Source organism: Rattus rattus, chromosome 5 (assembly GCF_011064425.1).
Source record: "Rattus rattus isolate New Zealand chromosome 5, Rrattus_CSIRO_v1, whole genome shotgun sequence".
Lineage (NCBI taxonomy): Eukaryota > Metazoa > Chordata > Mammalia > Rodentia > Muridae > Rattus > Rattus rattus.
This window is the reverse complement of record NC_046158.1, coordinates 123,890,645-123,949,799: the sequence shown is the minus strand read 5'-3', so window position 1 is coordinate 123,949,799 and position 59,155 is coordinate 123,890,645. Positions and strand designations below refer to the sequence as shown.

Genomic DNA, 59,155 nt, shown 5'->3' with positions numbered 1-59,155 from the left:
TCCATTCCTAGATGTCGGAGAGATTAACAATCGAGTCTACCTTTGGACACAACAGGGAAAGGGGAAGGCACAAGCTGAGTGGGTGAGAGGTGGTTTCTGTGGTACTCCCATGACTACTGGGCAGGAGGAAGAGCCTAGACCCTCCCTTGGGAAGCCCCTTAGCCATGAAAGCCTTGACACAAGTTATGTGCTGCTGTCTAAACTGACTGGGAAGTGGCGGGCTTGTCCTTGCCTTTCACTGCCTAGGCCTGTCTTATCTGGAGGACTCCTGGCTGGGCTCCTTGGTCTAGGGGAAATTTTGAGTGGCATGGCCATTGTCTTGTTTCCTCTCTGTATTTCCATCCTTCCCCTTCCAGCCCTCTTTCTTCATTTCCTCTTCTCTCAGTTCTGTCTTCTCCCCTTCTCTCCTTACTCTGACCAGGCCTTACACCATGGGCTGGACACTTGAGATGTGTTACTGTTTCTCTTCTAACCATGGCTTTGCTTCTAGGAGAGAGGACAAAAGATCTGTGTACTAGCGATCTGCCATGGAGGAACCTGGGCACCCCTCACTGTGCGGGTGTCATTTGGAACACCGGTAAAACACCCCAGGGACCAGCAGCCCTGTCTTCTGTGCAGAGACTTTCAAATCTAGTCCAAACCACCTCTTTTCCTCATTCTTCCTTCAAAATGGAGAAAAGGTTTCAGGTTCGACTGGGCCCCTGCAGAGAAAGGCACAAGAGTCAGGATGCCTTTGACCAGCATCACCCCTCAGATCCTGGCCATCTGTAGACACCACAGGTGTCTGTCCCACCTCTCCTGAGGCACCAGGTGAGTGGAATACAACCTCAGAGCTATAGTTAGACACCCATGGTCAAGACGGCAGTGGTGGCAAGGGCTGAACTTGGGACTCACTGGTGCAGCCACCCTTAAGGGCTCTACCCTGACTTCGAAAGACAAACTGCTGACATGCATTATCTCAGAGTCTCTAAGTCTTGCTTTCTGCCCTGTTATTCAGCTGGTGGAGACAAAAGTGAGCTGCCCCGGCTGGGAGCGTGTAGCTGGCTGCGTCTGGTGTCACATAGGTACTGTGACTAAGGTAATGTTCTCCTTAGGTTAGTTTTTTATTAAACAGCTTATACAGTTGCAGGTGACAGAAACCCAGCTTTAAAAGGCCTTAGTGATTTGCATACTCCTTCATGACCAGGAGCTGACAGGAAGCCTCCCTTGGAATCAGGGCTGAAAACTGAAGGTTCTGGACCTCTGAGGTGGCTCGGGAGACAGAAAGTGCCTGTTGCTGAACCAGACACCGAAGTTTACCCTCAACGACCCACATAGTAGACAACTGACTCCAACAAGCTGTCCTTGAGTCTCCATATGTACTGTGCGCTGTGGCACCTACACACCCCCGCCCCCATACACACAACGTTTTTAAAAAGCTTCAGTTTCTAGATGGCCAGATACAATGTACAAGAAACGGCATTGTCTCATCTTTCTCTCCATCTTTATTGTGTTTTTATAAACTGGAATGGGATCTTGCTGTGCACTCGTGAATTTGTAATCCATCTGCCTTAGTGTCCCAAGCAACTGTGTTCATAGCCACGAAGCACCAGGCACTATCCTCTCTTGTTAAGCATCTGAGCTGCTTTTCCTCCTGTTGTGGCTTTGTAAGCAGGTTCGGGTGGAGCTCTCATGGCCATCCACAACCTGAGACCTTCGTGCCGCCAGTGTAGTAGCGGAGATCATGGTAAATTTGGCCCCAGAGCGTGTGCTGCTCTTTGGGACTGAGGCATATGCTCCCACTGCCCCCAAATCAGGTGTAATGATGGATTGGCGTCGTTCCTAAGAAAGTGGATACAGAAGAAAACCAGGGTGACAGGACCCAGGGGAAAAATAGATGTCAGGCAGGTGTAGTGGTTAAGATCACCACACTTGGGGGCTGGAGAGATGGTTCAGTGGTTAAGAGCACTGACTGCTCTTCCAGAGGTCCTGAGTTCAAATCCCAGCAACCACATGGTGGCTCACAACCATCTGTAATGGGATCGGATACCCTCTTCTGGTGTGTCTGAAGGCAACTACAGTGTACTTATATATAATAAATAAATAAATCTTTAAAAAAAGGAAAAGGAAAGATCAGCATGCTTGGAGCTGGAGAGATGGCTTGGCAGTTAAGCGCACTAGCTGCTCTTGCAAAGGCCCAGAGTTCAGCCCCGGGCACCCACAATGCTAGCCAGCATCCACTCTCATGCTACTCTCACAAAGATGCACGCACACATGCATGCGCCTTTTTTAAAAAAATAAAAAAAAATTTTTTTTTTGGTTTTTTGAGAGACATGGTTTCTTTGTGTAGCACTAGCTATCCTGGAACTCACTCTAGACCAGTCTGGCCTCGAACTCACAGAGATCCCTCTGCCTCTGCGTCCCTAGCATTAGGATTAAAGGTAAGTGCTGCTACCACCCCTGGGCTCTTTTTTTCCTTTTTTTTTTTTTTAAATCAAACAACTCTGTAACAAAGATGCCCAGTTAATTATGTGGCTTCTCAGGGACCCAGGTTCCTCTTCTGTCACTCAGCCGTCTTTGGATGTTGCTAATACATTCCAGCTGAGGCCAGTCCAACAGTGGGAAGCCATCCTGGGTTTGGTTTTATCAGAAACCAAATCTGAAGCAAGTGTTCAAATTCTAGGGGATTAGGAGGGAGTTCCAGGACGAATCTACAGGGACTGGGCTAGGATGACAAGAAGAAAAGAGTCGGTAAAGGGACCAGAAGCAGGAAAGTTCCTGCCTGGTTGTCTCTAGAGGGGTAGGGAGCGGAAACGCCATGAACTCCTCATCTGTTATTGGTTGAGGACTTCTGCCATGGAAAGTGTCTGTTTCTGGAGCCTTCCAACTTGTCCATGCTTACACTGACCAGGAAGCCCCTTCTCTGCCACAGGCAGTCGCAGGGGTCAGTCAGAACCAGCCCTCAGGGCATAGGCCCGGAAGCTGATGCACTACAGGCAAGGGATAGCTGTGTCTGTTCATGTCTGGAAAAGGTCTCACTCACTGTGAAGACGTTGCCATATGGGGTATGTGACTCTTATACTCCGTGGGAGGGACCTTAGGGAGCATGAAGCTACATCAGCTAGGGGTGAGGTGTGTAGCTCTCAACAAAGCTTGTGTGTTACAAATGGAAAAAAATTGGGGTTGGGGATTTAGCTCAGTGGTAGAGCGCTTGCCTAGCAAGCGCAAGGCCCTGGGTTCAGTCCCCAGCTCCAAAAAAAAGGAAAAAAAAAATGGAAAAAATTGATCTGAGTTATGATAGACCACTTGCAGTCCCTACAAGATAGGCAAAATTGAGTCTTGACCCTTTTTGGTTTGTTTGAACTAACAAGGAGCATGAGAACTTTCAGTTCTAATGCTTGGAAGACAGAGGCAGGCAGATCTCTGTGAGTCTGAGGGCAGCCTGGTCTACCTAACTAGTTCTAAGACAGTTAAGATTATACGGAGAGACGCTGTCTCAAAAAAATTGAGGGTAGGGGTACTGGAGAGGTGACTCAGTGGTCAAGAGCATTGGCTGCTCTTCCAGAGGGTCTGGGTTCAAGTCCCAGAGCCCACACGGCAGCTCACAAGTGCCTGGAACTCAAGCACAGGGGAATCCAACACTCACACAGAAACATGCAGGCAAAGTACCAGTGCATAAAATAAAGATGAATGAATTGGGACTGGAGAGATGGCTCGGTGGTTAAGAGCACTGCCCTTCCAGAGGTCCCGAGTTCAACTCCCAGCAACCACATAGTGGCTCACAACCATCTATAATGGGATCTGATACCCTCTTCTGGTGTGTCTGAAGAGAGCAACAGTGTACTCACATAAAATAAATAAATCTTAAATAAATAAGTCGTTTTAAAAATGATTTTTAAAATCAGAGTTGAGTGTTTTGGAGGTATGCATATCTAGGTCAGGGTGAACCTCAGACATTGTTCTTTAAGTGTCTTGCTTTTAAAGATAAATTCTCTCATTGGGACTTGCGGCTCTCCAGTTAGGCTAGCAAGCTGTGGTGCTCCATCTGACTTTGTGTCCCCAATGATAGGATTTTTACTACATCACCATGCCCAGCATGCTACATGGAAGCCGGGGATTGAACTCGGGTCCTCACGCTTGTTCAACAAGCTATCTTCCCAGTTCCCTGTCTTAGTTACTTTTCTATAGCATGAATGGCACTTAGAAGTGCTTCCTGGAGCAAGGGGCCAGTTATCACGTGACTGACACGGGAGGAATGACTTCTGGACATTTTCAGTAACAGCAGCTGGGAGCTCTTATAACCAATGCACAAAGCACATAGGGACTGGTTCACTCAAAGGTCTCAAAGGTGGGGTAGGACCAGACTGATGGATCTCAGAGGTTATTAAAAAAAAAGGAGGAAGTTCACAGGCTCTGACCCTCCTCGGAATGCATGCATTTTGAGAAAGGATCTGCCTTTAGAACTAAAGGAGTGTTCCAGTTATTGCAAATTATGTGGTATTCCAGCAAGAGGTTTTACAAATATTTATAATAATATATGTAGAGAAATGTGGTGCCTCTGAACGGCTGTCTCGTCTTCCCAGCTCTTCTCCACAGTTGGTCAGCGTTGTTAGTCTCTTCCTCACAAGATAGAGGGAAGTCCAACAGGATGCAAGTGTTATTGGCTTTTTGTATAACTTTTATGATTTTTTTTTTTGTAAACATTAAGGTGTGTATTCTTTAAAAAAAAGTTTGTGTGTGTGTGTGTGTGCGTGCGTGCGTGTGTGTGTGTGTGTGTGACATGTGTGTGGGCAGGTGCCTGGAGAGGCCAGAGAGAGTCTTGCATCCCCTGGAGCAGAGTAATAGATGAGAGCCATTTTCCATGTGTGAGGGAACCAACCTCGGGTCCTGAACAAGAGCAGAACACATTCTTAGCTGCTGGACCACCTGACTTTATCTTCTAACATTACAGACCTGGGCCAGCAAGATGGCCTGGTCCATGAATCACTTTGTACCAAATCTGACGAGCTGAGCTCAGTTCCTGGAAGCCATGTGGTAGAAGAGAACTGGCTCTTACAACTTGTTCTCTGACCTCCACAGACATGGTGTAGCTCATGAGTGCTCGCACACACGCTCGCACACAGGCGCGCACGCGCACACACACACACACACACACACACACACACACACACTTGAATGAGAGGATGGATATAATAAAAATTTAAAACTGTATCTAGTGTCGTGTTGTGTGGATGCATTGTATTTTAGGTTATCGGCCTTCCAGTAATAGACATTATGTAGCTCCCAATGCTTTGCTACTATAGAGAATGCTAGAGTAAGTAACTTTACCTATGTGTCGTTTCACATAAATGCAATCCTGTCTTCGGAATAAATTCCCAGAAATGCAATTGTCAGTGTTGACAGTTTCACATGTCAAGGGCAAATTTGTAGTTCCCTTTTCTGTGAACTGGCCTAAACGCCCATATTCCCACAGGCTGTTGGTCTGTTTTTCTGCATTACCACCGCCTCCTCCTCTTCCTCTTCATCCTCCTTCCCTCCCCCTCCTCCTCCTTCTCCATTTCCCGTGCTGGGGATAGAACCCAGGGCCTTCACAAGACAGGCAAACACTATCATTGTGCTACACCCTTAGCCTCTCTGCTGAACGTCTAAGAATTGTACAGATCTTGTAAACACACACACACACACACACACACACACACACACACACACACACACACCCCACTGTGAATGCTGGCCCCTAGTCGTGTAAGTTGTTGGATGTTGTAAAGTTGGTGGATAGGGCTCAATTACCCTACAAGGAGATGGTGCCAATTTGTGCTTTGAGTGCACCTATGTCCTTGCCACTGTGCCAACATTGTATTGCTGTGGTTTTGGCTGTCGGCCCATCTGATAGGAGAGAAATAGTTTTTTCAGTGTCGTTTGATTTGACATTTGTCTCACTGGGTGTGTGAGGAAGGCTGGATGTACCTGTATGTATGACATTCAGGTACCGCCTAATTTCTTGGTCTTTTCTCTGTCTGATTTCTGAGAGTGTTTCCCTACTCACATGCTTGCTGTACCCGGAAGTTCAACCCTTTGTGATTTAAGTTGCTGTTTTTCTTCCTGGACTGTCATTCAGCTTTGACTTTCATTCATGCTGAATGTGTCCCCCACCACCACCATGCAGAAGCTTTATGTAGCGTGAGAGGACCCATCTTTTTCTTCTCTGGCTGCTGCCGAAGGTCAAGCCGCAGGTAGAAAGGCCTTCGGACTCCAAAGTTACATCGGGATTGTGCCGTGCATTTTTCTAGGGCTCTAACGGCTTCATTTTATCGCATCTAAATCTTTGATCTGTTTGGACTATTTCCTGGGCTGTAGTGGGAGGTATGGATCCAACTTTATCATTTTCCAGATGGCTGACAAGAGATATTTTTTAGCAGGGAGCTAGTCCAAAACACACCAGAGAACACTTTCTTCAGGAAAAGGTCACATGCCTTAGCAGAAGGTGTGCGAATTATAGTAAGGAGCGGTTTTCTTTAATTAGCAAGGATTCATTTGTTCAACAAATATTTTTCAAGTGCCCATGGTATGCTAGGGACTTTTCTAGATACTAAGGCTAGGAAAAAATAGATCAGTGTCCTTTCTTTTATTTTGTTCTGTATGCTTGGTTGGAGGTATAGTCTCGGTTCCTCTCCACCCCCACCCCCGCCCCCATGCTAGCCTGGAAGTCACTACATAGCTAAGGTGGCCTGAACTTGTGCCAATCCTGCTGTCTCAGCCTCCCAGTCATTGGAATGGAAGACACGAGCCACCATGCTGGGCTAATCCCTGCTTCTGTAGGGTGGAGACAGACAACAGATAAACAAGTGGATCCATATAGCTCACACCGGAAGCTATAGAGGAAGCTGAACAAGATGGCCAGTTCCTATAACTGGGTAGCTAGCTGAGCCAGACATAGACTCTGTGGGTCTGTGTTTGGACAGGACATAGTACATGTGCACAGGGGATGGTTTTCTCTATCCTTCAGAAGTCTGGGGTCTCAGCTAGAAGACTCTAAGGCTGAACCCTGGAGCTGTCTGAAGACTCTATCAGTCACCCATCTGGTGGTCGGTCAATGCCAGATGGGGATGGGGATGGCATCTCCCATTTTTTAAAAATTTCATTTATTTAATTATTTATTATGTGTTCTGTCTGCATAAATGAGTGCACATCAGAAGGTAGTGCCAGATCTCATTATAGGTGAGCCACCAGGCTGGAGAGATGGCTCAGTGGTTAAGAGCTCCGACTGCTCTTCCAGAGGTCCTGAGTTCAATTCCCAGCAACCACGTGGTGGCTCACAACCATCTGTAATGAGATCTGATGCCCTCTTCTAGTGTACTTATATGTAATAAATGAATAAATCTTTAAAAAAAATATCCTTTATAGGTGAACCACCATGTGGTTGCTGGGACTTGAACTCAGGACCTCTGGAAGAACAGCCAGTGCTCTCAGCCTCTGAGTCATCTCTCCAGCGCCCCTCCCCCAACACACACACACACACACACACACACACACACACACACACACACACACACACACACACACACTAGCGCTCCCTGGTGGTTTGTGTGATTTGTGAGGGCATCAGTGAAATGGTAAACCTTTCTGTCTCTTACTAGTCAGCCCAGGTTGGCCTTGAGTTCATATTCCTGCCTTAGCCTAGTGCTGGGATCACAAATGTGTGCTACCACACCCAGCTTACAGATTACTGTAGTGCTCCAGTCCAGGTGCCACTGCCGATGTCTTTTTTGAGTCAGGGTCTTGCTCTGTTGCTCTCTCTGGATGGCCTGGAACTCACAGAGATCTGCCTGCCACTGGCTTTGAGTGCTAAGCGCTGGGAGTAAAGGTACATTCTGAGACCTTCTGTAAGAGCTACGATACCATGTCCAGCCCATACTCTAGGAAAGGAAGCTCGCCCCTTCTGAATGGGGGAATGGTTCTTGGTGAGCTTATGAGACTATGTGTGTTGTAGTAGCCATTTTTATAAAACATAATTTGTTCTCCTTAAGCAGAAGAGGGTCTGACATAAAGTGGAAATAGTGATGGGGACTGGAGACATTCGACCTGAAGGAAATGAAGAAGCCCTGGGGCTACCCTAGGAACTCCTGTTTCTGTCAGAGGGGACAGCAAAGACACAGGCCAGGAAGGCTGAGCTATAGTGTGTGGGATGAGAAGCCATGTAGATAGAAGCAGATTACTGCCATGGACAGACTTCAGTCTTCCTTCTGAATGAATCAAACTATTAACAACCTTCACATTACCATAAGGAAATTCCCAAGACACTTAATTTACGAAGTAGACAGGCTTTGCCAAGCCTGGTGGTTCATTGCTGCAACCTTAGCTCTTGGGAGGCTGAGGCAGTCATACAAGGCTTGCCTGGGCCATATAGTCAATTTCAGGGTTGGGAGCAGGTGATGGCGCAGGTAGGCAGGGTATAGCGATTTAGGTCGTGCTCCAAGATAAGGTGGGCCCATTTAGCCGGGCCTTGGGTGGAGTATTGTTTGGGAAGTATGATCAACACAGCAGAGCAAATAGTTCACCTCACAGCCAGAAGCTAGGAGAGAAAGAAGACCAACAGGGTCCTACAAGTCCCCTCAGGGCACAGCTTCAAGGACCTAAGGATCTCCCACAATGTTCTACCTCATAAAGTTCGTACCATGTTGGGGACCAAGTCTTTTTCCTATGTGAGGGAACACTGATTCAAACCAGAGCCCAAACCATGGAATGCTCTGAGCAGAGGGCTAACATGTTCTTGTTTATGTTTTAGGGAACTTGCTCTGGATGCTGAGAGAACAGATTTGGGGGTGGGAGGCAAGGGTGGAAGTGGGGAGACCAATTAAAGAGCCTTTGCAAAAAATAAAGCAGGAACAATGGGTGCTTGGACTGGACGGATGCTGGAGGAGGTGAGAAATGGCCGGATGCTGGCTGTGTTCTAAAAATAGGACCAACTGGGTTTGCTGATGGGTTGAATATGGGTTAATGGATAGACCATACATTGTCTGGGGGTAGTTCTGGTTTATGTAACTGTGCGGTTACCCTGGTTATGAGAACAAGAACTCCAGAGCTTTGGCCTTCCACTGGAAGCTATCCTAGGAACGAAGGCAACATGAATTGAGAGAGAATGATCATGAGAGGAGGCAGGTTAGCTGAGGTCAGGAGGATTTCTGAGTTCCAGGCCAGCCTGGTCTGTCGAATGAGTTCCAGGACAGAGAGGCCTACACGGAGAGACCCTGTCTCAAAACAAAAACAAAAACAAGGGCGAAAAATCCCTTAACTTACATAAAGTCATTTTCTTAGCTCTCCTGTTTCTAGGTAACTCCAGTTTGTGTCAAGTTGACCAAAAAAACCCAACCAGGACAAGAACATGCTTTGTCCAACGATGTCTGCTGCAACAGAGCGCGCACCTGTGCACAGAGCTACTATCTCTTCCTTTTGAATAATTTTTTCTTAAACGTGTGAGAACCCGGAACATAGTTTGCTCTTTTAAATGTGTAACGGAGGCTATAGAATGGCTCAGCTGTTGAAAGACTCGCTGCTCTTGAAGAAGACCAGGGCTCAGTTCCCAGCTTTCCCACTGGGTGGCTTGCAAAGCCACCTGGAACTCCAATTTCACAGGATCTGACACCCTCTTCCGGCCTCCAGAAGCACCAGGCACACAGATGGTGCTCCTGCCTAGGTGCAGGCGCTCCACATACACGTGAAAATTTTCAGATGCACTATTTTATGTGTGATTGTGAGTAAGGTAAGGAACCCAGGTGGTAGCACGCACTTCAAGCTTGACAGAGGCTGAGGCAGGAAGATTTGAGGCCAGACTGGGTTACCTGATAAGATCCAGTCTAAAAAACAAACAAACAACAAACAAACAAACCGTGTGATGATGGACACAGATGCAAAGTTTGCAGGTCCGACCCCTGAGGTCCCCTGCTGGCTCGCCTCACCTTGTGGCTCTAGATCAGTTGGCTTGGATGCAGAGTCTCCTGCTCCCATTTTTGGTTTCTGTTTTTCACTTGCAGGCTGTGCTCCTCGCCCTGGCCCCTCCTTCTCCAGCCAGGGCTTTCCAGGTTATGCTGGATGTTAGCTATTCCTTGCCAGCTTATCAAGTGTACCCGAATCATGTGAATGAGGGTTTGTCCTGTGACCTTTAGACACTGTTTGGATGGCTTCCAAGGCCTTCTCTCTCTTTCTTTTGCCCTGCATAATTGCTTACTGGTCAGTGCCTTCTGTACAAGCCGAGCAGAACTATAAAAGTCACCCTTTTGCCGCTGAGCTAATTCAGACTGATTCAGTATTGGCTGAGGCCCTTGTGCACACCAAACATTGTGACAGGCTCAGCTAGGCTGACGGAGGTGGACTGGTCAGCTCAGCAGTTCGTCATTTGTTGTGGGCCCACAGCCGAAGCAGACAAAGGTCCTTGCCCACTTAGCATTTACACTCTAGAGGGGATAGGCAGACAATCAACAAGATAGACCCTTAGACTATGTAGCATGTACCCTGTGCAGTAGAGAACGCTTCAAGCAGAGGTATAAGGAAAATCGCAAGAGTAGGCTGCAGGGTGGTCTCGGGAGGTCTACATGACAGCATCGAGGGTGAGGACAGTGGGTTAAGCTCCCTACTGCTTCCTGCCACACTAACAGTAGCATCTCCTTCCATGGCTTATAGGATCGAATAGTGGATTAAGGCTCACCCACTTCCTGCCACACTGACAGTAACTCCAGCATCCTTTTCCATGGCTTGCAGGACCAAAGTGGCCCAGCTCCTGGCTGCCTGCTGACCTCATCGCCAGCTTCTCTGTAGCCTTTGCTCACTCAGCTGGATGAGCATCCTAAGTACATCCTAATCTCAGGCCCTCTTCATACCGTCTTACCGGCTTTTCTCTTTATTCTGACCTCTGGATACACAGCAAAGCTTGCTGGATGGTGATCCAGAGTAAGTCATGGCTTCTAGTGCTCCCTGCCCTGTATGGCTGTCCCCATACAAACTGTAAGGTAGCCCTGTAACTCAATTCAGCCAACGGAATACTGCAGAAGGCAATTCCAGGCGCAGTCTCCAGATGTCTCAGGAGCTCTGACTTGGGAACTCTGAGCTGCTAGGTAAGAAGTCTAGCCACTGCCAGATGTGGCTACGCGTGCCTACAATCCCAGCACTTGGGAGGAGAGGCAGGAAGATTGTGAGTGTGAGGCCAGCCTGGTCTAGTGAGATTCCGCCTGTACACACACACACACACCTGCACACACACGCACACACGCACACACATGCACTCACATGGAAGTCTGCCTACCGTCATAGAAAGTCCCCATTGACTGGCCCTGCAAACACGGAAGGCAGCAGGCAGCACAGGGGTCCCCAGTCCCAGCTGAGCTACTTACCAAACATCTCTGCCAATACCTCAGAGGTGAGTGAACCACCAATTAAGATCCAGGTGACACCAGCCCTCAAGGAGCCAAGGAGCCACCTGAGCCCAGTTATTCTGTGGCATCCCGAGATGAGGAGACAGCAGGTTCCCAGACGGTTTATCAGAGAGCACACCAGGGAGTCGGCCCTCTCTGACCACTTCTCCAGATCTAGGCTTCCTCTCCACTTCCTTCCTTATCCTCTTCTTCCATCCTTCCCCCTCTACCTTCCCCTTCTTCCTTTTCTTCTAAAGCAAGACACCATCTCACATCTTGGTCTCAAACTTGCTGGGTAGGTGAAGATACTTGATTTTAGGTCATGCTGGGGGTTGAACCCAGGGCTGTACGCAGACTAGTCAAGCGCTCTCCCAACTGAGTCACGTGCCCAGCCTGTTTGGCTTTTCTTCACAGCATGTTCAATACCCTTACATCTATAGCTGTACTTGTTAACTCCCGTCTCCTTGCTGGACTGGATGCTCCCTGGGGACGGGGAGCTTAGCCCTGCTTAACCTTGCTGGAGCCCTGGACAATATGTAGTTCAAACTCCAGTAAATATTTGGTGGATGAAAAAAAATGTGTAACTATCTAGTCTAAGATCCAAACAGCTGTGTGTTTAGAATGACCTTTCCCTGGGAGAGAAAACACCAGATTTCTAGTCCTCAGAGTGGGCATACATTGACCTAGGGGGCACCTCCTACAACTGGCCTCAAGTTGAGAATTCACACATTTTTACTCAACTAATACAAGAAAGGCTGGCAGAACACCGACAGGGGAACAAATAGCAACTGGTTATTTAATTTTGGGGCAATAAGGTCTTGATATGTAATACAATCTAGTTTTGAATTCACCATCCTCCTGCCTCTGCCTCCCTGTCAATATCAATCTACAAAACAAAGCAAAGCAAGCGCTGCTCTTGCAGAGGGGCAGGAAGCAGTACCTGAGGTAAACAGTTAGTCCTGGGGAAGGACTAAGTTCCCAGGTGCCCCCGAGGAGATGGTGGGAAGGCCCTGAGCCAGCAGCTAGATTCCCAAAGCTCCCTCCAAGTCTCTCCACACAGGCCCAGGAGAGGCCTCCTGTGCTCCCTCCACGCTCTCCAGAAGGGTAGATTTGTGTTACCACCACTGTCCACACAATTGCTATTTTGGTTTTCTTCTCTCTTCTGCCGGCCTGACATTTCCTCAGCCAGTTCCAAGCCCAGCGTACCGTTTTAGCTGACGTGGGTGAGTGTTCCTCAGGGACAGCAGATGGATGGAATGACAAATAGCAGGATGGTGGGGACAGCTGAGAAATGCTTTTTCCTGTGCTAGGACTGTTGGCTGTGCACGTGCTCCTACGTAGTCTAGACACGCTGTGGGAGCAGCCGTGTGTGGTAGGGGACAGCCGGTGGGTTGGCTTGTTCTTTACTGTGAGGCATACTCATCGACATGTTGAGGCAATAGGCAACCCATTGTATTAGTTTGAGGTTTCCCCAAAGCTGACAGAGTACAGTCATTTGTTCGGTCCCAGGCACTGTTAAGGGAAGATTAAGCCACAACAGGTGGCCAATGAGTGGGTCATTGCTGTTGGCACCCTTGGGTGACTACGGAAAGAACATGGCCCAAAGCTGGTCTGGTCTGGGTCACTGGCTTTCAGTTTTTATTGGTTGAACTTTTGTCTATGTGGGCAGGAGAGGTAGCTCAGCGGTTAAGAACACTGACTGAGCCGGGTGTGGTGGTACACGCCTTTAATCTCAGCACTCGGGAAGCAGATGGATCTCTGTGAGTCTGAGGCCAACCTGGTCTGCAAAGTGAGTTGCAGGACAGACCAAAAAAACCATTGATTGATCTTCCAGGGGACCTGGGTTTGATTCCCAGTTCCCTATAGTGGTTCATAACTGTTTGTAACTACAGTTCCAGAGGATCCAATTCCTTCTGGTCTCCTTGGACATTACATGCATACATACGTACGGGCAAAACACTCATACTCGTACAATAATGAAATAAAAATAAAAAGATGGGGGAAATGGGGCTGGAGAGATGGCTCAGTGGTTCAGAGAACTTACTGCTCTTCCAGAGGACCCAGGTTCAACTCCCAGCACCCACATGACAGTTCACAGCTGTCTAGTGCCAGAGGATCCAGTATCCTCTTCTAGCCTTCGAGGCCACTAGGCACATATGTGGTATATAGACATGTAAGCAGGCAGAACTCCTGTATCAGTGAAATAGAAAAGATTAAAAAGAAAATAAAGACCTGGGTGTTGTTGCACACCTGGCACTTCAGAGGCTGAGGCAGGCAGATCTCTGTGACTTCAAGACCAGCCCTGTTTACCTAACAGGCTTTAGGACAGCCAGGATGGTGTAGAGAACATAACAGACAACATAACCATATGTCTGGGGGTTCTGATTCCGTGGAACCGTGGTCTTATCTGTACCCAACAGAAGCCCTTCAGTGGAAATTCTTGGGTGCATGGTAAGAGGCTGACATTTGGATTGGTGATTGTTGGTAAAGCATTGTTTTACGTAGGGATGTGTGTGGGGTGCAGCATTTGAATCAGTGGACTAAGGATAATCCACCTTTACTGTGTGTGTGTGTGTGTGTGTGTATAGAGAGAGAGACAGAGACAGAGAGAGACAGAGAGACAGAGAGACAGAGAGACAGAGAGAGGGAGTATAGAATGTGGGGTGGGGTGGGGCTGGTGGATGTAGGGAAGCACTGTCCAGTTGTCTGGATGGCCAGCACAGAGTCAAAGGCTGAGGAAAGCAAGCTCTCTGTCTATCCTGGAGCTGGGAGCTCTGTCCTGCACCATCGCTCTAGGCTCTCTGGCCTTGGGACTGTAGGCTGAGTTTCCATGGCCCTGAGTTTCCTCAGCCTCAGACTGAGTTTCCCTGGCTCTGAGGACTTTGAACTTAAGACTGAGCCACAGTTCTGCCTTGGTTCTCTGGCTCACGGATGGCATAGTGTGAGCTTTCTTAACCTCCCACATCATGTGAGCCAGTTCCCCTAACCGATCCTCTCATGTGTCTACGTGTCCTGTTGCTCTGTCACTCGAGCCAATCATGACTAATTTCCTATGTAACTCACAAGACTGTGACGTCCAGCATCGTGTCCCTCTGATAGCTCTAGTCCGGCACGTACCTTCTAAATCATTGTGTTCACAAGTGATTCATCCGCAGCCTCTCCTACGCACTGACCAGCACCAATCACATGACCCCTGGTTTGTTTGTTTCCTTCCTTCCTTGCTCCCTCCCTCGCTCCCCTTCCTTTCCCCTTCCTTCCTCCTTCCCTCCTTCCTTCCTTCCTTCCCATCTGCACCACACACATTCCCGGTGCCCTCACAGGCCAGAAGGGGGCATCTGATCATCTGCGCCTGGAGTTACAGATGGCTGTGAGCTGCCACAGGGATGAAGGGAATGGAAGCTGAGTCCTCTGGAAGAGAAGCCAGTGCTCGAAACTCCTGAGCCTCCTCCAGCCACTTTCATTTTTCTCTTAAGATCCTGTTCTATGTCGCTTTTGGTCATGCCAATCCTTCGCTTGACTCTGAACTCAGAAGGCACCCAGGTCTTTCATTCATTTATTTATGTATTTATTTATTTATTTTTAAATTGTCTTTTAAAAAAAAGATTTATTTATTCTATATAAGTACACTGTAGCTGTCTTCAGACACACCAGAAGAGGGCACCAGATCTCATTACAGATGGTTGTGAGCCACCATGTAGTTGCTGGGATTTGAACTCAAGACCTCTGGAAGAGCAGTCAGTGCTCTTAACCACTGAGCCGTCTCTCCAGCCCCCAAGTCTTTCATTTATGAGCACCTGTTTCCTGTGACACATTCTGTAGTTATTCAACTATATTTTATTTTTAGTTTCATTTTATTGTTTACACTTGTTTACTTATTTATTTAGGGTAGCGAGTGCACCCTGCCGCAGTTCATGCGTGGAGATCAGAGGGTGATTTTGTGGAGTCGGTATTCTCTTATCTTGTGAATGGTTCTGGAGGTTGAACCCTTCACACACTGAGCCCTCTCAGTTGCCCATTATTCAAGTTTTAGATCATGAGCACACGGACACAGGTACATGTACACACAGACAGACAGACAGACACACACAGAGACAGACAGACACAGACAGACACACACACACATACACACGCTGATTATACGATAGAAAACGACACACGTGCACACACACACACAGACTGATTATAGAATAGAAAACGATACACAGGCACACACACACAGGCACACACGCATACACACACATGCTGATTATACAATAGAAAACGAAGCGTGCACGTTGGGTAGTGCATGCAGCAAACAGTGCATGTGCTGATGAAGCAGTGCATTTACCCAGCCCTGTAGACATTTCCCATGCTCTGGGAGGCCTCGTACACACCTGCAACGGTGAAGGGGCAGAGGGTAGAACACAGAAACAGTGTAAAAGCACTGGCACCAGTAGAGTTCAGTGAAGGTCCAGCCAGTTCCAAGAAGAAAGGAACGCATCTTTTCCCAGTGCCATTCATCCTCCCGTGTTAAATAGATCTCAGCAGCGCTGAGGTCAGAGTCTTCCTAACTCAGCAGTGGGAAAACAGGTACTGAGAGATGAAGTAACCCGGCATCACGGGGCTGGGGTTTGAGCCCCTGCTTCTGCAGCTCCTGCTTTCTGTCCTCCACCATTTTGTTTCCAGATTTGGGGCAGACATAGCAGGTAAGGCTCACTCACATCTTACATGGTCAAGAGGTGAATGAGGGGTTGGGGATTTAGCTCAGTGGTAGAGCGCTTGCCTAGGAAGCACAAGGCCCTGGGTTCGGTCCCCAGCTCCAAAAAAAAAAAAAGAACCAGAAAAAAAAAAAAAAAAAAAAAAAAGAAGGTGAATGAACAAAAGGAGGCGGGAAGGGAAGGTATTCTAGGCAAAGGCACCAGCACGTGGGGTGGAAGGCCAGCTCGGTGGTTAAGAGCGCTCGCTGCTCTTGCACGGGACCTGTGCCTGGTTCCCAGAACCCACATGGCAGTTAACAACCTCGATACCAATGGCCCCAAACTACTGCTTATTTTTCTTTCCTTTACTCAGCCTTTTAGTGTCCCATTTAGTCGCAGGACTTAAAGCTTTGTTACGTGAATTTTGGCCACATCACTTTTGACGTCTTACTTTCCATCAATATTTTTGTACAAATCTTTAAACATGTATTTATGGGCCAGCAGGACATCTCAGTGGGGAAAAGTGACTGACTCCTCCATGTATACTATGTCACGCAGGTTCATACAGACACTGAACACATAAATGTCAAGTGCGTCTGTGCCTCTGATTGGCACCTACCATTTAAGCACTCTTGGATACGTTCAGACTACGATACGGAAGGCTTTGCAGCGATAGGCTTGGGCCAATTTGGAAGGGTGTGAGCCGAGCTTCCCTGAGAACACAGCTCCTGCCTCTCCACAGCACTCTTGGCTGTGCCCTACTGGTAGTCTCCCATTTGCAGGTTAGTCGTGCTCAGTGACAGTCCACCCTGGTGGGAGCGGCAGACTCCTGCTGGTTAGGTAAACAGCCTCATACCTAATTTGTTCCTGGTCTGAGCTGTGACCCAGATGCATTCACTGAAAGAGGTCTCACCGGATATGCAGACAAAACTTCCCTCATCTGAGACTTAGAGGAAAGGCTTCACGTCACCATGGTAGAAAAATGAGAAGTACAGCTTTTTTAAAAACAGAAAAGAGATGACAGAAAACTCATTTAGTTCCTCTTATGCCAATCAGAGAACTAACTGGTCCTTGTGGTGGATTCAGATGTTTGACACAGAAAGATTAGTAGTTTGAGACTAACCTGAAATATTCTATGAAACAAAACAAAAAGGTAAATAAAACCAAACCAGACCTACATTATCCACCCAGTTACCCAGAAATATCCAAGATCTGCCCATGTCTGGCTCCTGCATCATAATTGCAGTGCAATTTGGCACCACTAGATGGCACCACTATCTAAAGCGGATTTCATCCAAGCAATTCTGTATTCTTCCAAGCAGTTTGTATTTCACATGGATTGTTCTCAACCCATAAGGTTAGCAACTTTTCTGTTAATGAGGATGTGGAAAGTCAGAAAGCACTAGACTCTGCTTGTGGGTGTTTAGGTTGATAATGCTATTTGAAGAGAACTATTTTAATTATTTCTTTTATTTTTGAGATTATAATGTATTTATAACATTTCTCCCCTTTCCCCTCCAAATAGTTTCTTTTTTTCTTTCTTTCTCTCTCTCTCTCTTTCTTTCTTTCTTTCTTTTTTTTTTTTTTTTGGAGCTGAGGACCGAACTCAGGGCCTTGCGCTTTCCAGGCAAGCGCTCTACCACTGAGCTAAATCCCCAACCCCCCAAATATTTTCATATGTCCCTCCTTGCTCCCTTTCAAATTCATGGCCTCTTTTTTCTTTTCTTTTTTTTTTTTTTTTTCGGAGCTGGGGACCGAACCCAGGGCCTTGCGCTTGCTAGGCAAGTGCTCTACCACTGAGCTAAATCCCAACCCCCTCTTTTTTCATTAATTATTGTTACACACACACACACACACACACACACACACACACACACACACACACACACACATGATATCGATTTGTAAATAACCTCAGTATATCTAATGTTACGGGAATGTTTTCAGGACTGTTTTGGATATCTGGCTGGTTATTTCCCTGGGGAAGACTGTTTCTCCTACTCTCAGCATTCCTTAGTTGCCTGTAGTTCTTTGTGGAGGGTTGAGGCCTTGTGATCTTTTCTCCCTTGGGAAGAAATTTGACAGTAATGTTCAGTTCGCTTGAGCAAAAACAGGTTTGGCCACTGGAGGCTGATGACATTTGTTCCCACTGTGTGGCACTCTGCCCTAAGGGCTTACCTCACCTCATCCTCACAATGGTTCAGTAGTAGTAGTTTCCTTCAGCTCACAAATGAGAACCCTGACTGGTCTAGGCTGGGAAACTCGTCCACGGTTACAGAGCTAGGATTGGACAGAGCCATGACTACACTCCACCTTCCACCGTTCTGCATGTGCTTTGCATGTACTGGAAAGCAAGTACAGTGTGCTCGCCGAAGCACTGTCGACACGGTCAGAGATAACCAATACTTCATTAGTATGGCAGTAAATCATGAGGGATCACAGAGTGGCACTAAAGATGTGACATGCACCTTTAATCCCAGCACTCGGGAGACAGAGGCAGACAAATCTCTGTGAGTTCGAGGCCAGCCTGGTTTATGCAGTGACTTCCAGGATAGTCAGGGCTGTGTACAGAGACTGTGTTTCAAAAACAAACAAACAAAACAAAACAAAAAATATGCATTATATCCAGATGTAGTAATCCTGGATAGATCTCAAATTGCTAAGGGGTAGGTACTTATGCAGAACACACAAGGCCCCCAGTTTAATTCCCAACACTGAGAAAAGATTTTTAAAAAATCTAAAATTGGGGTTGGGGATTTAGCTCAGCGGTAGAGTGCTTGCCTAGCGAGCGCAAGGCCCTGGGTTCGGTCCCCAGCTCCGAAAAAAAGAAAAAAGAAGAAAAAAAAAATCTAAAATTGAAATAAAAGCACAGCAAAACTTCCTTATTCACAGGGACCAGGACATGCCATAAATCTATAAAAGTATATGCTAGAAAGATCCAAGCATGCTGGCTGGCGTTTGTGTCCTTGAGAAGGGAGCGGGGTCAGGGGAGCACACTGGACTCACTGCTACTGTTCTTACTTGACACTTCTCACTTATTATATAAAGACAGCTCTTAAGCAAACGGGAGAACCAACTCAGAATGTCGTTTATCGGATGCGTCGGGAGCAGGGCAGAAAGAAGTCAGTTCTGCCCTATACTTAGGGTCGACTGCTTTAGAATGGTTTCCTGTAGGTACCAGCTCATAGCACCTTAAGGGGTTTTTTTTTGGTTTTTTTTTTTAAGTAGACATTTGGGTGTTCCTTGCTTCACCTTTCTGTGTCTTGGGGAGGGCAGGGTAAGCTGTAATCAAATGTTAATTGCTCAGGAGGAAAACAGCGGCGTTTAGAACAAATTACCCCCCTCTAGTGCCTCTTACAGCGGGTAGGCAAATTGGTTACCTAGAAACAGTCTCACTAACCAACCCTCTTCCTGTATCTGCCAAGGTCAACACATAAAACCACAGGGTCATGTGCTGACAAGTTTCCCTACAATTTAAAATAGGTTCATAGAGGTTAATGTTCTCAGATCATCACGGGCTAATGGCTGCCACGGAGGGGTCAGGTCTGCAGTGGGGGAGAAGTGATTTTGTGTTTAATTAAGCTTGTTTTTTTAATTCAGTGCCTCTCCTAACGCAATGACTAAGAATGAGTAGAGTTACATCAGGTTGTTTTTGTCGTGCTGGGGACCAAGTCTTTACAGGCTGGGTAAATGCTCTACTATTGAGCTGTGTCACCAACCCTGAATTACATTGGAAAAGGGAATGTAGTGAACTTTGTCTCGAAAGCTGAGGACTCCAAAAGCAGCATTCTTGTATTCCTGTAAGGAAGCCGAGATGGCTCAATGAGCAAAGACACTTGCTTTCAAGCCAGACAACCTGAGTTAAATAAGAGTCCCAGAAGTGGGGCTGGAGAGATGGCTCAGTGGTTAAGGGCACTTTCTGCTCTTGTAGAGGACCCAGGTTCAGAACCCACACTGGGTTTACAACCACCTACAACTTCAGATTCAAGACATCCTTTTCTAGTCTCAGTACACTCCTGTGGGTGCAAGTGTGTGACTTGAGTGCGTGTGTGTGTGTGTGTGTGTGTGTGTGTGTGTGCGCACGATTAAATGCAAAATCTTTATATTTTTATTATATTTTTCTATGTGTTTGGCCTGCACATTTGTATGTACACCACATGTGTGCTTGATGCCCGTGGAGCTCAGAAGAGGGCATCAGATCCCCCAGAACTGGTGTTACAGGTGATTGTGAAACACCATGTGGGATGATATCTGCCACCTCCTTCTACCTGCTCCTGAGACCATGAGGCTACAGGCGACGAGGACACAATTGTAACTGGCTATGAGGTGCAGAAGGGAGGATCTGGAATCTCAGATAGGAGTCAAGTGACTCTCCCCATTCCTTCCTTGACTGAAGTTGATGGCTGATCCACCCACCACAACACCCATGCAGGGCTATTCTCACCGCAGAGCCTGCAGCTAGGGGAGGAGCCTGTAGTCTCTGAGGCCTGCCTGACTTGTTGTTGAGCTCCTTTGCCAGGCAGGTAGCTGCTTCCACAGCACTCACGGGAGCTGCTTGAAAAACGCCTTGATCTATGGCGTGAAGCCGGTGGATGGTGTATCCAGCACATCTGTCCGCAGCTGGGCTGGGTGCTTCCCTTCCTGCTGCAGCATTTTGGCTGCCCCCAGCAGGATCCGAGCAGCAAAGTAGTCTTGTCTAGGTAAGACTCAGGAACCGCTACGCATTGCCCACAGGTTTCCAGCAAGTTCTATAGGAGCCTAGCGTCATCATTCCCAACATGGTGGCCCCGTGTTATCACCATAGCCCCCTCCTGAACTACGCAGGGTAGATTGAGAGAGACTCGCAATACTTGTGTTTGGGGGTGGGGGAAATAGATCCTCCATAGAGCTCAGAGAGATCCCAGCATCCACAGGTACGATGATGTGCTCAGTGGTGACTACAGGGGCCACTTCTGCCAGAACGGCTGGCAGGACTTGGGGTTTGGTGGCAAAGATGACAAGTGGGCAGTTTTGCAGCACCTCGTGGTTGGAGTGACAACCCAGAGCCCTTAAGTGGCAGAGGTTCTTGTGCACTGGCCAGCACTTGATTAGCTTCTACTTTGCCTGCGCGGCTGAGGTCTTGGGCAATGGCCTCCATCACGCAACCTACACCCACAAAGCCCACACGCCGAGGTTCAGACATCGTAGCCGCCATCGCTTGGAGCTGGCCTTCTCTCCAGTTTTATGTTATTTTGAGACAGGGTCTGGTCTCCCTGTATAGCCAGACCAGCCTTACTTTGAATATTCTATATAGCCATAACTAGTTGAGTCATGGCAATCCTCCTGTTTCAGCTTCCTGAGGACTACCATTGCAGGTGTGTACTACCATTCCACACTTGTGAAAGTTTTAAAGAAAAACGTGCTATCTTTTAAAACACTGTGTGTGGGATGATGTCACAGGGGAGGCAGGTACAAGATAGAAGGAGGCCTGCCATTGGACGAGAAGGAAGGATGGGCGGGAGAAAAGTTTGAGGGAAGGGGAGGAGACTGGAACAGAAAGGAGGATTAGAGGAGGAGAGAGAGTAGCCTTGGGACAACATGGAGGCTGATGCTAAGATTCCACGCTGTACCTTTACAGGTTGTTATGAATGTTCTTAAGGGATGGATGTGTACCGAGCTTTGTATGTATAGGTGGGCAATTGTATCTTATCAACTGGATTAGAAGTTATTGTGTTGTATGGTCTTTCATGTAGCAATTTAAGTGAAAGAAAGTGTGGGGCAGCTAGAAACACTGGGCCACCACGCAATTGGGATGTGTGTATCTGGCATGGAAACCTGCCTTGGGAACTAGATAGGCAGAGAGATTGCTGCCAGGCTCAAAGAGAGGTCTTTGGCAGTGTGATATGGGATGGAGCAAAGTAGGTGAGAGGCTTTGCTGACTGAGACTTAAGATATCCAGCAGATATCTTGGGGCACTGTGGTGCCGGACCTAGTGGGAGATAAAAGACAGCCTTTTATTTTTTATATTTTTACAACAACGACTGTGTTGTATATGTGTGGATGCACAGACGAAATGGCACACACAGAAGGACAACTTTGTAGCGCTGACTCTCCATGTGGGTCCTGGGACTTGTTTTCCTTTTGAAAATTGTCGTAAGCTGACAGTATCTAAATGACAGCTTACAACTGTCTGCAACTCCAGTTCCAGGGGATCTCACACCCCCACACATACATACAAGCAGGCAGAACACCAATGTACATAAAATAAAAATAAATGAATCATTAAAAATTAAAACCTATTTTACTGGATTTTAATATATGCTATTCTTAGAGTAGTAGTTCTCAACTGGTGGGTTGTGACCCCTTTGGGGCCACCTATTTGATATCCTGCATCTCAGACATTTACAATTCATAACAGTAGCAAAATTAGTCATGAAGAAGCAACAAAATAATTTTATGTTTGGGGCTCACCACATATGAGGAGCTGTGTTAAGAGATGCAGCACTAGGAGGCTTGAGAACCACTGATTTAGAGGGAAAGGAGGCATCAAAAAACTTGTAATATTAGTTATTCAAGTTTGGCTTTATTGTTCTACGCCTTTAATAGTGATCGTTCTTTTTGAGCATCTCACTGTTTCCCAGGCTGGCCCCCACCTTTTGGGTTCAAGAGCCTCAGCCTTCAGAGCAGCAGGGACTGCATCAGGCGGTACTATGTGCCACGGTGTCTGTTTTTCAAGATGGGATTTCTCTATATGCTAGAGCCATGGCTGTCCTGGAACTCCCTCTGTAGACCAGGCTGGCCTTGAAGACACGGAGATCTGCCTGCTTTCTCTGAGCGCTGGGCTTAAAGACTTGCACCACCATCACCACCCAGCAGATTAAAAAATTTTAAAAAAGTTATGCTTTTGTGCGTGGGTATATACATGTGCGTGCAGGTGCCCTGAGAGGCCAGAAAAGTGCCTCAGACTCTCTAAAACTGGAGTTAGATTAAGGTTAGGTGCCAAGCGTGTGCTGGGAAGCAACCCTGGGTCCTCCTGAGGGGCAGCCACTGCTCTTAACCAACGAGCACTCTCCAGCCCCTCTCCTTGTCTCCTAAACATGTGTATTTTGGGGCTGGAGAGATGATTCAGTGGTTAAATGCTTCCTGCTTTCAGAGGGCCAGAGTTTGACTTCCAGCACACATGTCTGGTAACTCCTGCTGCCTGTAATTGCAGGTCCAGGGGACCTGATGTCCTCTTCTGGCCTCTGCAAACCTACGGCATACACTCTCAGAGACATACGTCCATCAGATAAATAAAAATTAAAGAAAAGGTCTTTAAAAGGTCTATTTCCCTCCTGTGAGATTGAGATGGTGACTGGTGTGGTACAAGTCATCAGTACTGTGGATAAGCTGCGGCCTGTACAGAAGGAAGCCTGCCTGGAGTTGTGCTCTCACAGTACTAATTACCAGCACTAGCATTTTCCTAGCTGGCCTTCAAACCGGGACTCAACACCAGAACTTTCCAGGGAGCACTGAGACTGTCGGCTCTGACAGGAACCGTGGAGGTGTCAGCTTTTGAGTGAGCAGCTACTGTGCCCTCTGGCCCTCCGGCATGGATCTCTGTTGGGCTACCGAGCCCTGGATTTAAGTCAATCCAGGAAATCTTCTAATACATTTTCTTGTCTCGCTTCCTCTAGAGAACCCTGTAGATAGATCTCTCTATCTACATCCTGCTGACTTTGTCAGGTTAACTATGGTTGAATTCACTTAGGACGCCTTCTTCGATGCATAAAACTCAGCAAACTACTGGGTCTGCAATAAGATTTTGGATTTAAAATCAAAGTGCAATGATCAAGGGGTTGGGGATTTAGCTCAGTGGTAGAGCGCTTGCCTAGCAAGCACAAGGCCCTGGGTTCAGTCCCCAGTTCCAAAAAAAAAAAAAAAGAAAAGAAAAAAAGAAAGTGCAATGATCAGACACAAAGCATGTGCCAAGGGTTTGATCCCCAGCACCACAGGAAATATATAAGCAAGTGAAAATCAAGTCCAGCTCTCTCCTCCAGCCGAGCAAGATGCCCCAAAGAAAGAAGGCCAAAGGAAGAAGGTGGCCCTGCCCCTGCTGTCTTCAAGAAACAGGTCCAAGTTGCCTGGTCCACAGGAAGACAGGCCTCACTGTTGCCTTCACACAGGTTAACTGGGAAGACAAGGGTGCTCTGGCTAAGCTGGTGGAAGCTATTAGGACCAATTATGACAAATAAGATGAGATCCCCTGCCACTGGGGAGGCAACATTCTGGGTCCTAGGTCTGTGGCTCAAATTACCAAGCTGGAGAAGGGAAAGTCTACAGAACTCTCCACTAAACTGGGTTAAATGTACACTAAGTTTTCTGTACATAAATATAATTACAAAATTAAAAAAATAAAGTCCAAACAATTTTCAGGTCCATGAGATTATCCTGTAAGCATTTAAATAAAAACAAATACAACACTTTATTACTTTTTCTTTTAAATAAGCTCATTATTGCTCGAAGCATACTGTAGAAGAGGGGGAGAGACTATGGTAGGAGCCAGAGGGGTATGAACACCACAAAACAGCCCAGAGAATCAACTAACCAGGACTCATAGAGGTTCACAGAGACAGAATGGACAATCAGGGAGCCTGTACCCCTACTAGGTCTCCTGCATATGTTTATGGTTGTGTAACTCAGTCTTCTTGTAAGACCCCCTAACAGTGGTAGCAGGGGTCCCTGACTCTCTTGCCTGCTTGTGGGACCCTTTCCTCCTATTGGGTCGCCTCCTCCAGCCTTATTATGAGGGGAGGTGCCTAGTCTTATTGGAACTTGATATGACATGCTTGGTTGATGTCTCTGGGAGGCCAGCCCTTTTCTGAAGGGAAACTGAGGAGTGGACCTGAGGGAGAAAGGAGGTGGGAGGGGGGACTGGGAGGAAAAGAGGGATGGGAAACTGTGGTTGGAGTGTAATATGTGAGAAAATAATTGAAGATGAGAGAAGTCAGGGGAAAAGCTTGTTATTCATGAGTCTGTCTGCTGTCCATGTGAGTACAGGTGTCTTCAGAGTCCAGAAGAGGGTGCTGGATCCCCTGGACCTGGCATTATAGACAGTTATGAGCTGTCAGACACACGCACCGGGACAAAACTCTAGTCCGCTGAAAGACGAGGAAGCATGAACTGCTGAGTCAGTTAAGCAGCTTTGATATTTTTAATAACTAATGAAAACTGAATGTGATTGTAGACTTACAATCTTAAGTCAGTAGCTGTAACTTAAATGCTACTAGATTTACTTTATACAATAGAAAACCCTCTCCCAAACCCAAGAACAGCCAATGGTTTTTATTACCTATCAAACACAGAAAAAAACAATGGGTTATATCAATGTTCCTCAGTGAAAAAGTTCCACAACAGTATTTTTTGTAGTGCATGACCTGCTGACACCAGAAACAGATACCCAAACCTTAATGGTGGTGACTTCCACACTCAGGCTTCCTACTGCTGGGGCTTCTCTGGTAAGGAAAGGGACCCAGCCAGTGATGTGGTGAGTGCCCCAGCTCTCTTGGCAGCCAGCTTTCCTCAGGCCAAATAACAATACCAATGAATTTAAGGCATTTCCCCTTAGACACAGAGTCCCAGTGTATAAAACACGTAGGAAACTGCAGTGGTGATCCCTGATGTGCTTGCTTTCCCTCTGTACACCCTGGGGGTGCAGGACCCTCCCATCCCTGAGAACCCAGGAACACTAGTGGCACATGATGCTTCATTGGCCTTCTGATCTCAATTCAAAGACTGGGCATCCTGCCAGGGACACGAAAGTTCTGCAAGGGAGTCCAGGAGTCCCTGGGCAGCTGCCAATCTGAGTGCCCTCCTCTCAGGTAAGAAACAGCCAGAGGTCGTGCAGCTGGTGAGTCAAGGGCTGACCTCCAGACTCTCTGGCTTCTCAGTAGGTACGTCCCAACCCACTACACCTTCAGCTTGTGTTAGTGTAAACCTCAGATTCTTGGTGCTCCTCTCTAAAAACTCGGTGGGCAGCAGTGCATCTCCCAAACAGAGGGGCATGCTCATCATTTCCAAGTCATCCTGGCTCTACTCTGGCTTTGGAATGCTCTGGTTCTTCTGCTTTTCTGTGTATTCTTCTAGTCGAAGAAGCCACTTGGCCCAATACTTGGAACAGAGCTCTTCATCCATGAAATGAGGGTGGGCAGGGGACCCGTCCTTATAGGCCACCACAATTAATCCACACTGAACCTAGAAAGAAACACAGTACAGTTCCAGTATTTCCTCTCGTTCCAGGGCAAATTAGCCAGTGTTAAGCATGCTACAGTAGTATCTGCAAATCCATTTCTAAGATGAGCTGGTTAAAGACTGCACCAGGACACAGGAGAGAGAGCACAAAGATGGCAGATAAACACTGAAGAATGGGCTGTGTCATTAAGCAACAAAACAAGGCAGAAACAAAAACCTAACAGCAGCACAGCTCAGGGAGGAGAGTGCTCTGTAGTGAGAGAAGGCTAAAGAGCAGGAAGCCGTGCTTTAAATCAGAGGAAAACCCAAAGCACCAAAACAAGCTCAGCATGCAGGAGCTCAGTGTTCTGACCTGAAAACTGTAGTTGGCATCATGGTTCACAGCACCCATGTACGCCACAACTTGTAGTGGGTTGTCATATGTATTTCGAATGAAAGGTTTTGGTTTTTCTGATGTCTTCCAATCGATCACACACAGCTTGCCCCTAAGGAGAATCCAGAGGACTTCTTTGTAAGAGTTCAAATTGAAAAACTCGGGTCAGCAAGATGGCTCCACGGGTAAAGGCACCCTGCTGCCAAGCCTGACAACCCAAGCACAGTGCCTGGGACTCACATGCAAACTCCCAAGGTTGTTCTCCAATCTCTACTTGCAAACCATGGTGTGAGAATCTACACATATATACACACGTACACACCCAGTAAATAAATAGATAGATGTATGCATGTATGTAATTTAAAAATCCTCTGAAACAGAAAAACTCCTAAGTTAACTCTTGTCTTATGTACTGTAGTTCTGGTTCCTCCCACTTTCCAAAACAGGCTTTACCTCTCATGGTTAGGAAGCACGGCAGGCGCAGTCTTCATGCCTATAATTTAGCCGCTAGGATGTGGAGGCAGGACAGTAACCATGAGTTCAAAGCCAGCCCAGGCTAGAGTGGGCTCTTGCCTTAGGAGAAAAGGCAGGACAGATGGGACTGGGTGTGGCTGAGCAACAGAGAATCCACTACACACAAGGTACTCAGGAGGGGCAGGAAGCACATTGTTGGTTCAAACAATTCTCTTTATTCCTTGTGACTCCTTTGAAGCTAACAGTAACTGACAGAGATTACACTGCTCATGGTTTTGGGTAATTTTTTGGAAGCAGAATATCTCAGTAGTCAAGAACTCCTTATGGATTGATGCATGTTATGGCTTCAACACAGAAGCTGAGTTCCATCAGCAGGAACCTATGATATGCAGACATGTAAGTAAGGAAATCTGGACCCTTGACTAAAGGTTTATATGTACTCAGACTCTACCATTCTCATGACGCTATACCCACTAACTTTATTATTATTTTTTTCTTTTCTTTTTTTCGGAGCTGGGGACCGAACCCAGGGCCTTGCGCTTGCTAGGCAAGCGCTCTACCACTGAGCTAAATCCCCAACTCCACCCACTAACTTTATATATTTAGAAGATCAGAGTGTATAGCCAGGCTTGGTGGTGTAAGCCTTTAATCCAGGCACTCGGGAGGCAGAAGCTCGCATAGCTCCGTGATTTTGAGGTCAGCCTGATATGCACAGTGAGTTCTAGGCCAGCCAAGGATATGCAGTGTGACCCTGTCTTTAAAAAAACTAAAAAGTGTTGGCAGGAGGAAGAGGGAGGGGGAGACTGAGTGGGGGGGGGAGAGGAGATAAGGGGGGCAGGATCAGGTACTGGAGGGGACAAGAGAGAGGTACAGAGAGTCAGGAAATCAAATAAAAACATGTATCAGGGGGATGAGGAAATGGGGATAGCCACTGGAAGGTCCCAGACATCAGGGAAACAAGAGGCTCCCAGGACCCAACTGGGACGCTTTTAGCAGAGAAGGGGAGAGAGAACCTGTAGATAGGCACGGTCCCCGTTCAAGGGATGGGGCCATACACCAATCTCTAAGTTTTTAACCAAAGGAAGAACAGGGACAAAATGAAGTGGGGACTGAGAAAGGGCCATCCAGGGACCATCCCACCTGGGGGGTCCATTCTGTCTGCAGACACCAAACCCCAACACTGTTGCTGCTGCCAAGAGGTGCTGGCTGACAGGAACCCCTGGTGTGGCTGCTCCTTGGGAGGTTCAGCCAACCACTGACCTCAGAAATGACCTCAGTACATGGGCATCCACAAAAGTTAAGTTCAGAACTGGGCATGTGGCACTTGCTTTTAACCCCAGCACTTGGGTGGCAGTGGCAGGTGGATCTCTAGGAATTTGAGGTCAGCCTGGTCTATGTAGTAGTTCCAGGACAGTCAGAGTTACATAGTGAGACTGTTGTCTCAAAAATCTTACTACCAACCAGAGGTTCAAATGTCACAGATTCCGTAGTCTTCCCCACATCCTGTTATTGCTCACATGCTTTGGAATGGAGTATCTGCAGACGATAGCAGCTCTCGGGATCTGGGGTGACTAGGACGAACAATAGCAGCTGCATCTTAGAAGCCACAGGAGGCTTTGGTTCAGGGTCCTTATCATATCAGCCACTGCCTGGAAGCCAGGAAGAGAGCTGATGCTCAGGGCCAACAGATTACTGTACAATCTTTGGGAAAACAGGAAAAAGGCAGGGAGGTGGGGAGAAGAAAGCCAAAAACACAACAGTGAACAAAGAGGAACCAGAGAACAGCATTCAGGAATCACATCAGGTCTTAGACAAGAAAAGGACAGGCTGGAAGATAAGCTGCACCTCTGGTCCCTTTGATTTCCGTATTGGCACAGAGTAGGTGGCTTTCCTCCATATGTCTCTCCTACCTCCTGCTCTGTTCTCACATTTTTGCCTTAAAAAGGTGGAGGCCACAATTCCTTAGGCATGCCTTGAAGCAGGAGTTAGGAGAAACCACCCCACAGATATCCCTGCACCCCCCACGGTGGAGGAAGTGCCTGTACTTACTGGTACTCAGCCACACAGTCCAGTAGCCCCACGTACTGCAAGGCCTCATGTTGGACAGCACTTTCCAGAGCTTGCACACTACCGATTTCTTTCAGAATATGCTGGACGCTTTTGATGTAGCCACACTGGGGGTGCTCCTCTCTTCCTTTTAAGTTCTCCTGGGGTGAAAGTATGCTTTCCAAGGCTTCATGGAACTGTTTGCCTTGTAAAAACACATCTAAGAAGAAAATAGAGGAAAAAAAAAATGAACCAACCAAAACCAAACCAAAATTTAAAACTGAGTACTAAATGTTATATAGAATATAACTTAAATTATACAAAATTATCTTTAATTGGAAACCCCTTAGACATAAAATTTCATCTTTTTTTTTTTTTTTTTATTTTGTAGGTAGGGTTTTGTTTGTATTATAGGTTAGCCTTGAACATGAGATCCTCTTACTTAAATTAAGCCTTATGTGCTGGTATGGACAACTATGCCCAGCAACATTCAGTTTCCTGTGAAACCCAAGAATTTAAAAAATTTTTTTTTTTTTTTTTTTTTTTTTTTTTTTTTTTTTTTTTTTCGAGCTGGGGACCAACCCAGGGCCTTATGCCTTCCTAGGCAAGTGCTCTACCACTGAGCTAAATCCCAACCCAAAAAAAATTTTTTAAAGGCCTCTCATTATGTAGTTCTGGCTCTCCTAGAACTCACTATGTAGACTGGGTTGGTTTTGAACTCACAGAGAACTCTGCTTCCTGAGTGCCGGGATCAAAGGTCTGCACCACTATGCCCTGGCTAATCTTTTAAAAAAATTTTTTTTGAAAGAGTTTAGAAGAAAAAGCATAGGACAGGAAGGCTGTATTTTTTTTTTAAATGTGTAAGAGTATTTTGTCTAAATTTATATCCATGTACCACATGTGTGTACTGTTGCCCAAGTAGACCAGAAGAGGACATCAGAACCCCTGGGACGGGTTACTGATGGTTGTGAGCCACATGGGTGCTGGGAATCCAACCTGGGTCCTCTGGAAGAGCAACACACGCTCTAAAACACTGAACATCTATCTCTCCTGTACCCAAGTTCTAAATCTTGGCCGCTGGCCAGAGGAGAAGATGGAGAGGAAGAGGGAGGGACAGACATTTCTGAGACAGCCATGGAGGTTTGGCAAGCAGACACGTGGAAAGAGTGAAAAAGCCAAAAGTACCAGAAAAAAACTTACATAGGCTATAGTCAGAGTCCAAAACAGACCAAAAAACAAGTTTAAAAAAAAAGGGAAATTTATGCCTTTAGTCAGGACTCTGAAGGGTGTCAGACCTAACAAAGCCTTATGCTGCTTCAATCCTAATTCTGAGGAGCCCTTGGGCTTCTGGGAAGGAAAAGCAGATCATTTCATTAAAAGGATACTTATTTCTCTCATCTCTTAAGTAGCTAGGTGACTATACCTTCCCGAGGAGCAGTCTCAGGCAGCTCAACTGGACCAACTCTTAGCGTTTTGGCATAGGCTGTAATATTAGGTCTCCACCCAAGCTGGAGGGTAGAGGTCATTCTCTTGAGCAGAAGGAAGTAAGTTCCACTTAGTAGGCCTTAATGGAGCCCTGACCAAGACTGCAACGACAATGTTGGTGAGGTACTCACTTAACCAACTAAGCCATCTCCTTAGGCCTCCTTACATTCTTTAAGGAAACCTAAACACACTCAATAAACACAAGAAATGCTGTATAGCAGAGAGGAAGAGGGCAGTGTTAGGCTAGGTAGTGGCCTTGGTACTTTCAAGCATTACTTAGTTGTCAAACAGTTCAGCAAGGTGATGAATGTGGCTCCTCCAGCAGCCTTGGCTGTCCTGTTAGTTTACCCAAAGCACAGGCACTCTGGCTCAGGTCGCATAGCAGCTCAAGGAGTATTATCTAGACACACACAGAAACAGGCTTGCAGACAAACCCACAGGAAAGAGGAAACCAATCTCATCTGAATGGGGTGATATAAAACCATATTATGTTTGTCAAATTTACAAACACTTGAAAACTCAGTTCTACATTAGCAAAAATTAAAACTGCTTCTGGAAAGTTACTTGGGAATTAAATGGGATTCAAGTTAGGAGGAAAATTGTTCTACTTCCTATATTCTTGGCCCTGTTGAAATTATCTGCATGTGAAAGGCTTAACAGAAATTTAACCGTGCTGGAATGAAAATTTAGAGATGCATGTTAGCCTACAGACTACTTAATGAATCAGAAGACAAAAACTTGTTAAAAATAGGAAGGGGTAGTTAAGTAGCAGAGTACGTATGTGCCTAGCATACACAAGGCTGAGCGCTATCAAATAATAAAAAATTACTTCACCTGCTGCCATGCAATTTAATTCCCAGCTATAGAGCCATCCTGGCTAGATTCTTCACATGTATGTAACTATGAACATCTAGATTTGAGGACCCCATGTAATTAGGAACAGAGGCAGGCAGATCTCTCAGTTAGAGTCCATCCTCGTTTATAGAGTGCCAGGACAGCCAGGGCAACAAAGAGAAACCCTATCTCAAAAAACTAAAAAGGAAAGCAGAGACTAACTTAATACACCTCATGTTAGAGTGACCCCAATGAAATTATTTTCATTGCTACTTTATAATTCTAACTTTGCCACTGTTATGATTCGTAATGCAAATTCTCCACTGGTCTTAGGGGACTCTGTGAAAGGGTTGTTGGACTGCCAATATGATCAAAACACACTGTACCAGTAAGAACTGGTAAAAATTTTAAAAATAAGGGCGTTGAAGGTTGAAGGTTATTTAACCAGTTTCTAGTCAAGAACATTTGATCAGTTTAATTTACCAAAATATAAGCAGGGAGTGTTATGGATTGTGGCTAGTCAATTGATATTGATTAGTAGAACAATGGGTAATTATTAAATTCTGAGCAAAAAAACTTTAAAAACTAGACTTTTGTCAAGAGATGGAAAAGAATTGATAGGTTGTTTATAAATTATGTGAGTTTGTCAAATAAATTGATCTCTGTATTTCCATTTCTTTAAATGTACACTACAGTTAACGGTATCCATGAGGAGGACTGAGCAAGTTGGCAGACATGAAATGCTGTTTAATGCTATTTGAAAGTACTTCCTCAGTGAGTTTTTTTTTTTTTTTTTTAAAGCCCCATTCTTTTGGCAGGCACACTCATCTCCTAAAAACCCATGACCACATATAACCAGAAGTAAGAGAATTACTTGAAGTATATTCTGCAAATCCATCTTCTCCCAGCTCCAGAACCATGCGCTGTTTCCACCTCTCCAAAAAGAAACTCTGTTCAGATGGCATGGTCTGCTGAAGGATGCGGGTCACACTGGGTATCATGTTTCTTTGCAAAGGGATCTTCAAAGGACTTGAAGAACCATTTGTGTGTGGTTTCACGTTTTTCTCTTCATTGAAGATAGGAAACCAATGTTGTGGAACTCTTGCCTGCTGCTCTTGCTCTGGAACCTTACACTTACTCACAGGACCATAGAGTACATCATCTTCCTTGAACAATGACTCTGGAGTCTGGACTGGGCCTCTGGACAGGACAGAACGTACTAAACGACAGTACTTTGCTTGGTCTACTGCTTCGTAAGAGCTTTTTTTCTTTTGGCTACACAAATAAGAGGAAGTGGAGAAACTCACAGGAGGGCTTGGTTTTACAGGAAATCTGTTTAAAAGTCTAAGCAGCCTGCAGATGGGCAGAAGCGATTTCATTTTTAGACTTCGCCCCTCTTACTTTTCTCTAGTCTGTACTGTTTAAAAGTGTGTTGTTCTTATCTAAAAAAAAAAAAAAAAAGGTGGTGTTAGGTTTAAGACGTTAGATATATCAGAACCATCAAATTGCAAACCACACAAGAACAAACATTTAAAGTGCAGACACTAAACTTTTGACGTTTCAAAATAAAAAAAATTCATTCCCAAGAAAGATTCATCAAAATCAGAAGCAGCAGCATTTGTTAAACGTTAATGTGTTGGCTGTTTTGGACGTGATACCCTAAATCTTTAATTTAAAATACGTGACAAGACCTGGAGGCATAGACCAGGAAATTTAGTACTTGGGAGGCTGAGGCAGTATGAATTTGAGTCTTAAGGTTAGCTTGGCTTTGTCTGTAGAAACAAACCAACTACAAAACCCCCCAAACAAAACTCACAAGTCTCAATTGACAGTTTACCAACATCTATATACCAAACTCTTTACTAAATATTCTGAATGGGCATCTCTCATCTATTCCTCACACTCTTTAAAATGGGTGCTTCTGTGACCCCGTGTCGCAGGTGTCTGTAAGGCCCATCACCATGGATTCCGGAAAGTTGATCTCTCTGCAGGTTTCTCCCATGGCTGGGACAGAACAACCGTGGCTCTTCGTGCGGGAATTTGGACAGAAAAGAGACTATTTAAATACAAGCTCGGCCTGCTGCAGGGTTCTATCTGTACCTGAGATGCCACCACGCTTTTACCCACACCGCAAACAACCTCTCGGGATCCGTACTTTTATCGGTCCCGCGCTTTCCCAAAGCGAGGCGGCCCCAGCATGCACCGCGGCGTTCACGTCTCACCCGAGAGGCGCTCTTCCTCTGAAGCAGAAGCGTGAGCACCGTCAAGCCGCGCGTTTTCGCTCTCACGAGATCTTGTGTACGTCACCGCTGGTCGCCATCTTGGACTCTGGCTGAGCAATAAATTCCCCCTGCCGCTGTGCGCGCTCTTTCTCGAGGCGTGCCTCGCTGGGAGAGGGTTCGGACCCTGCGTCCCCGTCCCGGCCCTACAGTGCTGGTGTCCGCGTGGCACGGAGCGAGGGTAGGCCCCGCGTTGCTTCTTTGCCCGGCTCCAAGATGGACGGAGCGGGGACGGGGGAGGCCGCTCTGGGGGAGCACGTGGCGTGCTACTGGCCTGCGCCCGGGGCTGCTGGGATGGTGGCGGAGTCCAGCGGCCCCCAGCCTCCGTCCGGCAGGGAGGCCGGCGGAGGCGGGGCCGCGGCCGCCCCTGAAAGGCGCCCCGGCGGCGGCCCAGCCTCTTCTTTCCTCGCACAGCCAGACGGCCCCTGCTCGAGGCCCGCGTCGCCATGGCCGCGGTTCCCGAGTTACTGGAGCAGCAGGAGGAGGATCGCAGCAAGGTGAGATCCTCCCTTCCTGGCTAACTGGGCTGGAGGTCCTGCTGGCCTCCCAGGGCTGGTTGTCCCTTTTCTGGGGTTCGGGCTGTTGGCGGTCCACAGCAAGGGAAGGGTTTGCAAGACCTGGAGGTTTTCCCCCACCCCTTTATAAATGCTTTCCAGTAGTGTCTCAGTGCACCCTCATTCTCTGACCAAGGAGAACTAGACGAGTGGGACCCCACTTCTTGAGCGCTTGACAGACGCTCTGCCAGTCATTCTACTGAGGCTAATGCTCTGAAATCCTTAGTGTGTTTTTTAAAGGCTCCTAAAACTTAAATCGACTTGGTAATTGCAAAATGGATCGGAGTTTTGTTTGCGGTTCCTGTCTCCTTTTAAGAAAATGGTTTTTCCGTTTAAAATAGTGGGGAAATTTCAATCGACAATCTGTAGCTTGTTTTTTTGCAACTTAGAAAACCTAAATGTGTCTTCGTGGAAGTTGTAATTTTTAGTAAATCCTGTCTGTTGATGTAACCCTCAGGCTGCAGATATCTCGAGGACTAATGCAATAAACGGAGATTGCTATATAGGTAATAAAGGATTCTACTTTTATTGGCCCTTAAAATTTGAATTTTCCCATCCGTACAGGTAGGTTATGGGTCAGTTTGTGGGCAAAATTGTCAGTAATGCGGGAGTTCTTAGGTTTTTCATAAGGACTGAATTTAGATTTTTAAAAAGTATCTTTGAATGAGCAAACTTTTTATCTAGTAAGCAAATTCGGGTCTGGAGCACCGGTTGGATTGTTCCAACAAGGGTATTGTATTGAAATAGAGCTTTGTGCGAGGTGTTTTATTTCTTTACACTAGAATTTTCTTTCCCCTGGCGTGTATAATAGGTACTGGGGAGAGGCCCTGATGGCTGTTTTTTTTCCTCCTTTTCTGGTACCCCTGTTTGTGTAGCTTGGAGCAGAATCAGTCAGCTATGTAAAATCACTTATCTCTACATTAACTGCCAGTAGATTTTTTTTTTTTAAAGTTCATCACCGATCAGCAAAAATGGACATTATTACAGGGGAGAAAAATACAACTTTCGCTTTTTCCTTTTGAGTTAAATATTGAGATAAATTACTGGTTTTAGCACATGGTTTCAAATTTGTTATCTGGTCTCTACTAGACTGGCAGATCATGTCTAGATGGCAGAAGTTATTTGAAGGAAATTTGGTATGTGTCAAAAGGGAACTGGAGTCCAACTTGGACAAATTTGTCAACTAATATATTTTGCAATTTTATTTAAATGCTCAGATAGATTATTTAGCTTGGCAGTTTTATGAAGATTGGATTCTTGAAGTTGCTCTAGTGACCAGAATCTAGTCCCTGGAGTTAGTGATTCTAAAGACTTTGGGGTGGGAGTGGTGGTGAGAATAAAACTCCCTTTATCTCTGAGCTAGCACTGAGGATTTTGAATGCTAGTAATGTGCTTTGGCAAAGTAGGAAGGCCTAGGAGTAGAGAGTTGAGTCTGATCTAGACATTTGAATTACTGTAAAATCTTTTACCCCAAGGTGTCCTCTCTTTATAAGCAGACTTTAGAGGCCCTATCGTGCTGGCGTATGTGTCTTACATAGAAAGCCTGTGCACTGTCAGCTCTTTAATTTGGTTCTTAGTTTTCCTTTAGTGTGGTATACAGAAGTAGAGATTTACCAAGTCTAGCTGGGATGAGGTATGTGTGTAGGTAGGGTCTCCATAGATAGACTAGGTTGAGCATTCTCTGACAGTGTGTGTCTTAGGGTTTTTTGAGATCAATTAGTCTAATGACTCTAATTTAGGGTAAAGCAAGTGTAACAGCATTGTTTTGTGTTGGTATTCTGATTGTTCTGGATTTTCTTTCTTTTAAGTTTGAAAAGCTTGAAACTTTTTTTGACTAGATGGAATCCAGCATTTGGAGGGTGGATTTCTGGAGACCATCGTGGTTGTATGATCCCAGGACAGCCAGTGAGAGACCCTATTAAAAAAAATCCTCTGAAAATAAATTTTCTGAAAGTTGAGCCTATTTTATAGCCCTTGTTTAGGTCTACATAACTCTACTCTCTAGTTTCTTTTTAAACTAGGGATTCTTGTTAGAGGGTTGGGAGGGTGTAGGAGTGGTAGCTGGTTTGTCCAACAGGAGCCAGACCTTGAACTCAGTCCTCAGTAACTGGTCATTTGACTTTTAACTTTCACTAGGTGGTTACATGGACTTAGTGAAGGATATTTGCTCAGATTTAGCGACAGACATTTATAAATGTAACTGCTGCTGTTTTGCCGTAGATGCTGCCTTTAAGAGTTTAGACAACAGCCTTGGACTTTGATCAGTACTGTAGAAAGTCTAAGTTTATCTTTTTTGTGTGTGCAGTGAAGTTTTTCACTGTAGTCATATGACTCAGGAAGTGTGGCTTCTCAAAGCTGCCCACGCCTTAGTTCTGGATCAGCAACTTGCACATGGTGTCTTAGTGTCTGTCCCATTTGTGAATACTCTAGCAGGTTATGATGTGTTCAGTTTTTGGCTGCTGAAACTAGCCTACCCACTTAGAGGATTTTCTGGGTTTGATTTACTGTGATCTAAGTTTACTTGTTGAGATTTTGTAAGTGACAAACTCAGGCTTTCTGGCAAACCCAAGCACTGGTGTTTTGGAAGCCTGTCCTTTCCATACTAGACCTCTAACAGTTTTACTGGAGGTGGCAGTAGCCACCTCTCCTATCTGTAAACATTGTCAAATGTTGTTTGCACTAAACAGATTTGCCCTTAACGGGCTTTCTAAAATGGGGTGACATTTGCTTGCAAGGGTTTAAATCTGATAGTTTGTGAAAGGGGAGGTAGTGTGCTACATGAAGTTTCAACTGTTGAGCATCTTTGTCCTTATCCAGATATTATGAGGAACTTTATCAAAGGAGGGTTTCTTCAAGTTCTGTCCACTTAGTGTAGCTGTTAAAACGGTACAGCTGTGTTTACTTACTGTCTTTGGGTGATGTAGCTTTGGACTTTGGGAACCTGAGGTTCTTTTTGTTATAACATTCACAAAGCATTGTGAGAATTGCTATTCACCTAAAAATAGAGTAATGATTGGGTTTAAAGTCTGGTGAGTTAAAGTTGGTGAGTGTGGTAAAGTTGGTGAGTGTGGCTGCCTGAAACGCCTAGTATACTACTCAGGATATATATATCATATATATCATAGAATAGTAGCACAGCACCACCCCACCCCACTCCCTTTTAAAATTAAGCTGTCTGAACATTGTGCTGTGTTATCAAACCTGTTGCTTGAGTGATTAAGTTAGAACAGTTTTGTGGGTATCTTGAAATAGTAAGTGTTCAAAGATGTAGTGTGGTTACAATCCTGTGATTATTTCAAGTGTTTGAGAAGACAGTTTTCATTCTTTGGGATCGAAGGGAACTATAGGACAGTTGTAAGCTTAAGTGTTATCTAGTGGAAACATTTTCTGTTTGATCTGACTTTCCAAAAGTGACTTTGTTGTCAACACATTACCCCCCTTGGTTTCTGTTTGTTTTCATTTTTAAGTTTGTGTTGACACTTAAGGGAGTTTGTCTTCCATGTGAGTCGTGGGGATCTAAGCAGGCTTGGCCACAAGTGCCTTCTTGCTGGCCCAAACACCTATTTTCTTTTTTAAAAGATTATGAATGAGTGCTCTAACTGCATGTACACCTGCATGCCAGAAGAGGGCATTAAAACTCATTATTGATGATTGAACTTAGAACTTTTAGTCCCTTCTCTTAACTCTTCCATTGGAGACCCCATTCTGGAATTGGGATATTTTATGATTATTTGAAAATAGTCCAGATAGCTAAGATCTCTTGATTACTTAAGTCAGCAATTCAGCATAGTGCCCGGGCTTGCAGCCTTGTGAAATGATGATTCTGTTTATCCATTCGCTGAGTACGCTGCACTGACCTTCTTCCCAGTCCCAGTTCCTGTTCTGGGAGCTTGGGGCTGAGTAGCCTCCAACCCTGCAGTCTGCGGTGTTCTATTGTGGATTGCTTGTGTGTTGGCAGACTACTACTGGTAAGAATGGCTAGTGTCAGCAGGGATGGCTCCCTCTCTGGGTTCCATCTCACCAAGATGAGTGGTGCAAATCTGATCACTTCCTGCAGCCCTTCTAGTTCCTTGTTCAGCAGTTATTTTTCACACTTATCTATTGTGTGAGTTTGCACTTCCCACTTGTTGAGGTGCAAGCATAATGGCCTGACTTGCTGACCCATTTAAAGGGAGAGTTAAAGGACAGGGAATGTTAGGTAGTAGAATTTTTCATAAGACTATTCCTAAGTATTATGTATTTCATAACTGTCATGTAGGTCTTTCATATCTGAATATCTGTGACAAGGTGCTTTTATTTAGATTTTACTTCTTTACTAATGAGTACTTCCTTTGGAGAAAAATTCGACTCATGAGATATCTGCTCCTTTCTAAGAAGAAAGACCATTCATAGACGACTTAGCTTCTTCACTCTCCTTGGCAAAGATTTTTCTTGGGCAGTAAAGGACTCCTTGGAGTGAACAGAATAACTGAAGGGAGGGTTCATTGTTAATATGTGCTGGGTAAGCACATTTTTCTACATTAGTAATAAGAAATGGGGAAAAATCATTGAAATAGAAACAACTACTTTTTCTTTTAAGGTAAATTTCTTTGTAGTGACCAAATAGAAATAATAAGGATTGATATTTTATACATGTCCCCCACCCCCACCAAGGTTTCTCTGTGCCACTTGTCCTAGAACTTGCTCTGTAGACCAGGCTGGCTTCTGAACTCGAAATCTGACTGCCTTCTGTCTTCCTTGGTGCTGGGATTAAAGGAATGCCCCCACTGCCCGGCTCTGTATGGCTTCTTAACACTGTAAAATGGGACTGGATAACCAGTGCACTTCTGTTTACGGCACTAGTCTAAAGCAGAACGTGAAAGCACTGTGGTGATGGAAGCAGTTTCCGGGTCTTTTTTTTTTCCTTCTGTTTTGAGGTTTTGAAGTAATGGCTTTAAAACATTTTATCTACTTAATGTTGGCTGACCTCATCCCTGGTCTTTTGCGACATCCTTCTAAGTGTTGAGATTATAGACATGCACTGTGTGTGTGCACATGCACACAAAAACTTACTTTTGCAAGAAGCAATAATTAAAAGCCAGCCTGATCTGTGTAGGAAGTATGAGACCTTCCTCAAACCATAATTAGCAATGGTAAAACCCCTCACTGTGAAGTAATAGCCAGTAACTTAAGTGTGCTTCAAGATTGCAGAAGAGGGGCTGGCTCAGCCTGGAACAGTGCTTGCTGTTCTTTCAGAACGTAGCAGTTAAGTTTCCAGCACCCACGTCCATAGCTCATGCCCTTGACACCAGCTCCAGGGAATCCGATCTGGCCTTGGCAACAAAAGGACATACATAATAAAATTACTTTTTCTTCACAGGATTTATGGCTATCTGAGCTGACAATACTCCAGAGTCACTAACAATCTAAAAACAAAAAACCTCAACACCAGAAGCCTGGTTCTAAAGTATGCTTAACCCCTTTGAGGGGTTAATTGGGGGTGGTATGAGACTCCTAAAAACATATAGACTGTTGTTAGTGCCCTTGGTTGTTCTAGAGGTGGAAGGTAAGTCTGTACTACTTCTGAAAACACCATGCAGTTGAGACACAGGTCCCAGAGGTCCTCTTAGCTGGAAATGACTGGAATGGAAGGAACCTCTTTGAGGACTAGCTTTCCTGGTACCATACAGATTTCCAAAAGGAGGAAAGCAGTCAGCATTCCTACAGTCATGATGCCTGTGAACAGCTTTGACCAGCATGGCACGATAACCCTAAGAGTGCAGTATATTGGCTTGCATAACTTAATGGTTCTTTAGTTAAACTTAGGATTCCCTGGAGAAGGAAACAAACAGTGCTTGAGATTGGAAATCTAGCAACATACCCAGGCCTAGTGAAATCATAAATCTTGGAAAGAAAACCCCATAAATGATACTTAATTACATTCGGAATATTTTTTTCCTGCTAACCACAGGTATGTGTAGCTCTCACCCCTATGCAGTAGAAAGACTTACAGAAAAATCATAACTAATGAAAATGCAGAGTTATGGAGGCCATTCACAACTGCTACATCTGCAATATAACTAAGGCTCTTGGATTATTGCAGAAAGGGGGGCAACAAGATTATAAGAGCCAGTGGGATAGGGGGTATGTATGCTGTGTGTGAAAAACTACACCTGTGAAGTCTCACTAGTATATCTGCTTAAATATGATCTGAACAATAGGCATGCTAACAATAGGGAATTTCAGGAGCCCTCAACCCTACACAAAGAAGTTCAGACAACTAAGGAATGCCGAGAGTGGAATAAATAAATATTCTGCCCTGTGGAGGAAAACACCAAATGGCCAGCCCTGAAAACATAAAAGTAACATGCGTGGATAGACTGAGCAAGTTGTGCTTGTATTTAGGAGTGTATGTAATGTAACAATAATGAAAAGGGTGGCCATTAATATGAACAATAAGGCGTATTATAGGAGTGTTTGGAGGAAGGGGCGAGGGGTATAATTATAACTTTAAAGATGTGTGAGAGAAAGGTGACAGGAAGCCGACCACCCTTTTATCCTTTGGCCTGGTTTATTTAGCAAAAAGGCTTTGGACTGCTGGGTGTTGGCTTTGCTGACTAAGCATAAACTGGAATGCTGAAGTTTTCATCCTACTTGGTGATTCCAGAATGAGGATACAAGTGCTGACATAGAAGATCTAACATTGCACAACTTTACTGCTGGTTGCAGCTATAAGTGGTAGGAGCTATATAATATACCCTTTTGTGGTTGTCTGTGAGAAGATTAAAACTAGATGGTAGTTATTCAGTGGCGGCCACTTCATTGTCTGTCACTTTGCCTGTAGTACTTAAGAGAAACCTGCTCCCTATCCCCTTTGACCTACTATAATTGCAAAAGTAGCCCGTGAGTTTCTATAGACAACTGAATTTGCTTGGCTAATATGAGCAAAAGTGAATGAATTATCAGCATATAGCACTGTGATTCTCAGCCTTTGTGGTCTCATCAGAGAGTTATATTACAATTCATAATAGCAATGTTAGTTATGAAGTAATGATGGAATAATTTTATGGTTGGGGGGGTCACCACAGCAGGAGGAACTGTATTAAAGGGTTGCAATAATAGGATGGTTGAAAATCACCCATATAGCATATTAACTAAAAAGGCTAGAAACTAGGTTTTGTAACTTATTTAAGGATGAGGAAATAAAAAGTTAGGCTGGGAGGTACATACCTTTAATCCCATGCCTTTAATCCTGTCAGAGGCAGGTGGATCTGAGTTGAAGGACAGCTAGGACTGCTACACAGATAAGTCCTGCCTCTAAAAACAAAAAAAAAAAAAATAAGAAAATGGATATTCAGAAGTATGGACATTATTGCTGAATTCGAGAAAATACACTGTAGCCTGACTGCCCTGTCTATCTACCAGTGCTAACATTTCTAAAGCCTGACATTTGGCTTTATTCCTCTCCATCTGACTATATAACAATTTGGAAAGATGGAGTGGCCAGTTTGCCTTTGCAATTTGTATATTACTTTTTAGAGGCTGTGTCTACTTAACACTTACAAAAGGAAGGTTGCTTACCATAAATGCCAGAACTAAGCAAAATTGTGATCCCTTGGCCTTCTGACTTTCAAATATGGCCAGCCTCTTAACATTATTATCTAGTTATCAGGAAATTCATGTTTTATAGGTAAGCTTATGGTTCTGTGTTGGTTCATGTGTGTGTTTGTGTGTGTGTGTGTGTGTGTGTGTGTGTAGAACTATTTTGATGTGCATGTTACTTAGCCACAGGTTGTCTACAGGAATTTTATGTGTTTGGTGTTTGGGAGACAGGTTTCCCTAGCTCTGGCTAACCTTGAACTCAGAGATCTTTTGAGTGCCGGGTTATAAAGGCTTGTACCACCGTTTTGATCTTTGGAGGATTTGACCTGTGGTTAGCCTGCCATGGGTCACATCATTGAAGAACACTTGCTGGTTCGCCTTCTCCAGTGGGAAATGATTTCTGAACATGTAACTAATATGAAAATGTATTTCAGTTGAGGTCTGTGTCTGTGGACCTGAATGTTGACCCATCGCTTCAGATTGACATACCTGATGCACTCAGTGAGAGAGATAAGGTCAAGTTTACAGTTCACACCAAGGTGAGTGATGAAAATAATTACTGGCGCTGGGCCCATTTTTAACAGGGTGGGAGAAATTTTTTCCTCCTTTTTTTTTTTTTAAGATTTATTTATTATATATAAATACACTAGCTGTTCGGACACACCAGAAGAGGGCATCAGATCTCATTACAGGTGCTTGTGAGCCACCATGTGGTTGCTGGGATTTGAACTCCAGACCCCTGGAAGAGCAGTCAGTGCTCTTAACCACTGAGCCATCTCTCCAGCCAGGAGATTTCTTGAGCTGAAGTGGCCACTTCCTAGGGGCAGTGTGGCATACTGCTGAGAACTTGAACTTCTATCTTGCTTGGGACCTCCATATGTGCTGTGCTTCAGTCAGTTCCCTTCTGGAACCTCAACAGGCAAATGTGCAGCCAGTTTTCATTTGCACATGAGGCAAATCACTGGCGTGAAAAGGAAACCAAGGACAATTTCCAGAACCATAGTAAACTGTAGTGAAGACACTGGGAAATATGGTACTTGCTGTTCTGTTTTTTATAACCTGGGGGAGGTTCAGGTTCAAAGTTGTCTCTTACTAGTATAATCTTCATATACAGCAAGCTTCAAAACGCCTTGTGGAAAGAATTTCCTAGAGATGAGAATATCTAAGCTACCTAGGTTATTGACTTTTTAGATCATATATTGTTGTACTCCTTGGGTTTTGCTGTGTCTAAAGCCATTTTATATCTCTTTACAGACCACACTGCCCACATTTCAGAGCCCAGAGTTTTCTGTTACAAGGCAACATGAAGACTTTGTGTGGCTGCATGACACTCTTACTGAAACAACAGATTATGCCGGGCTTATCGTGAGTTCATTTTAGAAAAGAAATAAGCTATTTTCTTGTGCCTTTTTGAGTAAAGAGGCCACATATTTTACCATGGTTTGAATTAAGTATATGTGTCTGTCCAGGTGAGTGGGTGCCTACTAGTCAGATCTCCTGGAGACAGTGATTTCTAGCAAATTTCAGAATTGGAACATGCAGTAAAATGCCTCAATAGTACTTAGGGTGAAGGAGACAGTTGGCAGAACTTTTGGCTAGTTTTTAAATGAATTCAAATAAACAAATGTCCAGCTGGGCAGAATTAAGAATCTGCCCAGTAGTGATTTCTGATTCTTTGGCATGAGATCTCGGCCCAAGATGACCTGATTTTGAGTTTCCTCAGAATGGTGTTAATTCTAAAATAAATTTGTTTTTGTGATATGGAGGATCAAACTTAGGGTCTTAAACATTAGATAGGAAGTGCCTCTAATTTGGATCTCTAGCACCAATACTCAAATCTTTGGAAGTAGGGGGAAATTCCATTGGATGTGAAGGCTTGTTCTGATTGAGTTATTCATTGTTAGCATTAATTGAACCTGTTTTAAGCTGACAGCAAAGAAATGTATGTGCACTATGAAGTTTTGCCAGTTGTCTAAAACTGAAGAGATAGCAATTTGTGCTCAAACATGGGAGATTGTTTTTTGGTTTTTTTAAGACAGGGTTTCTCTGTGTTTATGGCTGTCTTGGAATTTACTCTTGTAACCAGACTGGGCTGGCTTTGAACTCAAAGAAATGCCTACCTCTGCTGGGATTAAAGGAATATGCCACCATGCCCAGCATGGGATAGTTCCTTTTTAGAAAGTCAGGAAGAATAAGGTTTACATGAAAAGAGCTGACTTAGCTCCAGTGGGGTGGCCATATGAACTGGCAGGTGAGGTGCAGCCACCATCGGCACTGGCTGGGATTGGGCACTCAGATTCCTTGCCTCTGCTACAGATCCCTCCTGCTCCTACAAAGCCAGACTTTGATGGCCCTCGAGAGAAGATGCAGAAACTGGGAGAAGGTGAAGGGTCTATGACAAAAGAAGAGTTTGCCAAGATGAAGCAAGAACTGGAAGCGTGAGTAAATTTTCTTGAGCTTTGCCTTGTGAAAAATACATATTCAGAAGAAACAGTTGAAAAACCTGATATTAAAAATGTAACCATTGGTTGCCTCATGCTGGTTCCTAAAACTACATTTTATAGTTTGACCTGTTACATGATGTGCTTTTGGAACTTTGCTGATGGATTGTAGCAGATGCTGTTTACAAAGTGTTCTCAATGACCACATAAGAGAGGGGCCATGTTGACAAATTACAACAGATCTTAAACTTTGCACAAAAAAGCATTCAGGTAGTTATGAAACAAAACATAGTATAATGCTATTTAACTGTCTGAAAGGTTAGGAGAAAAATACTGTACACATTTTCTCCTTAAACTTATATATATATTTATATATATATATATATATTTTTAAGATTTATTCATTTATTATATATAAGTACACTGTAGCTGTCTTCAGACACACCAGAAGAGGGCATTAGATCTCTTTACAGATGGTTGTGAGCCACCATGGTTGCTAGGAATTGAACTCAGGACCTCTGGAAGAGCAGTCAGTGCTCTTAACCACTGAGCCATCTCTCCAGCCAGGAGATTTCTTGAGCTGAAGTGGCCACTTCCTAGGGGCAGTGTGGCATACTGCTGAGAACTTGAACTTCTATTTTTTTTTTTGAGCTTCTTTTTTTTTTTTGTAAGTGTGTATATGTCAGTGCCCCTTGGATTTCTTTAACCTGGCTCAGAAGTACTCTTTCTACTATTAGCCTGCTATAATCAGTTGCCTTTTCGTCAGGCCTGTGCTAACAGTATGCTCATGTCCTTGAGAATGAAAGGTTTCTTTTTTATTTAACTTTTTAAAAAGTTTTATTTATATGGTAGTACACTGTGGCTGTTTTCAGACACACCAGAAGAGGGCATCGGATACCATTAACAATGGTTGAGCCCACCGTGTGGTTGCTGGGAATTGAACTCAGGACCTCTGGAGGAGCAGTCAGTACTCTTATTGCTGAGCCATCTTGCCCTTGTGGATCATAGCAGTAATTGCATGTAGGTTTAGTTTCTCAGACTTAAAGCAAATTCGATTACAGTGGCTTTTTTTTTTTTTTCCCCTTCTTTGGTTCATTCCACAATTACCAGGTTGTTTAAGTCCAGTCTAGTTGCATTGTTTTTCCTAGTGACCATGAGCAGAAGAGTAGAATTAAATAAGGAAGTGAACTGTATTGGACAGGAATTGAGCAATGTAAGCTGAGTTCTTTCTTTGCACATGTCTTTTCAGTGAGTATCTCGCTGTCTTTAAGAAGACTGTGTCCTCCCATGAAGTCTTTCTTCAGCGGCTTTCTTCTCACCCTATTCTCAGTAAAGACCGAAACTTCCATGTTTTTTTGGAATATGATCAGGATGTAAGGCAATTTTTCTGTTTTCATGCTTGAAAATAATGAGCTTCTTGTGTTTGCATTTATTGTTACAGAAAAAGTGGGAAAAACACCTTTCTTCCTTTTTAGATCCATTAAAGTTCACTTTCTAAAAACTACTGAAAGAACATTGACCCACCACCCACTACCCCGCAAACTGATTTTCTTCCTTCTGTTTAATTTGTTGTATGTATCTTTACTTCAGGTTATTGGCTTTTTTAAAAAAGATTTATTTGTTATATAATAAATACACTGTATTTATAAATAAGTGTATAAATAAATAATATATAATAAGTACCCTGTAGGTGTCTTTAGACACACCAGAAGAGGGCATCAGATCTCATTAGAGATGGTTGTGGGCACCAAGTGGTTGCTGAGATTTGAACTCAAGACCTTTGAAAGAGCAGTCAGTGCTCTTAACTGCTGAGCCATCTCTCCAGCCCTTGGCTTTTTCCTAACATGCCTTTTCACATATGAAGTAAGCCCCAACTTCCACATGACTTTAACCCCAGCAGATCTGTGAGTTGGAGGCCAGTTTACATAGTGAGTTCTAAGGCAACTAGGGCTACAAGGTGAGACACTTTCTAGAAAAGAATATCTTTAAATTCTTGAGCCCAGTAGTAGTGGAATCAAGCAGTAGCTCTTCAGAGACCTCTGGGTCTTGGTGCCACCATGATTCAGAATGTTGGGCTAGCTGCTTGAAATATGATCTGTATTTATTCTTAGCTACTTAATATTTTAGATGTTACTTGTGATTACTTGATTAAAAGATGCTAACAAACAGATGCCATGTCATAAAATGTTTTGGAATTTCCTTCCTTAGCTAAGTGTTAGGCGGAAAAATACCAAGGAGATGTTTGGAGGCTTTTTTAAAAGTGTGGTGAAGAGCGCTGATGAGGTCCTTTTTTCTGGAGTTAAGGTAAGGCATGGACAGTTTCGGGAATTCTTGCTTTCATAGAAATAGGTAGCTTTTATTTGGAGGGGAGTGTTATATAACAGGTGTTAACTCTTAGGAAATGGTTGCTTTTATCTACTTTTGCTTTTTCCAGTCAGAATTTCCCTGTAGCTCAAGGAACTCTTTTCTTTTAAAGATCAGAGTGGCCTTGAACTCAGCTCCACCTGCCTCTGCCTAGGGGGTGCTGGGATCAGAGGCGTTCACCTCCATGCATAGCAACTTTGATTTCTTTCCTCAGAATACTTTCTCCAACATGGAATTTGGGGGTGAGGGGGTCCTTGAGTCTTGTTTTTTTAGGATGTAGGGTGCTCATTTATGAAAAAGAATAAGCATGGACTCAGGTCTGTGAACCTTAGTATTAGGTGAAGGTGGCCTGTGTCTAATGAAAACAGTAAGGGTTGGGGGTAGCTCTGCCTCATGCCTGCAAGCCAGAGTGGGCTGCCAGCCATGGATGATGTGGAAATGTATGGCTTAGCTGACAAGTATCAGAACTGATCTTTCTGAGATGAGGACTCAACTAGGCAGCCTTGGCTGGCCTGGATCTACCTGCTTTTTCCTCACAAGTACCAAGATTAAAGGTGTGTGCCACCAGACCTTGTGGGATAAGTCTTATTTACATGCTATGAACATGCTATGAACTTGGAAGAAGTGTTTACTAATGGTATATTGAAGTAGTGGTTTTTAGATTGTGTTAAGATTGAAGTTAAAGGGGTTGGGGATTTAGCTCAGTGGTAGAGCGCTTGCCTAGCAAGAGCAAGGCCCTGGGTTCGGTCCCCAGCTCCCCCCAAAAAAAAGATTGAAGTTAATATTGTGTGCTTGGCCTTTTGTTGAGGAATGTAAAATGTTTTTGACAATTATCCGGTATCTGGACTTGATTAGTGGAGCCCAGAACACAGGTGCTAAGTCAAAAGGGAAGGTTGGAAATGGTGTTTCTTAGGCAATATTTTATGGGTTTTGTGTGTGTGCATTGTTGGTTTGTTACTATTGGCAAAGGCTTACCAGGAATGCCTAATTGTTAGTCTCAAATCAGCCAAATTAAAAAGAAAAGCAAGCCCATTGGACACACAATTGGATACATTGGTATCAAAGCTAGGTCAAGTAGGCAATGTCCCACCTGACATGCACTAGAAGAATTATTGGCTTGTGGAGGATGTCAGTATTTACTTGCCATTCATAAACTTAAATGATTTCTGCGCCAATTTAATCTGTTAGCCCCTGATTGTTTTTGTCAGTCTTGAGACTGACAAATATTAAGTGTTAGGATAATCTAGTCTGTACAGGTTAAACTTAGGTGACCATTTTGTTTGGTTTGGGGGTAGGTTCTCATTGTTCCATCCAAGGCAGACTAGATTCTTTAGTCATCTCCTCAGCCATGAATGTGCCAGATACCTGTATTTTCTCTAATATACATAACCTTTTTTTTTTTTTTTTTTTTTTCCGGGGCTGGGGATCGAACCCAGGGCCTTGTGCTTGCTAGGCAAGCGCTCTACCACTGAGCTAAATCCCCAACCCCTTCATATCCCTATTTTTGACATTTTGGTTTAAGCCCTTTTTCCTTCTTTTAGGAGGTGGATGACTTCTTTGAGCAAGAGAAGAACTTCCTTATTAACTATTACAACAGGATCAAGGACTCCTGTGCTAAAGCGGACAAGATGACCAGATCTCACAAAAGTAAGTAATGCCTTTACTCACTTGGTTACTTACACAGCTCTGATGTGTGCCTGCTATGCTCAGATACAGTATCTGCTCATTTCTCCAGATGTTGCTGATGATTACATCCACACTGCAGCCTGCTTGCATAGCCTGGCCTTAGAAGAGCCCACAGTCATCAAAAAGTGAGTCTTGTGTGCTGAGGTGTAGGTGTAAGTAGAGCGCTTCCCTAGCTCATGCAAGGCCCTCAGTTCAAACCAATGAACTCACTAAAGGTGCACGTTCCTGCACTTCTAACCCAGGAGGCAGGAGAATCAAATACTCAAGGTGATCCTTGGTTATGGCAAGTCTGAACTATATGAGACCCTATCCCTTTTTCCTTTTCATTTGTTTTTTGAGGCAGTGTTTCTCTTAGACCAGGCTGACCTCAGACTTAGATCTGCCAGCTTCTACCTCTCAGTAGCTTGTTTGAATATTTATCCTGGAACACGAGATTAGCAAATGTGGTTTCCAAATCTAGTTTCTAGCATCCAAGGCTCAAGCGACCTTCCCTTGTTCATGAAGGTGTTCTGTGGTTATCTTTGGCTCTTTGCTTGGTGCTTTTTAAATTTGTGTTTGTCCTGGGCTTTTTGGGTGTGAGATATTTTTTTCTTACACTTTTGGAAGTTTCAGACAATTGAATGGCAGGTGAAATAAGTGCAATCTATTGTTTTGTGGCACCTGTCATTGCTAAATCTTTGCACTGATTTTGGTTAAAGTGACATTTTGGATTTGGATCATCTCTAGACAAGATGACTGAGGCTGATAAGTAAACTATTGTAATATACTCACTCTTTGCTGTTTGAAGTAGCTACTCTGGTAAATTCACCTGTTCAGTTTTTTTTTTTTTTTTTTGAGACAGTTTCTGTGTAGCCCTGACTGTCCTGGAACTCATTCTGTAGACCAGGCTGCTTCTATCTCCTGGATGCTGGCATTAAAGGCATGTACTACCAGTGCAAGCCCTATAATTCTCGACTGTAGTGGTATTCCGTGTTTTAAGAGTTTTGATAAGTTTATTTATCATAGAGAGCTAAGACCTTGAACTGTGACCTTCTGTATACTTTCAGGTACCTGTTGAAAGTTGCAGAGCTATTTGAAAAACTTAGGGTAAGAAGTTTTGTGTTGGCCTTGGTAGCATTTAGTTAAGGTACATAGATTTCTGCCTGGGTGGTGACTGGTGACCTTTGTTTGTTTAAAATAGAAAGTGGAAGGTCGAGTCTCATCAGATGAAGATTTAAAACTGACAGAGCTCCTCCGATACTACATGCTCAACATAGAGGCTGCAAAGGTAAGGTAGAATTATCCAGCCCTTAGCACTAGTTCATCTTGCCATAACCAGAAATTTAATCCCTTTGGGTTAGAAAGGGAATGTTGCTTTATTTTGAGGTACACTTTTTGCAGTGTTTCATGTGTGCATGTGAAGACCTGAGAACAAACAACCTTGTGGATTTTCCCTCATTGCCACACAATTTTTACTCCTTAGTAAAACGGGTCATTTCCTACATCTCAGAAATTTTAGGTTTTGTGTTATGTTAGAAATAAATATTTCCTTATTTCCAGCTAGGTTCCCTGGTACTGATTTCCAAAAATGGGATTTGTGGGGCAGGCTCTTGTGTTCCTCTATCTAGGTCATGGCTCAGTGGCATTCTCCTGAACACCATCAGCAGTAAATAAACATGTTTGAAATGCTGAGTTTCATTTTCTGAAATATCTTCAGTTACTGATTCAACTAGAAGGAAGTTTTTGTATAGATAAAGATTATGAATGATCTTTAAAATGTCAAGAATTCAGTAACCTCATTTTGGAGGTCGAGTTTGTTTTACTATTTCCCTCTCTGCCCCTGCTGCTGGGGACCAGACCCAGAGAATGCTAAGAAAGTACTGTATTAATAAGTGATACCAGTCTCTTGTGACAATTTAAGATTATCCTGGATAAAGGGCTAGAGAGATGGCTTAGCAGTTAAGAGTTTGATATCTTATACCCACATCAGGTGCCTTAGAAACAACTGCCTGTGCCTCCAGCTCTAGGGATCTGGTGCCTCCAGACTCGTGTGTACAGTTATTTCCACATAGTTATAAAAATAAAATCTTTATGCAAGATAGAGAAATGGGCTAAAGTCTTGCCATTTGCTATTTCAAAACTGTCGACACTGTGGATGCTTTCTAGACTTTAAGTGCATGTGTCTATTGTGTACATATGTCTAGACATTTTCAGCGTATGATATTCTCTTTGTTCTTTGGAGATTTTTACATCATGACTTCAATCATTTTTCTTTCCAGGATCTCCTATACAGACGCACAAAGGCCCTAATTGACTATGAGAATTCAAACAAAGCTTTGGACAAGGCCCGGTTAAAAAGCAAAGATGTCAAGTTGGCAGAGACTCATCAGCAGGAATGCTGCCAGAAGTTTGAACAGCTTTCTGAATCTGCAAAAGAAGGTTGAGCATTTCTTTTTTTTTTTTTCAGAGCTGGGGACCGAACCCAGGGCCTTGCGCTTCCTAGGCAAGCGCTCTACCACTGAGCTAAATCCCCAACCCCAGGTTGAGCATTTCTTGTGTAGTTAGTTCTCATTTGGGCACGAGTAGTACGAATGTAAAACCCCATAGGCTGGGGTAAGAGCTCTAATAAGCAGCCTCCCTAGCATTTGTGAGACTAGGCTTGTTCCCAGCAACACAGGAAGGATGGATTATAACACTAGAGAAAACTCAACTGTTTCTGTTGGGGAGGGGCTGGAGAGTACCAGGCTTCAGTTGACGCCCCTTCATGATCTGAGCATGGGCAGGAATGTGAGTGCATAAATGCATGCACACAATAATGGAGTAATTATAAAAGGACACTAGGATATTAGAGTTATGAACTGAGGAAAAGCAATGTGGGAGGTGGGAGAGAATTCATGTTTCAACATCAGAGACAATAGTGGGTTATCTGAAAGGAATCAGTGAGGCAGAAATGGGATCTTCGATAAACATGCTTCCCAGATGAGATCCTGGTCTGAAGATGTGACACCAGCAATGTCGAAGAAAGGCTAGAATGTGAGGGTATGGTCTTTTCCTGGGAGGATCTCCATGTATCTTGCTTGGGTGGACATGAAACAAAATTAGAATATTAGGTTTTCCTCATATATAAATGTAATTATGATAGGACAGTGAACTTGACTCGTGTCCTCAAGTTTTATAAGAAAGCATGGTCATTTGTCTAACCCTGGCAGCTGTACTGAGTACTGCAGCTCTGGGCAGTCTTGAGCTACAGTGGTTCTAGTGTGTCCTGACTGGCATGAGGTCGTTTGTGAAGGGGGTATTTGGGTGCTGTAACGGGTGGGAAACTTTAACTTGTAGTTTGGTAAACTTTAACTCTTTGTTCCCATAGAGCTGATAAACTTCAAACGGAAGAGAGTGGCAGCATTTCGAAAGAACCTAATTGAAATGTCTGAACTGGAAATAAAGCATGCCAGAGTAAGTTGGCTGTCACCACACCCACAGGCCTGACAGCCCCTGCTCTGGTTATTGTTAGTGATCTCTAGTGAACCGTGTGTACTAGTGCAAACCTTAGCGTGCTGAACTCACAGGCCCACTTCTGCCTGTTAAGTGTTAGGACTGGGAGTAAAAACTAAAAATGCTGTTCATTTTCCTGTGGGGCATACTCAGTGGTGGCTCAGCAAAGAAATAGCACATGCTTGATCCTGGTTCTTAGTTGAACTGTGGGTTGAAAATTGTGATATCTGCAAAGGGCTCTCAGTGCAGGTTTGGTTTCCAGTATCAGCCATCCATGGACGGGTTTTTGACAGTTACTGGCCTTTTTAGAGTATTGTGCAAGCCTTCCTCAAGGCTTCCGCAGTTTTAAACATTACAGCACCAAGTGCTTAGGCAAATTTGTAATTGGGGTCTTGTAGAAATGGCCACTGGGTTTTGGCCTGGAAACCTCTGACTGGCAGGGTGTGGGCAGTGCTAGGTAGTTGTACCTTGGGATTTCATGGAGAATTTGTCGGTCTGGTTTGGTTACTTTTCAGATTCAGAGTTCATGAGGAAAGCTGTATCTGGATTTATTTCATTCACTCATTTCTTTCCCCCCCTCCCCCTTTTTCCTAGAACAATGTCTCCCTGTTGCAGAGCTGCATTGATTTATTCAAGAACAACTGACCTGTCTTTACTCTGGAGGAGGCCAATGTGAAAGCCAGCATCACTTGCACTTAAATCATTACTGCTAAAGAAATAGCTTTGACTAGTTTAAAATCATGTGAATAAATATTTTGATTTCTAAAAATCTTAACACTTAACCATGTTGGTTTAAAAATATTTTCATTGCATGTTACTTGGACATAATTAATCCTTTTCTTATGCATTTAATACCTCAGAGTAGGTAGAATCTAATGATTCTCCTATAGATGTCAGGAATGACTGATAACTGGTATAGAGATGTGTGCCTTCTGGGATTGAGAAGCAATAGCCTGGCCCTTGTCTGTCTCAATATTTCCTGTGCCCCTACAGACATGTCAGGTTCGAATTATAACACGTGGGAGCTGTTTGTGGGCTGGTGGCAGACACTCTGTTCTTTAATTAGGTAGATTTTGCTCCCTCTTGTCAAGATCACTTCAGATGCTTGTACAGTAACAAGCAAGAAGACCTCATGTTCTTTATACATCCTTACAGCTCCATTTTTGTAACTGGGAATAAATACTTGAGAGAAAAGGAGAATCTAGGGTTCTTAACACTCCCTGATGGTGGGGCATGTGTGTTTGTGCTTTGGATGTTTTTATAAAGTATATAATAAAAATAATCCATGTTATCATTTGGAGTGTTTTTGTAGAAAACTAACTAGACCATCTCAAAGATGCTGTTTAGGCATTTCCACAGGTAAAAAGGGTTCATTATCTGCCCCATCTTGTAACTTATTAATCCTTGGATTGAGCCAGGGCTTTGTGTAAAACCTTACCATTGAACAGTGTTCAGCCCTCAGTATATATTTCCTTACCTGTCACTCCTAGACTGCTCACAATTGCACACACGACTCCATTCGGGTGGTTCGGGTGCCTGCACCACAGCCACACAAGTATGTGAGTACCTGTGTGAGTATTGGCCTTGTTCCTCCAACAGGGTTGGTTGTTGCATGTAGGTTAGAGTCCTAGCTCCACCTCCTGCCTGGTATGCAACCAGCTGAAGCTTAGTTGGTTGAAGCCTTACACAGCTGTAGGTTGACTATTTATGCAGTGTCTCCTGGTTGGTCCAGTAGGCACAGAGGGAGCCTTATATATACCTGAGACATGAATACTACTCAGGCTGCCATTGGGTGAGATCTCAGTGCCAGGATGTCACACAGTTCTGTGTCCTTGTTTCGCTGCATTGGAGACAGAAGACCTGGGTCTTCTGTAAAGTAGTGTATCCATTGAAAGGTATATTTCAGAGGGAAAATCGTGTGTTGTGTGTTTAATTTTCTGCCTATAGACAGCAGGCAAAGCCCAGTCTAGAACTGGGTGGTCTTGGCCTGAGAACTTGAGCTCATTTAGCTAAAGGTCAATCATAACAGGAGGGAAAATGCCTAATCTCTAGTACCAGAGTAGTGAGACTGAGTTCCTCGTCCAGAGCCTTCCTGGTTGAGGCCCTTGTGTTCTGTAATTGCAGCTGTGAGGAAATATTCAAGGATAGGCCTTGCGACCTGTCTGGAGCATAGCTGAAAGTGAGGTCCAGGGACACTCTCCCCTCCACCCAGTTTACCTCAGTACTTGCATGGCTCTTGTCTGCCCGGGGTTGCCTAGTGTTTCCTGCAGATTTGGTTAACTGAGAAATAGCTATTTGTATTACATATTTGATTGGAGCAAATTTGAACTAAAAGTAGAAGACCTGTTTCACTGCAGGAAAAGGTAACAGTCAAATATTCCTTTTGGAGCATTTCTGGATGTTTACAATTTCTCTTGGGGAATAGAGTGCTTTCGGAGAAGGTTGGAGATCACACCCTAGGCCAGTGCCTACCACTGAGCTCTGCTTCTACCCTCCCCATGGAGTGGTCCCCAGAATGTTTCCAGAGATTTAGGAGATTATATTTGAATGTTACTGAGTGGACCTGGCCCTGTGTGTCACACACAATCAGAAAACGTAGGATGTTGGGTGTCCTTCCAGCTGTGGGCTTTGGTGTGCTGAACAGAGGTCACTGGGCTTTTCCTGAAAGCACTTTTTACCAGCTGATTCTGCCTACTCAAACTTTTAAACTTTGTTGAGTACTTCTTAAATTGTTAGTTTTTGTGAAAAGCTCTTTAGTTTCGATGGTTATCAGTTCTTGCCCATGTGCAGTAATTGGTCTGATGAATGGAAAGGGCATCTTTTTGAGAGGTTTCTAATATCAAGGGTCACGGGTTGTATAGAGTTTGAGCTTCTACATGACATGTTTTGGTGATAATGTGCATGAATGGCCACTTGTTAGGACTGTTGACTGCAACTGGTCTATCATTTGGATGGGATTAGAAATGGCCTGGGGCTTCATGGTTTGCTTATCCCGGCTCCTTCATGTTGCAAAATCATAGGAGGGAACAATTTGATAGCCCCAAAATAAGGCAAAGTCTACTGCAGCAAATGCAAACTGCTATCTGGTCAGCTTGGGTGTCAGTAACCCAGGCCCAAAGCTGTTCTAAGCCTGCCTCGCCCTGCTTATTCAGGGAGGTTCTTGCAAAGCAGTTTAGAGCTTTACTGGAGAGTAGTTACTTCAAGCTAGAGCCAGCTTCTTTGAGTCCAGCTGGATCCAGTTGCAGTCACAGTTGATTGAATAAGGATCCTGACTTGGGATGTGAGAGACCATGGAGAAAGTCTGGCAAGAATAGATGTCTGAAAGGCATTCTGAAGAGACAAGAAAGGAACCAATGAGAGTGTATATAGGCTACGTGCAGAGAGTCAGGTGAAGTGGATTTTGGCCTGGTGTTGAGTACTGGGGAAGGACTGCTGCCAGCTTGCAGTGAATCCCAGAAAGCGTCTCTTGGAAGTCTGTTGGAAGTCAGCTGGTTATCTGCAAGGCTTTGTGACTCCTTTGACATAGTCTGAAGTGTCACACCAGGAGGCAGTGGGAGGAATGAGAGCTGAGGGCACTTGCTGCTTGGAAGGGCCCTTGGGCTGAGCTAAAAGGAGAGTGAATAGATCTTCATCACCAACAACTTGACTGGAGTCTGAGCTTAGCCTAGGACTCCATTCAATCTCTAGCCCTCACTGTTGGCCACTCTAGAGTCTGGGTCTGCTCTAGCCTGAGTGCAAGCTATGAAGGGTTGGTGCTGAGTGACAACTCCCAAGTACAGAGCAGAGGAAAGTGTTGGGGGTTCCTCTTGGAAACCAGCTGCAGTTGAGTGAGAAGCCAAGCACAGATGTCCTGTCTCTGTTAAGTCCCGGCTTCAGGTCATCTTGAATGAGTGATGAGGTCTCCATAGCAGAGTCCACTGAGTCTGTCAGTTCTGTGATGAGGACTTGGAAGGTAGCTAGTGCAATTGAGGGTCGGAAGTTTAAAGTTCATTTTCTTTTTTTTTTTTTTTCCCCCCTCCGGAGCTGAGGACCGAACCCAGGACCTTGAGCTGGCTAGGCAAGTGCTCTACCACTGAGCTAAATCCCCAACCCCTAAAGTTCATTTTCTAATACTTAATTTACATCCTAATTTTGGAGGCATATGTGCACATGCATAACCATGCATACATATGTTCACCTAGGGATCAGAAATCAGGACCTTGTGCTTGTTGATTTGATTATATGCCCAACCATTGAGCTATATTCCCAGCCCCAGATCCAGGCACACTCAGATCCTATGTTGTTTGTGTTTTCCTAGCTGAAGGCCCCCCCAGCACTGAGTGACATAGACGATTCCACTGTCTGGCCTCCTCTGGCTTGGCTAATGAAACAGTGCTGGTTTCATGCATCTCGTTCTCAATGGCCTATACTCAGCAAGTGGAACTGGGAGTCTTCAGCTCTCTCCCTTTTGTCTGCCCCACACACACTCCCATTTTTGTCTGCCATAGTCTCAGGTTCCTAAGATCCCTTATGCATCTGGGCCTCCAATACTTCCCAACCTTAAAGATCTAAATTTCCGTGGGAGTAGAGACAGCCTGGGTGCTGATATTTTGTTGTTTATAATTTGATAGGTTTCGAACCAGAGTTTTGTTTTGAATACGTATGTTCTTGTGAGCTCATCTATGAGTTGGGATTGGTCAGCTTCATTTTGCAACTGAGGAAGACAAGGTGGAGAGACTAGGCCGGGGGTTCAAGATCCCAGTTGCATCTGGGACTCTCCCTTGGAGTCCCATCAGTGAGGGACAGGACCTGAACAATATGGACCCTTATGCTTTAGAGGGACTCCCAATCACCTCCCCTCTTTCCCAGGTATATAACAACCTTTTCCTTGGCTTTCCTCCCCTTAGCTGGGCCTCTTTCCAGCAGGTTGAGTTAATGAAAGGCTCTCAGGCCTGTGACTTCACTTCTGTAATTCATTCACAGTGCTGGTCTCTACTTTCATTGCATCCTCAGTGTCTTTTCCTACCAGGAAGCTGCTCTCTGGCTTGAGGGGTCAGCTCTCCTACTGCTAGTTGCCCAAAGGGAGAGGCTTGCCTGCAGAGCCCACAAGAACAGTATGGTAAAAGCAGGAGACAACAGAATCGCTAACCTCGAAATGCTGTTCTAAGTACCTTCTTCACACGAAATGCTGTCCTAAGTACCTTCTTCACACGTGAGGCAAGCACTCTACCCCTGAGCTGCGTCCTTGGCCCCTCTGAGTATGTCTGTAGACACTTCTTGAGGAGCTATACTGAGTCGTCAAGGGGTTTCTTAGGGGGCAGAAGGTGAGTTGTCCAGAGCTGGGTGTGGATCCTGCCTCTGGATTTTGCCCTTTCTTGTCCTGCTGCCTTCCCATTGTGGTTTAACATTTACTTATTTTCTGCAAGGTGTTTCCTGTGCCTTCGAGGTGGCTCCCAAAGAATAGGATTCAGTGAAGTGTGCAGTGTTCCTATCATCTAGACTTCCTGTCACTGCTTCTCTCCCTGATGCCAGTGAGCCATGTGCAGTTTGTCCCTTTCTGTATTCTAAGTACAGAAAGAGTGTCAGGGTGTGAGGGGTGTGGTCCCTACTTGGGACACTGTCCTATTTCAGGCTACAGTATAGGTATGTCTGTCTCACTGAAGGAGCTGTGAGCTTAGAAGGAGGTAATCCACAGAAAACCCCAGCCGTGGCTGAAGAGAAGCTTCAGTGGTTAACGGGCCCATCTGTTCTTCCAGGGCACCTGGCTTGGATTCCTAGCTCCTACAGGACAGTTCACAACTAACTACAGATCCAGGGGACCTGACACCCTGCTTTGGCCTCTGCGGACCAAAGCACACACATGGAGCTCAGACATATGTGCAGATAAAACACTAATACATGAAGAAGCTGCAGCTATGACTGCCACCCCAGCAATGCTTGATGAGGGAAGTGTTGGCATTACACTGGCATTGCAAACACTGGACTGCATCTGCTGAGTACAAAGGCAGAGCACAAACAGCCAAGATGGGGAAGCTGGAGAGAGATATCCACCTGCAGCCAGTGAGGAGAGCTAGGCCAATGAAAAACAAAACAAGAAAGCTCCATTCAGAGACCCTGAATGTAGCCATGTAAAATTGGGCCATTTATGAGCATGTCAATTTAAGGACTTCATTGCATTAAGGAGATCATTGCATTAAGCAAAATAAACCAGACTCAGAAAATACTATGCTTTCTCTCAAGGAAAGTCGATAGAGGGAAAGTTTGGTCTAAAGCAGGCAAAGATGAGAAAGGAAGAAATAGAGGCTGTTGATGTATGCAAAGACAGTCTCCATAGGGTGTGAGTTCAGAAAATAAGGGCTTAAAGAGGTCTTTCAGGGTGGAGTTTGGGACCTCTGAGGACAAATGCCCACTTGCTGGATCCTACACATGCCCAAGGGTAAATGGCTATTACAAGTCCTCTAAATTCTCAATGACGTGTAAGCAGTGGTTTCCAGGGTGACTACATCTGAGGTATCATCCATAGTATTAACTGATGGCATATACTGTAAAGCCTCTGACACTGAGAAGAGAGAAGCTCCAGAAGGGAGTGAGGTTAGCTTAACTCTGCTCTTCCTCACATCCAGACCCTTATCCTTGGTCTCCTTGTGTCTGAGTGGAGGCACAGTGAGGCTAAGGCCCCAGGCCCCTGCCCTTTTCCTTCTAGCTTCTCTACATAAAACAGCATCAAAGTTAGTGTGCTCAGAGTTTGGGGGTGTCTGAGGTTCCCGATTCTGGGGGAGGGCTCTGTGTCTCCTATATTAGGGACATGTCAGACCTCGATGCAGATCTTGAGTTGAAAAGTCTCAGACTGAACTCTCCTCCCTGGGGAGGTGGAAGGGCACTGTAAGATGCTCTATAAAATACTTGTCTATAGATTGGGGAGGGAAGGTAATAGGAGGTAGGGTTGAACCCTCCAAGAGCATGAGCTGAAATAAACCTTTCCTCCTTTGTAAGTAATAAGAAAGGCAGAGACCTCGCCTGCATCTTGCCTTCAGGTCTTTCATGTTCTGGGAGGCACATTACAGTCTTTCATTTGCTGTGTTGTACTGGAAAGTCCTGGTAGCTGAACTCATGCCATTACAACTTCAGGTCTACTGGGCTTTGCTTGTGGAGAGTGACGTTTCTGAGCTGGCAACAGCCGTTCCATGTCAACACTCAAATTCGAGCAGGCTATAATAGGGTGGTGCTTCTACTCAAAGAAGTTGGGTCGGATTTTGAGAGCAAGGAAGGCAAGCGGCAGGAGCCTTCTGGTGGGATCTAAGCAGGCACATAATCCTTTT

At 44.7% G+C, this 59,155-nt stretch overlaps 2 protein-coding genes, 1 non-coding gene and 1 pseudogene across 4 annotated transcripts; 2 read left to right on the top strand and 2 right to left on the bottom strand.

Moving 5' to 3' along the window:
- Positions 1-19,771: 19,771 nt before the first annotated feature.
- Positions 19,772-21,254, bottom strand: LOC116901014 (annotated as a pseudogene).
- A 3,955-nt stretch (positions 21,255-25,209) lies between these two features.
- On the bottom strand, positions 25,210-33,791 carry Mgme1 (mitochondrial genome maintenance exonuclease 1). 2 transcript variants are annotated; one of them, XM_032904324.1, is made up of 5 exons: positions 33,704-33,791; positions 32,356-32,923; positions 29,166-29,382; positions 26,622-26,754; positions 25,210-26,272 (listed from the first exon to the last, which is right to left on the bottom strand). In XM_032904324.1, the coding sequence occupies exons 2-5, from the start codon at positions 32,858-32,860 to the stop codon at positions 26,111-26,113; spliced, it is 1,017 nt and encodes a 338-aa protein (XP_032760215.1). In that variant the 5' UTR covers positions 32,861-32,923; positions 33,704-33,791; the 3' UTR covers positions 25,210-26,110. The 2 variants fall into 2 exon arrangements, with proteins under 2 accessions (XP_032760215.1, XP_032760217.1); XM_032904326.1 differs by lacking the exon at positions 33,704-33,791 and adding an exon at positions 33,383-33,688.
- A 42-nt stretch (positions 33,792-33,833) lies between these two features.
- Snx5 (sorting nexin 5) lies at positions 33,834-53,148 on the top strand. The gene is made up of 14 exons (XM_032904323.1): positions 33,834-33,941; positions 34,175-34,257; positions 42,330-42,434; positions 43,150-43,260; positions 44,212-44,333; positions 45,586-45,709; positions 46,545-46,640; positions 48,242-48,347; positions 48,436-48,511; positions 49,433-49,472; positions 49,567-49,653; positions 50,645-50,804; positions 51,733-51,818; positions 52,452-53,148. Exons 2-14 carry the CDS (start codon positions 34,207-34,209, stop codon positions 52,500-52,502), a joined length of 1,215 nt encoding a protein of 404 aa, XP_032760214.1. The 5' UTR covers positions 33,834-33,941; positions 34,175-34,206; the 3' UTR covers positions 52,503-53,148.
- On the top strand, positions 38,124-38,362 carry LOC116902618. Its single transcript, XR_004388196.1, has one exon. It is a non-coding gene; the product is annotated as a small nucleolar RNA SNORD17 (small nucleolar RNA).
- Positions 53,149-59,155: the final 6,007 nt, after the last annotated feature.

What these genes read in the sequence shown, in the direction of transcription:
- Mgme1 (XM_032904324.1), bottom strand. Translation starts at nt 32,860, where the DNA reads ATGAAATCGCTTCTGCCCATCTGCAGGCTGCTTAGACTTTTAAACAGA. An exon ending in ATTTGCAGAATATACTTCAA is followed by an intron (nt 29,383 to 32,355) that starts GTAATTCTCTTA and finishes TTTTCTTCTTAG; the next exon opens with ATGTGTTTTTACAAGGCAAA. An exon ending in ATGCCAACTACAGTTTTCAG is followed by an intron (nt 26,273 to 26,621) that starts GTCAGAACACTG and finishes GTTTCTTTCTAG; the next exon opens with GTTCAGTGTGGATTAATTGT.
- Snx5 (XM_032904323.1), top strand. Translation starts at nt 34,207, where the DNA reads ATGGCCGCGGTTCCCGAGTTACTGGAGCAGCAGGAGGAGGATCGCAGC. An exon ending in TTTTGGAATATGATCAGGAT is followed by an intron (nt 45,710 to 46,544) that starts GTAAGGCAATTT and finishes TTCCTTCCTTAG; the next exon opens with CTAAGTGTTAGGCGGAAAAA. An exon ending in TCCTTTTTTCTGGAGTTAAG is followed by an intron (nt 46,641 to 48,241) that starts GTAAGGCATGGA and finishes TCCTTCTTTTAG; the next exon opens with GAGGTGGATGACTTCTTTGA.